The sequence below is a fragment of the Podarcis erhardii genome (assembly GCF_964252035.2).
Source record: "Podarcis erhardii genome assembly, chromosome: 13".
Lineage (NCBI taxonomy): Eukaryota > Metazoa > Chordata > Lepidosauria > Squamata > Lacertidae > Podarcis > Podarcis erhardii.
The window spans coordinates 5,989,597-6,061,685 of NC_138502.1; the positions used below are offsets into that span (position 1 = coordinate 5,989,597).

Sequence of the window (72,089 nt, forward strand, 5' to 3'; positions counted from 1 at the left end):
TCCCTGACTAGCAAGACCAATGGCAAGGGAAGATGGGAATTGTAGTCCAAAAACAGCTGGAGGCACAAGGTTGGGAAACACTGATCTATCTATCATCTATCTATCTATCATCTATCTATCTATCTATCTATCTATCTATCTATCTATCTATCTATCATCTATCTATCATCTATCTATCCATCATCTATCTATTATCTATCTATTATCTATCTTTCATCTATCTATCATCTATCTATATCTATCATCTATCTATCTATCATCTATTGAATCTCCTGGCCTGCAGGCATGACAATTTTTGTCTCTACCAAATGTTCAAACATCAAATAAAGCAATCCAGAACAAAAGGTTACTGGAAAAAGACAAATATAAAGTATACATTTAAAGCATCACATTAACAGGAAGGTAGAATAATACCTTAAAGATTTCAGAAGAAAACAGTACAAAGGAGGTCAAGTGCAGAGTGCACACTGAAAGGAGCAAAGCTAACAAAAGAATAACATATTAGCATAAGCCTAGAACACGCATGCTGCTGTTGCTGTCAATCTTTGCAGTGGTGGTTCATGTTAGAGAGCAGTTGTGGAAGTTCAGGCTCAATGACCTAGCACTGCACTAAGAGACTGCACTATGAAAACTACTCTATTCTGAACTTAAAAATGGAAAGCGTAATGCTGGTGGTCAACAAAAGAGGTTTGAAGACTCTTTCAAGGCAGTTCTTTAAAATATGTAGTATAAACACCGAGAACTGAGAAAACCTGGCCTGTGAGTGCTCCAATTGGAGAACAGCCATTACCAAAGGTTTCATGGGCTTTGAAGATGCTCAAACTCTGGATGAAAGGGAGAAACGTGCTAAGAGGAAGACACACTTGGCAAATCTACATCGTGATCAACTCCCATCTAGAAATCAATCTCCCCACTGTGGAAGGACATGTGGATCTAGAATTGGCCTCTACATCACTTACAGACTCATTGTTAAAACCATCTTTATGGAAGTCAATCTTACTCAGCGATGAGTGATTGCCAAAGAAGAAGAAGAAGCACTAAGAGACAGCCAAGATGGTCTCAGGCCTCTTCAGGAGCCTCAGCTTTTGCAGATGCTCCAGGTGTCCCTATTTTCCAGGCACAGTCCCACATTTACAGAAGCCGTCCCGGTTTCTGATTTGATCCCAGAATGTCCAGCTTTTCCTTAGGATGTCTCTATTTTCATGGAGAAATGTTGGAGGTATGCTTTTGTATCTGGAGTCAATTGGGGCGCTGCCATCCAAGGCCAGGTGGGAAAAGGTCTGCAAAGACAAGGAGCAGGTCTTCCAAGACTCAAAGCCAACATGATTTTAGTTTAGCTCTGATTGTTTCGATGCTGTTCTTTGCTGATGTCTCCTGTTTTCTTTGCTGCATCACTTTTGTTTTACGACAAATTGTAAAGTTGTTTTTCTTTTCAGCTTAAGGATATCATAGAAAGGGTGTCACAGTTAAAAACTGAAGAGTACAAATAAAAGTAGGTAGTACTCATTGACAAAGTCTGTGGTTTCTGTTTTCCTCTTAGATATTTGATGGGGCAGAGAGAGAGATAGGAGAAAGAGAATCTATACATTTTCAGTACTCTACACCTGAAAATTTATTGCATCTTCATAAAAAAAATTGGACAGTCTACACTAAATTATATTATTATTATTATTATTATTATTATTATTATTATTATTATTAGTATATACTTTTTAAACTTTTTCTCTGTTAACTAGCTCCACCCATTTCTTCAAGACATTTCATTTAACAACTCAGCTGGAGAACTGGTAACTTTTAATGACAAGAGGGAAATGGGAGCTGGATTTGACATCATGAACATGGTCATGTTCCCCAACACCTCTTTTGTTCAAGTGAAGGTTGGAAGGGTGGATCCCAAAGAAGGACACAAAATCCTCATCAGTGATGATAGGATTGTATGGCATAGGCGGTTTAACCAGGTGTGGATTCCAGGGCATTCTCTTGGGCTATTTCATTATTAGGGCAGATTATCTGAGGGTCAGAAATTTACTTTACAAAACAATTTATTGTGCCAGTGGTAATTAGGCACTGTTAATGTCAGATTTTTTTAAAAAACAAAATGTCCATTTGAGGTGCTGAATATCTCTGCTCTTCCCATCAATTGAAAGCAGTTTTATGTTTACTGTGGAGTTGTAAATATTGTCTAGGCCTTAACAAATTTTGGCCAGTTATCATTTCTTCATGGTCCAAACCTGGAATATACATCACCAGTTGGGAATCACGTTTATATAATGCACTGAGTATAAATAGTCATCCTTTTCAACTAGTCTTCAACTTCTCATCAGTCAAGCAATTGACTGCACACATTCTCTTTTAATTTAAGTGGGGGCCTTAAAGAGCAGAGATCCATGTTTGGGGGAGGCTGGGTGCAAGCCTTGCTGCTGAGATGCCTTGGACTTCAAAGCTGCACTGCTGTGGGCCTACAAGCCCCTCTTCAACTGATCATGCTGTAAGATGCAGAGTGGAGGTGTGAAAAAGTGAATAAGGCATATATCTTAAAGCCATGGCAGTCTCTGCCACATCTTCAATTCTCCAAAGGAACACAGACCCTGGGTGAGTGCTTGGGACCCCATGGGCTCTTGCCACTGCTTGGCAGAGACAGGAGAAAGCACCCGACATTTGTAACAATACATTTTGGCATGCTCAGTGAAAGACTGGCAGATGGTTGCCTGTACCTTGCTCCCTGTTCTTCAGTGTCAAATCATTGTATTTCAATTTACAGTTAGCTGGTTTTTAAAATATCATTTCTCCTCCCACTCATTCCTTTTCTATGGATAGGTTCTTCCCCTTTCTGTATGTACTCATTCTTGCCATGCTGGCAATCAGAAAAAAGCGAAGGAAGGGGAAAAGTTCTGTTGCTTTGATTGTGGTCCATGCCCGGAAGGGAAGATTTCAGATCAAGAGGGTAAGTGACATGATGCACAATGTATTCCAGCTTTGAGTGTTAAAGTGAAAACTTCAATTGGTCCAAAATGCAGAAGACAGATTAGGGGCTGGGATTTCATTTTAACTTTGTATGTCAGGGAATGGGTGGACAAGGCAGAGCAGTGGGCACCACCTGCCCAAGAGCCCCCCAAGGAAGGCATAGAAGAAGAGGAAGAAGACTTAGACCCTGGATTCTGGTGGTGGGGCACTGAGGAGGAGCTGAGGAGCAGTTTGGGGAAGGGACAAGCTGGGAGATCCTAAAATTTGGGAAGTTTAAGTGATCAAGGGGGGTAAGAGGAAGGAGCCCCTTCCAGGACAGAGCCAACAAAAATGGAGGTTGATTCGAGTGTAAAGTGAAGAAAGAATACATTTCATTTATATGCCCATGTGGTATTCCTAATGTTTTATACCTCCCTGGGATCTTTGGGTAAAAGGCGCACGCGCGTACACACACACACACACACACACAGTATGATTTTTATGCTTTGAGTAATATGAGCTAGTTCCAAACTAAAAGACAGTTCTGACCATTGGCTCCAATTGATACATGCCTTTTCAGTAAAACGGTAACTCCTCTTTTTCCCCCAGATATGGATGACTGTTTCAAATGCCCAGAAAAACAATATCCTGGCAAGGAAAAAGATAAATGCATTCCTAAGTCAATAAGTTTTCTGTCCTATGAAGAGCCTTTAGGGATCAGTTTAACTTTGGTTACTCTTTCTTTCTCCTTAATTACAGCTATGGTGATTGGAATTTTTATTAAGTACAAAGATACCCCCATAGTCAAAGCCAACAACCAGGACCTCACCTACATTCTCCTTCTTTCCATCCTGCTCTGCTTCCTCTGCTCTTTTCCTTTCATTGGGCAGCCTCAGAAGATGTCCTGCCTTTTCCGACAATCCTCTTTTGGAATCATCTTTTCAGTGGCTGTCTCTTGCGTCTTAGCCAAAACCATCACTGTGGTTATGGCTTTCATGGCCACCAAGCCAGGCTCCAACATGAGGAAGTGGGTGGGGAAAAGGGTGACCAACTCCACAGTGGTTTCCTCCTTCCTCATTCAAGCAGCCATTTGTGCCACGTGGCTGGCAAGGTCTCCTCCATTTCCAGATTTGGACATGCATTCACTGCCAGAAGAAATTGTAGCAGAATGCAATGAAGGCTCTGTCCTCATGTTCTATCTTGTCTTGGCCTACCTTGGACTTCTGGCTACCATTAGTTTCATTTTGGCTTTCCTGGCAAGGAAGCTGCCGGACACATTCAATGAAGCCAAGTTCATCACTTTCAGCATGTTGATGTTCTGCAGTGTTTGGTTGTCATTTGTTCCAACGTACTTGAGCACCAAAGGGAAATACATGGTGGCTGTGGAGATATTTTCCATCTTGGCCTCCACTGCTGGCTTACTTGGCTGCATCTTTTCCCCCAAATGTTACATTATTCTGCTGAGGCCTGAGCTGAACAGCAGGGAGCAGCTAATAAGGAGAAGAAGCAGATAACTCTAACTAGATCTTATTATATCACTTGGATTAGAAACAGAGGGCACAGTCCAGAAATTGGGTTGGAATGCTATCTATGCCAATCCAATCTATTCTGCTCACCTCAAAAAAGGAGGGGATATGAGGCGGTATTGTGCATCAATGTAGAACAGATAATAAAACCAGTCGTCATATGCAGGGAGCAAGGATGTTTGTAACAGAAAAATCATTAAGTCATGAGAACTTTGGCTGAGCATCATGTACTAATTTCTTTTGGACAAATTCTTGGTCTTAATCTTAGTCTTGTTTATTATTTAAGATGTTTGGCAGGATTTCCAAATAAAGCATTTGTTTCCCTTCTCTTAAAGCCTTCATTCAGTCTGGTGCAGTTAACTCAATTTAGAGAGCTGCCATGGGCAAAGGGAGGTTTTTATCAGGCTTCAGATTCACTTCCTCTCACTGTGTCTCTTGCACAGTAATAAACAGCTGTGTCCTCAAGTTTCAGGCTGTTCATTTGCAGATATACCATGTTTGCAGAGTTGTCCTTGGAGATGGTGAAGCGCCCTCTCACTGAGTCAGCATAATATTTTGAGTCTCCATCACAATCCCTTGCAATCCATTCCAGTCCCTTTCCTGGAGCCTGTCGTACCCAATCCATGCAGTAGCTGCTGAGGGTGAACCCAGAGGTTCGACAGGAGAGGCGGAGAGACTCTCCGGGCTTTTTGACATCTCCTCCAGACTCAACAAGCTGGATGTCTGCTTGGACACCTGAAAAGAAAGAATGTTTGTAAGAGATCTGCTTCATATAACTCTGTGAATTGTACTCTCCCCTGTGTTTGAAAAAATACCTTTGAAGGCTGCTAAAGTGAACACAAATGGAAACCAAAGCATCATTTCTTTCCTTATCTGTGGGTGGGGGAGGTTAAGTGGAAACGTGTTTGGCAAACAGGGTATGCCTTCTAATGTGGCTGGTGCAGGGAGATGTGACCACTGATATAAAGGGGAAACAGCCTTCAAATTTACATACAGCTCAGCATAAAGGGGCAAAACAGCCCTTGAGTAACCCTTATCTCTTAATGCAAACACACTCCACTTAAAATTTGGGAGGTGGCAAACAGCTGGTCACCATATCTATGGATAAGAACCAGGATGAGAATTATGGACACAAAGCATGGGCCAGCAAGAAAATCTAAGTCTAAATAAATCATAGTTGCTCAGCCATGGAATAAATGATTGTGGAATCTGCTCCCTGTAACTTATGGATAACCAGTAGAAGCAATTTAAGTTTTCACATCTTTCCTTGAGAAGGGCTGTCCCTACCAGTAGGCAGAGTTTGGCAGCTGTAGTGGGAAAGGGATCAGCAGCAGAGTTTGGGAGACTTGAGGTTCCCTGCACCCCTTGAGCTCTCCCCATCCCCTCACAGGTGGTAGGAGATGCTGTTCTTTGGCCCATGTTGATTCAATTGCAAGTCTGGTTGATTTCTGAGCATGGAGTGGAGGGAAGCCATTTTGAAATTATTATTTTTTAAAATTTCTGTCAGATATTTTGATATTCCAATACAGTGGTACCTCAGTTTACAAATTTAATCTGCTCTTGATACCCGTTCTTAAACCAAACCCGTTCTTAAACCAAGGCACGCTTTCCCTAATGAGGCCTCCCGCCAGCGGTGCCCTTCCCCCATTCGGCTTCCGTTCATAGATCGAGGTAAAGTTCGCAAACTACTTCTTGTTTTGTAGAGTTTGTAAACTGAATTGTTCGTAAACAGGAATGTTCGTAAACCGAGGTACCACTGTACAGTCAAACCTCAATTCCCAAATGCCAAAAAAAAAACAAAAAACCCAGAAGTAAATGCTCCAGTTTTTGAATATTTTTCGGAAGCCAAACGTCCGATGCAGCTTCCGCTGAGTGCAGGAATCTCTTGCAACCAACTGGATCCACAATTCAGTTGTTGAACATTTCGGAACCGAACTCGCTTCCGGAACATATTACGTTCGACAACAGTGGTTTGACTGTATACTACAAAGGTGTTCCAGCTCTCCCTGAAATATCTAAGTCATGAAGTTCAATGGACTTTGGGCAGTCACCATCTCTCAGCCTAACATGCCATTTCCCATGTAAACCACCTTGAGCTATTTGGAAGAAAAGGTGGTATATAAAGGTAAAAAAATGCATAAATAAAATGTAAACAATTCTGTCAAAATATTTTGATATTCAGAAGGTGTCCCAACTCTCCATAAAATTCTGTCCCTTCCTTTCTCCCTCTCTTGGAATCTAAGAAGTCATCTTAGCTCTTAGTAACTTTCTTAGTTAGTAAGTAACTTGGTGTATTCTACCTACCTTTCAGCCAACATTACGTATATTTCTATCCATTGTAATCAGCAGGCATGGGGTTAAGGAACCTGCCCCCCTTTGAAAACTTGTTTGGAGCCAAACATTGGATTTTTTTTGGGGGGGGATAGACCCCCCCCACAGAAGTTCAAAATACATGATAATTATAAAGTCTAGTCTGGCTTTTAGAATCCTGGATAACACTGCCTCAGCTTTCATTGGAAACTTTTTGAGGGAAAGGGTCTAGAGGATAAAGAGTCTTCCGTGAAGAGGTTTCAACTATATGGCTGAGAAAATAATCAGCATTGCGGCTGAAACCACAAAACCACCATGTTATCCACCTCCTAGGCAATGGACTCATATTTACAACTCTGCTGCTCTCTTGCGAAAGACAAGGGGAGGAAGTTTTATGAAGAGATGCAACTAATGCAAACGACTGCAGCTTGAGCATTGCTAGAGCAATTCACTGTTACAAATCCTTGTAATATCTGGACCAGGTGATTTGACCTTCACGGATACTGGTTCATAAACATTGATGGTAAGGACCAGCCAATTTTCTTCTGCTTCTTCCCCCCACCTCTATTTCTAAGGTTACATGTGATGGGGGCTTTGGAGTTCCTAGATCCAACATGACCAAACTGTGGGAGGCAGTGGAAGACAGGAGTGCCTGGCGTGCTCTGGTCCATGGGGTCACGAAGAGTTGGACATGACTAAATGACTAAACAAGAACAGATCCCACATGGCACTGCTTCAAGATGAACCCTTTGCCCCAGTATCGCCACACTCCTTTTGCTCATGTTTTGGCTATGCCCAAATGACACCACCATCCTTTTATAGACAGTCTATGTTGCAAGGACCTCCCCAACTCCCACTCACTCAGTATTTTACAATATTTAGAAATTCCCGGCTTAATACAGAATCCAAAGGTATTGCGTGCCTCTGCTGGTTCCCTTTGGCTAAGCAGAATATAGCTTAAAGGTAAAGGTAAAGGTCCAGTCACGGATGACTCTGGGGTTGTGCACTCCTCTCGCTCTATAGGCCGAGGGAACCGGTGTTTGTCCGCAGACAGCTTCCGGGTCATGTGGCCAGCATGACTAAGCTGTTTCTGGCAAACCAGAGCAGCACATGGAAACGCCATTTACCTTCCTGCCAAAGCAGTACCTATTTAACTACTTGCACTTGACGTGCTTTTGAACTGCTAGGTGGGCAGGAGCTGGGACCGAACAACAGGAGCTCACCCCGTCGCAGGGATTCGAACTACCAACCTTCTGATCAGTCCTAAACCACATATAAACCACAGCCCTAGACTCTGTGGTTTATACCACAGTGCAACCCGCGTCCCTTGAATATAGCTTATGTTAGAGCATTTTCTGAGAAATGGTGCCAATAGGCAGGGCTTTTATTTTTTCAGCTGCATCATGACGGAAATCAGTTCTGGCACCTCTCAGGTGGGTGCCATTGCCATTATCAGAGAACAAAGGAGACATTCATGGTGAGTTCAGGCACCTCTGTTTCTGGAAAATAGCATTGCCAATGAGCATTCAGAGGGCGGGGGGTGGGAATCAGTGGCTCAGCAACAGTTCCCAGAACTATCCGGGGAAAGTAATGCAAGGCTTTTAGCCTGGTGGCAGTAGTAACACAGCTGTTATAAAAATCAGACAGGCATCCACAATTCTGAAACCAAGATGATCTAAGAACTATCCTTTGATTTAAGAGTGGTTTCGGAACAATCTCAATTGTCATCTTGTGGAGAATACCACACAGTCCTTATCTCATATTTCCCACTATACGCAGCTTGATCTTTCCAATGTTATTTTCCCTCCAATATAACTAAAAAAATTAAGTGTGTCAGCACTAACAGTTCTCTGCTATGTATATCTAATTAGAATTAAGACCAACTGAATTAAACAGAATTTACTCCTAGGTACGTGAGAACAGTCTTTCTGCATTTTGGGGACCCGGTACATGAAATTGTCAGGACCTCTCCACTTGCTGGGAAATAGTCCCTCAAAATCAGTTTCCCCTTTTCATACACTGCCCCCATTTGCCATGTCTCACTGTGTCTCTTCGAGCACAATAATAGAAAGCTGAGTCTGCAGCTGTCAATGAGTTCAGCTGGAGGGAGAACTCATTCTTGGAGGTTTCTGAAGAAATGGTTGCACGGCTTTGAAAGGAAGGGTCATATCCCTTGCTCCAACCATTGGGGTAAACCCATGCGATCCATTCTAGACCTTTCCCAGGAGGCTGCCGAATCCAATGCCAGTCATAGCCAGATGTAGCAATGGAGAAACCTGTTACTTTACAGACCAGGTTGAGATTCTCTCCTGGTCTCACTGTGCCTGGTCCAGATGATGCAAGCTGGATGTCCGAGAAGGCCCCTTGAAAACATAGAACATTACAATCAATGCAGCATTTCATGTAAACAATCTAATAATTAAACTCCAATTTCTGGATATTCCATTAAACATGTTCTTACATCTTGGGACATCCACTAAGAAAAACAAGAAAGGGATCAAAAATTTCATCACGTTAGTGAAGAGATGCCCTGGCTAAACAGGAAGCAGGAGCCTTTAGACCAGGGAGAAACTGAGCATCCTTCATCTGAGAGGTTTCCTTTTGAAGAGAGCCTCCTGGAAGTATTTGCATGAGTTCTCCCCCCCTCATGGAAAATATGAAATATAAAAAGTCTGTGATGGTGGGATGATCTATCAAATCTGGTTTCTTTAAGTGTGTCTTTTTTATATACACGTTTTTTCTCCACATTTCCACATCTGTTTACAAAGGGCCAATTTTTTCCTGAATGCTTGTATCCAATTGTACCTGATACACACATTTTTTGCAAAACAATACTCCCCAACATATTGCATTTTTAATGTTGCTTTCACTAAGATATGCACAGTGCTTTTTTTCTGGGGGGATGCAGGGGTACGCATACCCCTAAACATTTTGTGAATCTAAGTTTGGCCTCATTGAGGGGCAGTATTTCAATATGAGTAGGAAAATGAGAGTACCCCTAAACATTTTTTATTTTATTTTTTTAGGAAAAAAAGCACTGGATATGAATTTTTGTGCACACTTTATTCCAGTGTATGCATGTATGTACATATTACTTGGCTGAAGAACGTTAAGTGCATATTTTTAATGATGTTCTCATATTATTTCAGAAAGTCCAGATTATGTAGGTTCTCTCTTAAATACAAATTGAATCCGATATTCCCCTGATCCCTTCCTGCCCCGGTGATTCACAGGACCAATCTCACATGTTTTGTTTGTATGTTTATAAAATTATGTATACCTCAATTAAAAAAAATAACAAACCTGTTCATAACAAATACAATAAAAAACCAAATAAAACTTGAAACAGTTCAGCAGCTCTAACAGAAAAAATATCCCAACCTGTTTCCATATTCCTAGAGTGAAAGGAAAGTTTTCAGCAAACATTTGAAAATTAGTATAAAGCGTATCTGCTGAATTTGTACTGGAAAACCATTCCACCTTCAATCTAAAGCAGCTGAATCAATCTGGAAAGCTGCAATGCACAAAGGGGGCTTTTTTGTTAGGCTTCAGATTCACTTCCTCTCACTGTGTCTACTTTCAGACAGTAATACACAGCTGCATCCTCAGTATTCAGGCTGTTCATTTGCAGATATACCATGTTTGAAGGGTCATTCTTGGAGATGGTGAAGCGCCCTCTCACTGAGTCAGCATAAGATTTTGAGCTTCCACCACAATCCCTTGCAATCCATTCCGGTTCCTTCCCTGGAGCCTGTCGTACCCAATCCATGCAGATGCCGCTGATGTTGAACCCAGAGATTTGGCCAGAGAGGCGGAGGGACTCTCCAGGTCTTTTGACATCTCCTCCAGTTTCCACCACCTGGACCTTTGCTTGGACACCTGGAAATAAATATATTTGTAAGAAATCTGCTTCATGTAAACCTGGGAATGGAACTATAGTATTTGAAAGGCAAAAAAGCACCTCTCATTGCTGCTAAAGTGAAAACAAATGGAAGCCAATGCATTATTCCCTTCCTTGCTTGACTTGGGCTTGGGTGTTGGCTGGAAGGTTGCTGGGCACACAGCAGTTTTGTCTTCTGAGATGGCTGGGTCTGGGAGAGGCAATGACTGATAAAAAGAGGAATCTGCCCCTGTATTTACATAAAGTTCAGCATAAAAGAGCAAGACATCCCACTGGTAACCATTATCTCTTTCCCATGGACTGCAAGAAGATCAAACCTATCCATTCTTAAGGAAATCAGCCCTGAGTGCTCACTGGAAGGACAGATCCTGAAGCTGAGGCTCCAATACTTTGGCCACCTCATGAGAAGAAAAGACTTCCTGGGAAAGACCCTGATGCTGGGAAAGATTGAGGGCACAAAGGAGAAGGGGATGGCAGAGGACAAGATGGTTGGACAGTGTTCTTGAAGCTACTAACATGAGTTTGGTCAACCAAACTGTGGGAGGCAATGGAAGACAGGAGTGCCTGGCGTGCTCTGGTCCAGGGGGTCACAAAGAGTCGGACACGGCTAAATCACTAAACAGTAACAACAATCTCTTTGTGCATACAAACTCCACAGATTATTTGAAAGGTTGCAAACACTTGGTCACTATATCTGTTGATAGGAATCAGGTGAGACTGTGTCCAACACCATTGTCAGAATGCATTATGAAGACATTTATGAAAATAGTTAATGTATGCATGTACAGCCGTACCTTGAATCCCGAATGCCTTGGTACTTGGATGTTTCGGCTCCCGAACACCACAAACCAGGAAGTGAGTTTTCTGGTTTGTGAACATTCTTTGGAATGGAAACGTCTGACAGGGCTTCCACGGCTTCCGATTGGCTGCAGGAGCTTCCTGCAGCCAATCAGAAGCCATGCTTTGGTTTCTGTTTGACTTTCAAGGTATGACTGTAACAGAACCAATCAGCCTTCTTCACCTGTTGCCTTCTAGTGGATGTTAAGCTCTAGTTCTCATCAGACACTATGGCCACTCACACAGGGAAGGCACCTGTTTATGAGCCTTCATACTGGATAGTGCTACCCATGTTTTCGTGGAAGGACACTACCCTCTTGTGAAGCTCAGGGGGACATCCCATCTTGTTGAGCAGTGTGAGGAATCCTTTGCAGCTGAGAAAGTCAAAGGCCTTTGTCAGGTCTATGAAGGGAATGTACAAAGTGGTGGAATCTACACACATATTAAAAACACCGTGAAAATGTTTTTTTAAATTTTTTTTGAAAAATACGTTGAATTTGTCATGTCTCACTATCGCCCCCTAGTGTCACATTTGTATATTGCACTTTACAAGACACTTAAAATGTTTAATTTGCAGCTGTATAGCTGAGTCCAGGGTGTCTATGCACTTTGCATTTCTCCTGCAGCTGGCGCTGTGAGAAAATTGTGTTGACTGTTAATTTAGGATTAATATCCACTGAATAAAACATAACTTACTCTTAGGTAGGTGAACAAAGGCCTTCTGCTTTGAGGGCCCTAAGGAAGGAGTAGGTGTAACTTCTCCACTCACTGGGTTTTTGTTTAATTTTATGGCCATTAAAAAGTACCAGAAATAGGCATTCAGAATCAGTTCCCCCTTTTCAGTTTCCCATTCAAAGTGTTGATGCTGACCTTGAAAGCCCTAAACGGCCTCAGCCCAGTATACCTGAAGGAGCATCTCCACCCCCATCGTTCAGCCTGGACACTGAGGGCCAGCACTGAGGGCCTTCTGGCGATTCCCTCCCTGTAAGAAGTGAGGTTACAGGACACCAGGCAGAGGGCTTTCTTGGTAGTGGTGCCCACCCTGTGGAATGCCCTCCCATCAGATGTCAAGGAAATAAAGAACTATCTGACTTTTAGAAGACATCTGAAGGCAACCCTGTATTGGGAAATTTTTAATGTCTAATGTTTTACAAGTTTTTATGTGCTGTAAGCTGCCTACAGTGCCTGGGAAAACCCAGCCAGATGGGAGGGATATAAACAATGAAATGATGATGTTGATGATGATGATACACAGCCCCTATTGACCTTTATCACAGTGTCTCTTCAAGCACAATAATACAAAACTGAGTTTGTCAGTTTCTCACCCCCTGTTTGTTGGCTTAATTTTATCTAACACACATAAATGTATTACTTCACTGATTTTATTTTTAAAAAGAGCATAAAAGAGCCACTCACATCTCTTTATGAATGCACTCTGTATACATCGTTTGAAAGGCAGTAAATACTTGCGTACGATATGATTTTGTAAGAATCAGGGAAGAATCATGGGCACTGAACAAGTAGTCTTAAATGTTTTAATTCATTGGAAGCTGCCCAAAGTGGCTGGGGCAACCGAGTGGCATATAAAGAAATAAGTTGTAGTTGTAGTTGTTGTAGAAGTAAATTTTTCTGGTAATCTAATTTAAAATAAAACAAAACATAGCACATTAATTATGGAAGAAGCTATCATGGGAGTTTCTCTCTAGGAATTGTGGGTATTCAGAAGAGATTGTTGCCCTGCACCCTTTGAGCTTGCCCCCTGCCCTCAGGAATGGTGGCAGATGCTGTCCTGTTTCCCGATTTGACTGCCAGTCTTGTTGATTTCTGGACGTGGAATGAATATTACTTGAATTCAGAGATACAAATGCATGACAGTTATAAAGCCCAGCTTGGCCCTTAGAAAGTTTAATAAGACTGAAACATTTTGTGGGAAAGTCTATTGAGGATGAATATTTCTTAGATCAGGTTTCAACCAAAAGCTGGAGGGGAACAATCAGCATCACAGCTGAAAGCACAAAACTCCACTTGACTTACCACCTTACTTCCCTGCTAGGCAATACAATCATTATTACACCTCTGCTGCCCTCTTCTGAAAGGCAAGGGAAGAACAGTTTATGGAGGCTACTTCCACGTCAATCTCAGCCATCACTATTCGCACCACACAAATCCTTGCACTCTGGCCCAAGACCTTAACTGACAAAAAGCTAGTTTATTAAATGAATTGTTTTATTTAACAAAAATTATATACCCCTTGATTGCAATGCAACTTTTAGGCAGTTTACAAATTAAATAAAAACATTATGATTATCATTAAAAGATTATTAAAAGCAAGTATCTGAAAAAAAATATTCAAAAAACAATTAAAACAACGAGAGGCTAAAAAGACATAATAATAATTTATTATTTATACCCCGCCCATCTGGCTGGGTTTCCCCAGCCACCACATATTTCTATCTCAACTTCTTCATGTCTGGATAAGCTTGTGTAAACTAAAATGTTTTAAGTGGGTTTCAAAAACTGTGTGGCAATTTATTTTATGCCTACTCAATTTTTTTACACATTACCTAGAAGCATGCACATAATGGGTCAGTTTTCTTCTACTTCTTTCTCTGTCTGCTTCTATAGTAGCACATGAGAGCAAGGGAGAGATCATTCCTGAGACAGAATAGAGGTACAGGCTCAGCATCAGATAATGAGTCACAGCAGCATTTATGACCAGGCAGTTCCACTTATGGAGTCCAAGACCAGGGAAGGAAACAGTGTGCCCCAGTGGGCTGCTATGCGCACACCCCAAGCTCTTAAAGATGGGGCAAGACATGACTCTCATATCTTGAGAAATTGTTGAGTGTACAGACTTTTATTGCATCGAGTGGATGTGCCTATTTTCAGTGATGGGAACGCCATTGGGTCCTGGATAACCAGGTGGGAGCCTCCCTTCAGACTCTGGTTCCACCCCCCCCCCCGGTGGTTGGCTGGTGTCCTTTCCAGACTCCATTGCTGTACTCCTCTCCCTGGGAGGGAAGAGGGGAAGTGGCAAGCCTGCTTTAACATTCAGAGCAGCTTTATCCTGAGAGAGCACCCACTCAGGGGCATCTTGCCCATAGATGCAAGTGGCGCAGGGCATCAGGGCGCCAAGTTCTGGAGGGCACCAGGGAAGAGGCGGAGGCTAGACGCGGCACCTCCCGGCATCAGTTCATCACCCTCGCCTGCCTCACTGAAGCAGCACTGTGCTCTTCCGCCTCTTCCCCGCCGGAGGACCCACCCTCCAGCCACTTTCCACCTCCTCCAGCCCCGCAAAGCTGCTGACAGCACCATAGAAAGGTCAGCAACTCTGGGAAACGGGGGGGGGGGGGGGCGCCGAAGGGATCTTTGCACCATGGCACCAGATACATTTAAGACGGCCCTGCACCCACTTCCTCCAGCCTCCCTTCCCCTGACTCAGCTCCCCCATGCCATTATTCTGTTCAGTCTCCTCACTGATCTCTGCCTGCCACTCCATGTTCAATCCAATGGGGGCTGCAGCTCAGTGGAAGAGCATCTGCTTTGCATGCAGAATGTCTCAGTTTCAGTCTATGGCATGTTCAAGTGGAGCTGGTGGTATCCCCTGTCTGAAACTCTGGAGAGTTGCTAAATATCAGTGTAGAAAATGTTGAGCTAGATGGGCCACTTCTCTGGCTTGCCACAAGGCCACTTCCTATGTTCCTTAAATCCCTCATAGTTTTGTAAAGAGTAGTCATAAGCAGTATACTACATTCCCTGCATGTATAGGCAGGAGGGATTCTCACATATAAAATATCCAGTAATAAGGAACAACAAACCTCACTTAATTGGTATCTGAGTTTCAAGGAGACCTGAGCAAAGGCTCTGCGGATGATTCCCTGTAAATAATGCCTTTAAATGAATTCAGGTAGGTAGCCGTGTTGGTCTGACACAGTTTATATATATATATATATATATATATATATATATATGTGTGTGTGTGTGTGTGTGTGTGTGTGTGTGTCCAGTAGCACCTTAGAGACCAACTAAGTTTGTTCTGGCTGTTGTGACGTGGGGTTTGTGATTTCAGCTTTCTTGACATAATATGCTGGAGACAGTTCTCTAGTAACACTTCTTTATTAAAACAACAAGACTGGGGCCTGAGGAGGGGAGAGCTACATTTATAGGGACAGGGAACTAGCTAGAAAGGATACATTTTGGAGGGAACAATATCAGGCAATCACAGTCCTGCCTTTTGGAGGCAACCAATAAGACAGAGGATCCAAATACAGCAGCTTAAATGAACCAATAGTAGCTGTACCCTCTGGAACCAAAAGGCAGTTACTTTACCCTAATGCAAATACAGACAATAATAATACAGATATAAAATCCTTTGACTCAATACACAACACCCCTCCCCCCCCTAGTGAGCACAGCAGACGTAATCTCTCAGGTACTGTGGGGTCCTACAACTTCTACTTGATCTCCTGACAACTGGTGTTGCCGGTTCTGGATTGGGTGTCACCTGTGGTAGGGGGGCTGCTATAGGGGTTTCGTCAGGAACAGATGGAGTCCCAGACATCTCAGGGTCCCCTACCTGTACCTCGTCATCCTGAGGACTAGCAGACCCTGGTTCATTTGCTGAAGCCTCTGGTGATTGCACCTCTGGGCCATTTTCACTCTGGTCTTGCAGCTCTGCGTCGTTAGCCAGGGATGAATTATCAGACTCCTCCCTGCTGAGCGCCCGGCGCCTCAGCTGATCTATATGTCTCTTCCAAACTTGCCCATTTTCCAAGGTCACATAATAGGACACAGGTCCACTAGCCTGGGTGACCACGCCAGCCACCCACCGCGAACCTCATGAATAGTTCCTCACGCAGACCAGATCTTCAGGGGCGAAATACCTTGTTGTGTCAGTCTCAGCCTGGGGGTTTGCTCTTGAATTACGGTTTGGCATTTTATCCGGGTGGACATAATCCAACACCGTTACCAATCTTCTACCCAAGAGCAGCTCAGCTGGCGACTTGCCCGTCGCAGTACATGGCGTCGCATGCTGCAAAAATAACATTCGCGCGATGCGAGCTGACCAGTTACCCTCCATTAAGCGCGCAATGGATTCTTTGGATGTTCTTACCATGAGCTCTGCCTGCCCATTGGAGGATGGGTGAAAGGGCGCGGATGTGACCACTCTTATGAAGTTATCAGCCAAGAATGCCCTGAATTCTTGGGATACAAAAGCTGCCCCATTATCTGATACAATGGTCTCAGGTAACCCGTGGGTTGCAAACAGCTGCCTCAACACCTTGATTATGGCAGCTGATGCCATGCTAGGGACCATCGCCACTTCTAACCATTTGGAATATGCATCGACGATAACCAAAAAGACCTTCCCCTGGAATGGCCCAGCAAAATCTAAGTGCAGCCGGCTCCAGGGAGATCTGGACTGCTCCCACCAGTGAACTGGTGCTCTGGCCACTTCTGGCTGCACCTCTTGGCATGCCTTGCATGTTCGTACCCATTGTTCTATGTTCTGGTCCATTCCAGGCCACCACACATAACATCGGGCTAGTGACTTCATCCTGACCATTCCCGGGTGTCCCATGTGAAGCGTCTCAAGAACCCTGTTTCTCAGTGGTGCTGGGATGATCACCCTATCTCCCCACAGGAGACAACCCTTATGCATGGATAACTCGTGCTGCCTTGTCGCATAAGGCCTGAATTTGTCTTCATGCGGACCACCTGGCCACCCCCTCCCCACCCAAGTGAGCACACGGGAGAGAACAGCATCTTTCCTCGTTTTCTCAGCAATATCAGTAGCCGTTACAGGAGCCCCCGGAAGTGTTTCCAGCATCATTATGTGCTCCGCTGGAGCAGGATCCTCATTGCTCCCGCCAGGAAGGGGCAATTGACTCAGCGCATCAGCATGGCACAACCGTTTCCCCGGCACATGGGTCAAGGTGTACTGGAACCCGTTCAGGAATATAGACCAACGCAACATTCTGGGGGAGAGAATTTGTGGCGTTTGTTTGTTCGGGTTGAACAACCCCAACAGTGGTTTGTGGTCTGTTTCAATGGAGAAATGACGACCGTACACATAATCATGGAACTTTTTGATTCCTGCCACAATTGCAAGCGCCTCTTTGTCAATTTGAGCATAGTTGCGCTCCGTGGGCGACAACGTACGGGAATAGAAAGAGATGGGCTTTTCCGACCCATCCGGTTCCCTATGACTCAGCACCGCCCCCAGGCCGTATTGAGAGGCATCACATGCCAGGACCAGCGGCTTCGATTCATCATAATGAGCAAGGACGCTCTTGCTACTCAGCATTCCTCGCAAGGAGTCAAAAGCCTTCTGCTGCTCCTGCCCCCATCGCCACACATTCTTTTTCTGCAACAGTCTATGTAATGGTTCAGCTACCGAAGCTTTCTGGGGTAAGAACGAATGATAAAAGTTAATAAGTCCCAGGAATGACTGCAACTCCGTCTTGTTCTGTGGTCGTGGTGCCTCGATGATGGCCTTAACCTTAGCATCTGTGGGGTGGATGCCTGATGCATCAATTTTAAACCCCAAGAATTCCACAGTTGGCACCCCAAAACTGCATTTTTCCTTTTTTAGTTGCAACCCCACCTCCTTGAACTTGAGCAACACTGCACGGACACGTGCAACCAGTTCCTGTGGGTCTTTTCCAGCAATCAAAACGTCATCAAAAAATGGCAAGACCCCCGGCAGACCTCTTAACAGGCGTTCCATGAGCCCTTGAAAAATCCCTGGGGCCACACAAACTCCAAATTGTAATCTGTTAACTCTGAACGCCCCTTTATGTGTGACAATAGTCTGTGCTTCCGCTGATTGTGGGGTTACTGGCAGCTGTTGGTAAGCTTGTGCCAGGTCAAGTTTGGCGAACACCTTGCCCCCAGCCAGTTTAGCCAACAGATGTGATATGACTGGAATGGGGTATGAGTTTCCCCTGAGTGCCTTATTGATAGTACATTTGTAATCAGCACAGATCCTGACTTCCCCATTTGCTTTAAGGGGCGTGACGATTGGAGTCTCCCACTTAGCGGAGTCCACGGGTGAGAGAACTCCCTGCTTGACCAATTTATCCAGCTCTGCTTCGACCTTGGGTTGCAGTGCAAATGGCACTCGCCTTGGTTTGAGTCGGATTGGGGCCACCCCAGGGTCCAATTCGAAGTCAACTGGGGGCCCTTTATAACAACCCAGTTTTCCATTAAAGAGACCAGCAAATTCTTTGCATAATGCCTCACTCATCTCAGGGCAGGTTTGGATTGAATTAAGCCCTGATATACTCAGTCCCAGGGCGGGAAACCAGTCCGTGCCCAGGAGACTGGGGCGACTGCCCTTCGCAATCACCAGTTTGAGTACCGCCTGTTTGTCGCGGAACTGTACTCTCACGGCACACATTCCCATGACATGGATGCGGCCCACTGAGTATGACTGCAAAGTTGCCGGGAAGGGCTCCAGAGGGGGCAACTTACCCCTGGGGAAGAATGTCCTCGCGGTCTGGTCCGACACGATAGTGAATCCAGATCCGGAGTCCACCTCCATGTCGCACAGCTGACCCTCAATCTTCACCTTGACGTGTGCCTTCCCTTGCGCTGGAAACTGCACGACCCTCCCGTTGATCTCCGTTACGTAGTGGCAGTCCTTTAGAACATGGTTCGCTGTGGCCGATCTGCGATGCTCCAGTCTAGGTGCTCCTGTTGCTCCCAACGCCGCCGATCTACAGACCCTGGCGATGTGACCTGTCTTTCCGCACGTCCGGCACATAGCATCCCGGAAACGACAACTCTTCCGCTCATGGTTTCCGCCACAACCAGGGCACCTGCCTCGGTGATCTTTGTGCACTGTGCAGGCCTGACGCACTGACTCGACCCCACGGACTGGGCTCTCGCTCGGAGTAGCCTCTAGCTCGTCCATGGCATGCGCAACTTCTATCTGTGGCTTAGGGACCCTGCGACTGGCATCAAGCTCCTCTCTTTCATAATTCTCCGTGGCAGTGGCCTCCTTCAAGGCTGAAGCAAGGGTAACCTCTTCTTTAGCCACGATGCGTCTTCTGGCTTTCTTGCTGCTCAGACCACCGACAAACCGATCCAGGAGAGTCTCTTCCAGATCTTGGAAGTCGCAGTGCTGAGCGAGCTTCCGCAGTTCAGCTAGAAATGCAGATACAGACTCCCCAGCACACTGCTGCCTCTTATGAAACTCCATCCGCCGGGCCATCTTGGTCTCAGTAGGCGCTAAATGGCTTGTTAGGCAGGCAAGAATATCTTTGAGAGATGTCTCACTTAGCTTCGCTGGGGCAAGCAATGCCTTGGCCAGCTTGAAGGTCTCAGGCCCACAGTAGCTCAGGAATGTGGCCCTTCTTTTGCTGACATCGGTGATCCCTTGAGCCACTGCGAAGAACTCGAAGCGTTCGACGTAGTCTTCCCACGTGTGGGGCTCTGATGGCTGGAAGGGCTCCAATACCCTTGGACTCTCCATTGTCCTGTGGGCAGGGTCGTCTTCTCAGCTGGCCAGTGAGTCTTGTTCTTAGCTACAATCTGGACTCTGAGGCAGGGCTGCGTTTAACCGCTCCTCAGCATTCCGGATCCCATCTTCGTTGCCAGTTGTTGTGACGTGGGGTTTGTGATTTCAGCTTTCTTGACATAATATGCTGGAGACAGTTCTCTAGTAACACTTCTTTATTAAAGCAACAAGACTGGGGCCTGAGGAGGGGAGAGCTACATTTATAGGGACAGGGAACTAGCTAGAAAGGATACATTTTGGAGGGAACAATATCAGGCAATCACAGTCCTGCCTTTTGGAGGCAACCAATAAGACAGAGGATCCAAATACAGCAGCTTAAATGAACCAATAGTAGCTGTACCCTCTGGAACCAAAAGGCAGTTACTTTACCCTAATGCAAATACAAACAATAATAATACAGATATAAAATCCTTTGACTCAATACACAACACTGGCTATAAGCTTTTGTGTGCATGCGCACTTCTTCAGGTACAACCAAGAACAAACTTAGTTGGTCTCTAAGGTGCTACTGGACATTTATTTGTATTTTTTTATCTATATTTCACCTTTAAGTGAAGTGTCCTATCTTATAATGGCCTTGGTGGGACAAGGAGGAAGAGGAGGAAGAGGCCAATTGGGTTATTGCTAGTTCTAGTCCAAAGTTGGCTTTATCCAAGGCCCAGTCTCACCCACTGGAGTTGTTGTGGACAGAGGCAGAGCAAGTCTTCATGGCACTCACAAGCGCACTAAAGTGGGGGGGGGGGATGCACCAGCCCAGCCCTCACTGCTGACATGATGCCAGTCCTGATCCAGCTCAGGGAGGGAGAAGGATGTAACAGCCATGCATGCTTCAATCTCAGCCTCACAATATGAGGGTGAGTCTGGGATTGAAGGACGCATGTCTGTTGCACCCTCCTCATGCCACCCTGCGGGATGGAAGGGCGACATGAGGAGGACACAGCAGGGCAGTCATGCACCCCCAGAAAAATGCACACAGGGCCATCACCCTGGCAGCCCACTGACCCTACGCCCCTGGATGTGGGTTCAGTGTGGGTTCACTCCCTTGATAGTTGTCTCACTATGGAGCAGAGGAGATGGAGAAAAACATGTTTATTACCAGTGTAGCCACTTGGGGACAAAACTTTGCAAGGGGTATTATCTTCCATGCAATTATTTGAAATAATTGACTCTCCATGACAGGGGGGACAGTGTTCCAGAAAGTAATAGGAAAACAATCCATCAACAAGTCTTAAAGTGGTTATAAACCTTCCCTTTATGCCAAACAGAGCTTGGGTTAGGGATCAGAGGTAGGCCGGGCTCTGTCAGTTTGAACTCTGTCAGTTTCTCCCTCACACATTTTTTACGTTGCCAATGTTAATGACAATATGTTTCTCTTTCTGAAGAATATTGGTAGAATCTGCTGGTGTTTAATGCCAGTGATGAAACTGTAGGTCGACATGTGAGAATCTAATCAAGAGATAAATTTAGCCACCAGGATGGTTGTATTAGTGATGCTGCTGTTTCTGGTTTCAAAAGTAGCCACCATGAATTGTCTTGGAAGTTCTTCCCTCCCTGTTCCTCATGAGAGGTACCAGTCCGGTGGTCTCCTCATTGGTGGAATTGTTTCTCAGATAATATACTTTTTCCCAAAGGTTTCCTTCAAGGAACACCCTTCTAAGGAGTTGGACTTTAACATTCCAGTGTAAATAATTCTTTTCTTTTCTGTTTTCCTTCTGGTGTTGTGTGAGCTTGAAAACTTCTGTTGCAAGGGACTTAAGAAGGAGGCCTCAAAGACTGTATGTGTGGCTTGCATCCGCCTCATACCTTGTTCATGGTCATAGATGGTGTGCAAGTGTAAATTCCTTATAGTAAACCTGGATTTCCTCCTTCCATAAGGCTTGCTCATATGTTACATTGAACACAGGTACAAGCTGTCTCTACACATATACAAATGTTTGTGTGAAAGAGAACATTGAATCATACAATTGTAGAGTTGGGATATGTCTCAAGGATCATCTCGTCTAGTCCCCCGCAATGCTGGAATATCCTCTTGTACAATATAGATTCTTGTTGAATTGTGCAGCTCAACTATTGTGTACACAGGTACACGTACTGCACACACATTAAACATTACATGTGATTAACTGTATAAGTGTACAGCTCAAATATTTCTGTACGCAGGTACACAGATAGCACACCTGTTGAATGTAATGTGTGAACACCACTATAGTAAGAAATAAATGTCAGTTGTAGAAGATTGAAAGCAGTTTATTCTTTAGTATACATTGATTTGCATATTGTCAGACGTAACTTCTAATAATTTGTTTCTTAAAGCTTCTAAGATATCAAGGGCAACACCCACACACACCAAAACACACATGCACACACTGAAATGGCATAGCTGCAGGAGACTACAAAATATGCCAACATGAGGGCATTGGTGAAAATTCCTATTTGAAAACCGAGGAGCGAGCAAACTGCAATGCGATTTTTAAAAGGAGCAAATTTAAAAGGATGTTTAAGTTAAAAGCACTGGTAATGGGGGCTTGCTACAGTGGAAGGAGGAAAGTGTATTCAGATGACCATTACCAAATGAAAGAAGGGTGATATGGCATGATTTTTAGTTATTTTGCAGAACATTGGTGACTTGCGAGATGTTAATGACTATGAGGGCACATTATGGAACAATGCACATACTTTTGGGGGGTTTCAGAACACCACTCTCATACTAGTGATGGGTTGTTGCTCAGTGGCAAAACACATATGTGTGTAGACAAATGTATAATTAATTATGAATATAGGAAGCTGCCTTCTATTGGTCCACCCAAGTTGGAAACAGCTCTCCCGGGTTTTAGGCAGGAGTTTCTTCTAGCCTTGGGACTTTCTTCCAGTGCTTTCCCCCCCTAAAAAAAATATGTTTAGGGGTACTCTCATTTTGATTCAAGGAAATTACCATTTTATAATCAGGAAAAATAAATACAGTAAATGGACAAAAGTACAAAGATTCACAAAATGTTTAGAGGTAAGCATACCCCTGTGTCCCCCCAGAAAAAAGCAGTTTTCTTCATAGAAAGCTGATGCTTTACCACTGAGCTACAGATCGCTCAGCATTTTACGTTATGTGCTGTATTTACAGTATTTTCACTGATTTCCAAATTCTGCCTTTTACCAGTTATGCTTCACAAATTCAGACAAATTTCCCACTGTTGTCTCTTCTTATATGGCCCTTTTATTTGTTCTCTGTCCTTTTTGCAGCTTCATCCTATAGCTCTCTGCACTCATGATTTCTTTCTTTCTTTTTTTTTATTCCTTCCGAAAGTGATGGCAGTAATTACATTTCAATTGGAGCATTTCAGTTGCTCAGAGCTCAGAGCTGTTGGATTGTAAAAATTTGTCTGTGAAAATGTGTGTGTGTGTGTATCTCTATCTATCTATCTATCATCTATCATCTATCATCTATCATCTATCATCTATCTATCATCTATCATCTATCATCTATCTATCTATCTATCATCTATCTATCAATCTATCATCTATCTATCTATCTATATCATCTATCTATCATCTATCATCTATCATCTATCATCTATCATCTATCATCTCTATCTATCTATCTATCTATCTATCTATCATCTATCTTTTCAGTATGCTGACAAAGTTCTACCAGCATGTCTTAGCATTGGCTTTTTCCGTAAATGAGATCAACGAGAATCCCAGGATCTTGCCCAATGTCACACTTGGGCTCCATGTCTGTGACAGCTACTTCAATGAGAGGATGGCCTACCGCACAACTCTGGATGTGCTGTTCAAATTGCATAGATTTGTCCCTAACTATGAATGTGGGAGCCAGAAAAGCCTTATATCCATCATTGGGGGACTTGGCCCTGATATTTCCTTCCACATGGCAGACATCTTAAGTCTCTACAAGATTCCGCAGGTAAGATCTACCCCTTTAAGACAAGTCTGGTGGAAAGACAGCTTGTTGCTGTAGCATATTGTTTTAGAATCTGCAACTGCAAACTGGTCGTATACCATTTTTCTCCGCATGGGGATCACAAAATTAGCTTCAGAAAGTGAGTGAATTGATTTTGGATCTGGAAAATAAAAGTCTTGGAGAAAGTGGTGATACTGTAGCCAAATAAGAATTACTGTCAAAAGTTGGTGGGAAAATAATAATAATAATAATAATAATAATAATAATAATAATAATAATAGGGATACCTAATAGAGTTCTTTATCATAATTAACTTAAATAAAAGTGTGCCATATATCTGCATTCTAAAAAGAAGGGCCATTGATTTTCAGTAGGGTTAATTTTAACCAAAGTCTAAATCATAAGTGCCTTTTATTTGCATAAAAAGGAACATGCGTATATAATACTTTGAAGTCATTTCTGAGATACTGGTGTGTTTCCTTATAGCTCACATATGGCTCATTTCCTCCTGAGGAAAATGTCTCCTCTTTTTACCGCATGGTCCCAAACGAAGCCCATCAATATATGGGGGTTATCCGACTGCTTCAGCATTTTGGATGGACCTGGGTTGGGCTCTTTGCCGTGGATGATGAGAGTGGAGACCATTTCTTGCAGGCCCTAGAGGCATTGTTTTCTGAAAATGGAATCTGCTCAGCCTTCACACAGAGAATCCCAAGCCAAGCTCGGTTGATTAATATCACTGACATGATTGATACAGCCACAAATATATATCAGCCTTTCACAGACCACAGAATCAGCACTTATGTTTTCTATGGAGAAACTCTCACTGTTATGTGGCTAACTACTATGATGTTTCTAACTGATCCTGAATATCAGGAAAACACATCTTCTGGAAAGATATGGATCGTGACAGCCCAGATTGATTTCACAGTTATAGCCCTTATCACGGGTTGGGATCCTGAATTTTTCCAAGGCACCATTTCTTTTGAGGTTCACTCAAATGAACCATCAGGGTTCCAGGCATATCTTCAGAATATAAAACTTTATTGGGAAGAAGGAGATTCTTTCCTCAAGGATTTCTGGGAGCAAGCATTCCAGTGCTCATTCCCGAATCACAATGTGCCATTAGAAGTTGATAAAAAGGTTTGTACCAGGGATGAGAGGCTAGATAACCTTTTTGGGTCAGTTTTTGAAACTCGCATGACTGGTCACAGCTACAGCATCTTCAATGCTGTCCACGCCGTGGCACAAGCTTTGCACACCATGTACTCATCAAGATCCAACCACGACCCACAAGCAGGTGGTAAAAAACTTGAATGGAAAAACCTTCAGCCCTGGCAGGTAATGTTTCCACAACAAAATGGATTTATTGCATTTTTATAAAGTGAAATAGCACCCAAATACAGTGGTACCTTGAGTTACAAATGCCTCAGGTTACAAACGCTTCAGGTTACAATTTCCGCTAACCTGGAAGAGTTACCTTGAGTTGAGAACTTTGCCCCAGGATGAGAACGGAAATTGTGTGCCGGCAGCGCAGCAGCAGCAAGAGGCCCCATTAGCAAAAGCATGCCTGTAGTTAAGAAAAGTTTCAGGTTAAGAACGGACCTCCGGAATTAATTTCGTAACTAGAGGTACCACTGTATAACAGTGGAATTGCACTTGACATACAGTGGTACCTCGGGTTACATACCCTTCAGGTTACATACGCTTCAGGTTACAGACTCCGCTACCCCAGAAATAGTGCTTCAGGTTAAGAACTTTGCTTCAGGATGAGAACAGAAATCGTGCTCCGTCGGTGCAGCAGCAGCAGGAGGCCCCATTAGCTAAAGTCGTGCTTCAGGTCAACAGTTTTGGGTTAAGTACGGATCTCCAGAACGAATTAAGTACTTAACCTGAGGTACCACTGTACAATTCATTAACAGGAGCAACAACTATTGTTACATTTAGGGGGGATTCTGACTTAGAGGTGTTCAATCATGAACCCACATATGGCAGCTTCACCCCATTGGTTCCTCAGCTGAGCACATACGCTGAACCTGTGACTTATTTTGTACTGAGCAGGATTATGATCACTCATTAAGGAGCTGAAATGTGGGGAGAAGGAGAATGATGCGTGAACAGAAGGAGCTAATCACTCTCGGCGTAATATTGAGGGAAATTGCCTTCTGAACATGCATTTAGCCTCATAGCAGCTTGTGTGTGTGTGATTTTAACCAGAATCACCAGAGAAGAAAAATGCTAACCACCTAAAACCCTCTTCACTGTTGCCGCCTGGGACACATTCACACCACACATTTAAAGCAGTATTACACCACTTTAACAGCAAGGGCATCTTCAACAGAATCCTGGGAATGACTCCCTCAGGAAGTTGTGGATTCTCCTTCCTTGGAGGTTTTTAAGGAGAGGTTGGATTGCCACCTTTCATGGATGCTCTAGTTGAGATATCTGCATAACAGGGCTTGGTCTAGATGACCCTTGGGTTCATTCCAAGAACTCTAAGATTCATCTAGTTTTTTCACTTGTAGATTGAAAGAACAATTTGCTTGCATTTTTTTAAAAAATACTGTTTGACTGCATTCATTATTGCATTCCCCCCATAAGCATTTGTAAAAGGAAATTGCAAAAGAAACAAAAACAAAATCCTGCACCAGTAGGGAAATGTATTTATGAAGCTCAATGTGACAGTGCTGATTTCTTTCTTTCTTTCTTTCTTTCTTTCTTTCTTTCTTTCTTTCTTTCTTTCTTTCCTCATTCCTCAAGCTTCATCAGTTTCTTCAAAGTATCTCCTTTAACAATTCAGCGGGAGAAAGAGTGCACTTCAACAATAAAATGGAAATGGTAACAGGGTTTGACATAATGAAGATGGTCATATTTCCCAACAACTCCTTCACAAAAGTGAAAGTTGGAAGAGTAGATCCCAGTGAAGGGCAGGATATCCTCCTGAATGATGACAGGATTTTTTTTTTTTTTTACCATATAATTTTTATTATTAAACATAAAACACAAACATAAAACAAGACAAACGACAACAACAACGAAAAATAATATATATATATACAGTAATTTCACATCATTTTCATCACTACATTTTCTTTCAAACTTCCCTCAGCTGTCCCGTAAATCATCCGTATTCATCACTTTCATTACGCATTCCTCAATCTTGTATTGACATTATTTATCTCTTTTCCTCCTATTCCCTTTAATCAATACTTATTACTTTTTTACAGTGCTTCTTTAAATCCCTTAAGATCCCAGTGAAGGGCAGGATATCCTCCTGAATGATGACAGGATTACTTGGCAAGGACGTTTCAATCAGGTATGTGTATATACTGATACTAAAAAATGGGACCTAATGGTCAGAAGTTAGGCTCTGAATTTTTTTTTTATTTATTTATTAAGTTCATTTATGTCCTGTCTTTCCTCTAAGGAGTACAAGAAAATGTTCAATATTGCCTTGCTTCCATTTTTCCTCACAAAAACACTCTGAGGTACGTTAGCCTGAGAGATACATTTTGCCCCAAGGCCACACAATGATTTTCTTCGCCAAGTAGGGAATTGAACCCTGATATTTCTGGTCTTGCTTTAACCATTTGACCACTGTGGTTTTCAGTTAGTGCCATGTATGCAGAAACTGCGCAATACCTTTCTCTGGGCTGGGATGGGGTGGGGGAATGAAACACTGAATAGCAGAGAGTGGGCTCGTTTCTAAGAAAAAAAAATGTATGATGGTGCCTGGATACCTTGCTTTATAGCTGAGATTCTAAAAATGCTAGAAACTTCTCCTCACTGTCTTTTAACTGGAAGTTAGGAATGTGGATTGTGGTCCATATGAATTTTGGTTTATAGGGCCACCATTGCCCCACTCCCTGCCCCCCAGGGGATGCCCATGAGTTAAAGAGAGATGGAGTGCCTAATATTTCTACTTTTCACAATAATGGTATAGAACTTAAAGTTACCCATACAAGGAATATGTGGTACATATTTACCAGGCCTTGATTATGGGCCTCCCTCTCTGTGAGGAAATTAATCTGTGGAGCAAAATGGACCCCCCCCCTCCACAAATGAATTCCACTCCCCAACCTGTTTTTGTGGGATAAAAAATTCATTTGAGTAAGCCATTGGTTTACTCTGGTGTGCAGATACTCCTCAAACAAGCAATTGGCTATAAAACTATGATTCAGGGAACCACTGGCAAATTGTCTGCACTGTGTTCAACTGTTTGCTTGAATCTTTTTAGTTTTGCCAATGAACAAAAGTGATCTCTAATTTATTCCACCCGTAATTCTTTCAACCTTTATGCGTAGGTGTTGCCCCTTTCTGTATGTAGCGACTCCTGCCATGCTGGTTATCAGAAGAAGAAGAAGGAAGGGGAGAAATTTTGCTGCTATGATTGTGTTCCATGTCCAGAAGGGAAGGTTTCATGGCAACAAGGTAGGTGTTCTAGTGTGTTAATGTTTCCAGAATACACAGAAAATACAATTTATGAAGTAAAAACAATAAAGAAATTTATGACAACTTAAAGACTGACAGATACTCAGCATAACCAGACACTGCTATGTTGAAGATTCTCATGAAAATGGGCCTGTATTCACAAATGAATTCGCACTATGTTTCTCACTATTTTGTTTTTCAGACATGACAGACTGCTACAAATGCCATGACGATCAATATGCAAGCAGGGACCAAGATCAATGTATGTCAAAGACATTAGCTTATCTGTCCTACGAAGATCCTTTAGGGATTAGTTTAGGATTGGTTGCTGTGTCTTTCTCTATTGTTACAGTATTGGTAATTGGAATTTTTATTAAGAACAAAGATACCCCCATAGTCAAAGCCAACAATCGGGACCTTACATACATTCTCCTCTTCTCCCTCCTGTTCTGCTTCCTCTCATCATTGCTATTCCTTGGCCAACCTGGGAAGGTGATCTGCTTTCTCCGTCAATCTGCTTTTGGCATTATCTTCTCAGTGGCTATCTCTTGTGTGTTGGCTAAAACCATAATTGTGGTTCTTGCTTTCATGGCCACCAAGCCGGGGTCCAGAATGAGAATGTGGGTGGGGAAAAGATTGACCAATTCCATTGTTCTCTCCTGCTCCATTATTCAAGCAGGCATTTGTGTGCTGTGGCTGGCAACCTCCCCCCCATTCCCAGATTTGGACATGCAGTCCCTAATTGAAGAAATCATAGCAGAATGCAATGAAGGGTCTGTCACCATGTTTTATCTTGTTCTGGGCTACATGGGAGTTCTGGCCATCATCAGCTTCACTGTGGCTTTCCTGGCAAGAAAGTTGCCAGACAGTTTTAATGAAGCCAAGTTCATCACCTTCAGCATGTTGATGTTCTGCAGTGTTTGGTTGTCATTTGTTCCAACCTACCTGAGTACCAAAGGGAAATATATGGTGGCTGTGGAGATCTTCTCCATCTTGGCCTCCAGTGCTGGCTTGTTGGGTTGTATATTTTTCCCCAAATGCTACATTATTTTGTTGAGACCTGAACTGAATACGAGGGAGCAGCTGATAAGAATAAAGAGTTAAAGAACCTAAGTAAACAATTTATGTATTTCTTGTGCAATATGACAATGAGATGGTGGACCTACTCAAGAAGTCAGATTTAGGTAGCATACATTCCTGACCAATCTATTTCTACTCCTATGTTACAAACAAACACAACAAATATGACAGATTCATATGGATGGAGGGTTAAGAATATAACGTGCATGCATGATGGCTGATTATTCTTCTGATGTATTTATCTTAATTCTAATTCATAACTTCTTAAATAATGTAGGCCACAATCCTCATGAATAACCAAAATAAGGAACTGTATGGAACTGTGCTTTGAAACTCTTGAATTATTTGCTTCAATTATATGCTTTTAAGTGCCTTGTATTAATTCTTTTTAATATTGCATACTACTTAGAGATTTTAAAATATTAAGTGGTTTATAAATGCTTTCACATAAATAGTGCTAATAAATAAGGAGGGAATCATACAATTCAACAGCAGCAGGTGCAAATGAGTGGTTTTCACTGACATTACACTGGGGCAGGAAGGATTAAAACTCTATTCTCCACATTCTGTGGTACTGAGTATTGTTAACAATGTTCTATGTTTCTTATGTCTTATGTCTCCGCCTTCTGTCCACTTGTAAAAAGCTCTTTGTGAAATAGATTCATTGGTGCTTTGCTAAGCATAAAATAAATTACATTTATAACATGCTAAATTAAGGTTCACAGCTGATGGACCCTTAGGTGGGAATTAATACTTAAAATATATTAAGGTTAAAGAGCAGTTGGAAATGACTCCCTCTCCCTTCTTTCATTTCACTGTATCTTTGTGCAAAATAATATGTGGCCATCTCTGCCACTTTCCCAGATGTCAAGTAGAAATGGAAATAATAGTGATTGTGGGAAGAATCAGAAGTGATTCTGATTCTCCTTTGGGAAAATGGAGGTCCAGGTTTATTTCACTTACTGGCCCAGTAAGTGCTCCAGTTGTTCCAGGCCTCTCCTAGAAATCTATTGGATCCATGTCTAGCATATGTTCCTAATGGAATCACCATTGATGGGGCCAATTGTGTACCATTGTCACTGTTTCTACTCCACAGAGCACTTGTTCATAACTAGGAGGTGCCTCATCTCACCGCCCCTACTCCTCCATGGGAAACCCTTAGACCTTCCACTTTCAAACTCAAGCGACTATGAAGTGCACTTTTTACCTTCCAAATTTCATTTCAGAAGCCAGTCCTATTCTGGACCTTCTTTGCCCTTCCATTTTCAGTATCAATTCTCTGGAGATATCTGGAGATATTTTCAATATCAATTCTCTGCAAAATTCAGAAAACGCAAACTTTATTTATCAGACCAAAACCTTAGGGACAAAGCAGCTCCTTCACACCCCAAACCCAGCTTTGTCTAATTCACTCCAAATTGGTATCAAAGTTTTGTGCTCTTTTTGTGCAACCTTTTGTTACCAACCACACACTTTTTGCCACTGCCCTGAACTGAGTAATTGGTACACTGTGAACCAAAACCCAAATGGGATCGTCCTCAGGAGGCGGTCCTTCTTGCGACTGGGCTCCTGGACACACACCTGGATAAGTAGGTTTTGTTTCTCGGTCTAAGTTTCATTTCTCTAAATAGGCATCACGGGTCATAGCCAATCAGGAGGGGGTTAGGGTGGTTTAAGAATTATATAAGCATCAGCGCAAGAGTGCCCAGGCACATGATTGGCATTGCTGAACCCGCCCTCCCACCCTTACTGTTGGTTCTCGGCCTTGCTGTGGACTTCGTGTGAGTCACCTGTCTTGGGACAGGGGCTGGGTAGGAATTTTTATCCATTTGGAAAATTAGCACTGGCCACTTGGTTTTTTGGCTACCCCTTTAGCAATTGCCACAACTTTCCAGGTTTGGTGGTTAGGCATTGGCTTAATTTTATGTTTGGAGGGGAGGTGTGGCCATCACCTGCCCCTCAATGATCAATAGGTATTCTGTTAAAGGAATCTGGGGGTCCGGTCCTGGATCTCGTCTGAATTCCGCTTGATGGGCTAGGGCCATACTGGAATCACAGGAACCTCACGGTAAGCTTCTATTGGGCAAAATCCCAACTTTGCTGCCTCAATGGGTTTACCTACATAGATTCTGTCAACTGGGGCAGTAGTCAGTTATAGTCTTCAGCCAATGCCTATGCCAATACCAATACCACTCACATTTAATTTGCAGTCAATAAAGTTGTGGCCTTAATGTTACCCATCAACCTTAATTCTGTGTCCGTGTGTAGTTATTTCATGGGGGGCTGGCTGGGGGCCTCAAGACATAAATCAGTGACAAACTTTGGTAATAGTTTCAAACCCTTTTGTACAGCAAACCTCACTCCCAAAATATTAAGCAGGTCCCTTAGAATGGAAGGAGGGGTACGAGTGACAATTGTTGTTCATGTCTATGGTAGACAAAGTTAAATTAATAAAGGATGGGAAAAGATAAATATCTTACTTTTCAAAAGAATAATCACGGATGTCAGGGTTTCTGGGAGAAGTGAGGAGATGGCAGAGGAGACGGAAAGCGAGTGGGAGGAGGGAGAGAGAGACGAGGAAGAAGATGACGGAATTCGAAGGGAATCTATGAGCCTAAGCAGTGAGTCAGAGGATTCCCAAAAGGGAGCTAGCATGATCAGGCGAAAAGCAGGAGAAGAGAGAAGCTGTGAAGAGTCAGGAAAGGAGGGGAGAAAGCCCAGTGAAGCACAGACGCTGTCAGAGGGGTCTCAGCCGGAACGGAGTAAAGGGGGTGGAGTTGTCAGCCTCTCGGAGGGAGGAGGAACAGGAGAAAACAGAGAGAGGGGGTTGGAGCAAGGTGTTCAGCCGGAAAGGGTAGAGAGTGGAACAGGGGGCAGTATAGAGGACGAAGGAAAGGTCAAAAGCAACGTACGCGCGCCAAGTTCAAACATAGAGGCGCGGGGAAGTGGGGAAAGCTCAGAGGAGGAGCCCGGCCCCAAAGCCAGAAGGAGGGGGCAGGAGGCGGCAGAGGATTCAGCCTCAGGCGAATCCCGGAAAGAGAGAACCCAGGGGGGCAGAAAGACCCTGCGGAAAAGAAAGGAGAGGAAGAGGTGGTCTAGAGCCAGGCTATTAAGTTGGTGTGGAGGAGGGGAGGAGTCAGAGGGGGACTTCGGCGGTCTAACGTGACAGACGTACAGCCACAATGCTGAACTGTGAAAGAAGCAATTATCTTCAATAAACTTTCCCTGTAAGTAAACTACAACGGAGTAAGGTCTCTCGTGAGCTGGGACCCACCTGGGTGGCTGTGACAGAAAGTCCCCCTCCCTCTGAAAGCAAAAATTTTTTTTTTGCGAAGCTCACGAACGGGGCAGCCATGAGTGCTGAGGAACAGCTGGCTGCACTCCGGGATCAGATTACCACTCTCACAACGGCAGTCATTGCTTCGCAGAAGAAGAATGCTGACTTGGAGAAAGCCTGCCAGGATTTGCAAGCAAGGTGGGAAAATGCGGACAAGGCGGGGACCCCGGGCTCCAGAGCGGAGGGCATTGCGCTTGGAAGGAGGGGGGGTGCCCTAGTTTCGCATTTTAATGGCAACTTGCAAGACTATCCCAACTTCAGGGCAGATGTCGTGTATGCACTGCATTTACTCCGTCATGATTTTAGAGATGAGGAGGAGAGAGTGGGATTTATTGTTTCGCACCTGCATGGGGAGGCCAGGGCTTGGCTACGCAATCTGTGGCGCGAAGATGGACCAGCCCGTCGCAATGCAGATGCGTTTATCAAGGCAATGGATGCTTGTTTTCAATCCTCTGTGGATAAGGACATTGCGCGCCGGCAGATGCACGGGCTGAGGCAGGGGAGAGCCACTGTACGCCAATATCATTCTAAATTTTTTGCATTGCTCACCGCCTTAGCTTGGCCGAAGGACAGTCTACCGGTCAGGGATCTTTTTTGGGAGGGATTGAGCCCCTCCGTCAAGGATGAGATCGCAAGGGGGGACAGACCCCAGACCCTGGAAGACGTGGTGCAACGGGCTTTGGCTATAGGAATTCGACATGAGGGACGTCCGTGGCACGAGGAGGGGGGGCCCCAAGCGCGCGCGCAAGCAAAAGCTCTCCCTTTTGTGCACAGGGATTTCAGCCGTGCGCACCCCTCACCAATGGGGAAGGAAGGCGAAGAGCCAATGGAGATTGGTGGTGCTAGGGCTCAGAAGCCATCCCAGAGCCCCATCCCTGCTGCAGCCAAAGCGAAGCCTCCTAGAGGGACCAGGAAGTGTTACATCTGCGACAGTGCACACCATATGGCGAAAGAGTGCCCCCAGAGGCTCCAGAAGCACACTGCAGCACTAGCAACTGTGACAGCAGAGGTGCAATCAGAGGAGCAGCTTCAGGGAAACTGCAGTGCCTGGCTGGAAGCAGAGCTACTGGGGCTCAGCCAGGCGGATCTGTAGAGAAGTCCCCAGCATCCTTGCAGCGCATGGACCCTTTACCTCCCAAACCAGCAGTTTTACTCACAGCAACACTCCAGCTGCCTGATGGGCGACTTCTCGAGGTTCCAACAACCATCGATTCGGGAAGCAACGCCGATTTCGTGGGATTACAGTTCGTCAAGCAGCATAACATAGCGCTCCTGCCTGCAACGACGCCTCTGAACGTGGTCACGGTAGACGGCAGGAAGTTGCTGGGGGGGCAAGTGGTGCAGCAAACCCCTCCCATGATGATGCAAATTGGAGACCATCGAGAGCTTATTAGTTTCAATGTCACCCACTTATCGGACACGCCCATCGTGTTGGGCATGAGTTGGCTGGACAGGCACAGTCCCGCGGTTGCTTGGTACCAGAGGCAGATCACCTTTTGTTCATCGTATTGCGCCCAGAATTGCATCCAAACCGATCAAGGAGGAGAAGCCGAACAGCAGCTGCATCTGAGTATGGTGCAAGCGGTTCCTCACAAGTACGCGGAGTTCTTGGAGGTTTTCTGCGAAAAGGAAGCTGACAAATTGCCGCCTCACAGACCTTACGACTGCGCGATTGACTTAGTGCCAGGCGCGCAGTTGCCAACTGCCAAGCTGTACTCCATGTCGGAAGACGAGCTGCAAGAGCTTCGGGAGTTCATAGAACACAACCTCAAGCGCGGATTCATCCAGGAATCTAAAGCAGCGGGAGGCAGTCCTGTTTTCTTTGTGAAAAAGAAAGACACGCCCCAGAAGAGGCTCATTGTGGACTACCGGTTCATAAACAGACTAACTAAGCCCAAGGCCTTCCCCATGCCCAAAATTGACGACCTTTTGGCTACAGTCAGGAGGGGGAAGATTTTTACCAAGCTGGATTTACGTGGAGCTTACAACCTCATCCGCATCAGGAAGGGCGACGAGTGGAAGACGGCCATGTTCACTCCTTTGGGCACGTACGAATACAGAGTTATGCCCTTCGGTCTACAAAATGGCAGCCATGTTTTCCAAGCATTCATGCATCACGTCCTGGCAGGTCTCCTCTACAAGAAGTGTGTCTGTTTTCTCGACGATATCCTGATTTTCTCGGAATCGCCAGAGGATCACGATAAGGACGTGAAGGAAGTTCTGCAGAGGCTGAAGGAACACAGGCTGTACGCCAAGTTGGAGAAGTGCCAGTTTGATGTGAGAGAGGTAGATTTCCTTGGCTACAAGCTGTCCGACGAGGGACTGGCCATGGACAAGACTAAAGTCCAAGCGCTGTTGGACTGGAAGAGCCCTCGAAATCGGAAGGAGGTCCAGAGGTTCATCGGCTTTGCCAATTTTTATCGCAAGTTTATTAAAGGTTTTGCAAACGCGACGGCGGCAATCACTGACACCCTCAGTTCCAAGAAGAAGAAGTTCGTCTGGACCGAACAAGCAGAGCGATCCTTTCGGAAGCTTAAAAGCCTTTTCGCCTCCGAGGAGCAGCTGCTGCACGTGAATCCTGGCAGGCCCATGCGGGTAGAGACAGATGCATCAGACAGAGCAGTTGGGGCCGTCCTCTTGCAAGAGGATTCGCAAGGCAACTGGAGACCGGGTGCATTCTACTCCCGGAAGCTCAGCAAGACGGAGCGCAACTACACCATATGGGACAGGGAGTTGTTGGCCATTCATGCAGCTTTCAAAGCGTGGCGACACTTCTTGATAGGAGCCAAGCACACGGTGCAGGTCCGCACGGATCACAAGAACTTGGAGTATTGGCGGACGGCTAAATTGCAAACCCAACGACACATGCGCTGGGCGGAATTCTTTGCGGATTTCGATTTCAAAATAGAATACATCCCTGGAGACTCCAATGTTATAGCAGACGCGCTGTCCCGAAAGCCTCAATACCTGGAGGAAGTAGCTCCAATCGCAGCAAAGTACATTTTCGCACCGCAGGCGTGGACGTGCGCTACCATCGCAGTCGACCTGGACGCGGTGCGACGCGCGCTGCAAGAGGATCAGTTTGCACAATCCAAGATGGAGGAGCTCCGCAGAGGGTCGCCTGACAACAATGAGTTTCAGTTGCAGGATGGACTTTTGACTCGCAAGGGCGCCCTTTACGTGCCCACCGACGAGCTTCGCGCCACGGTTTTGCAACAATTGCACGATGCCCCGAGTGCGGGCCATTTCGGCAAAGAGAAGACGATGGAGTTGGTGGCAAGGGACTTTTGGTGGCCCCAGATGAGAGGAGAGGTGGCGGACTACGTAGCCAGGTGCGATATCTGCCAGAGGTCCAAACCAGTGCATCAGAAGCAGGCGGGATTGTTAGAACCGCTGGAGACACCGCAGCAACCGTGGGAGAGGGTAGCGTTGGACTTTGTTACAGACCTGCCCAGCTCCAGAGGTAAGACGGCGGTGTTAGTGGTTGTGGACTTGTTCACCAAGATGGCGCACTTCATTCCTTGTGCCAAGGTGGCGACGGCAGAACAGACCGCAAAGCTCTTCATCGATCACGTCTTCAGAGTGCATGGACTACCGCAGTCCGTCTTGTCCGACAGGGGGCGCCAATTTGTTTCCACTTTCTGGCGGAAGCTTCTGGGCATCTTGCACGTCAAGATCAACCTGACGTCGGCGAGGCATCCACAGACCAACGGTCAAGCGGAGAGGGTCAACGCGATCATGCAGCAGTACCTACGGTGTTACGCCAACCAGCGACCCGCGGCGTGGGTGGACTACCTGCCGATGGCTGAGTTCGCCTACAACAACACGAAGCACGCATCCACCGGGGTGACGCCTTTCTTCGCAAACTATGGACGTCACCCCAGAACCTTCCCGAGCTTTACAGCACCTGAAGGGGGGGGACCTCAAAATGCCGACCAGTTTGCAGCAGAGTTGCAAGAGGTGCACGAGGAGCTGCGGAGACATTTGGAGCTGGCAAAGCAGGCGTATAAGGTGCAAGCCGATAAACACAGAAGGGCGGGGGAAGACATTCAGGTTGGGGACTGGGTATGGTTAGCAGCCCACGCGATGCCGGCCAGGTCGTTGGCCAAAAAGAAGTTAGAACACAGGCAGCTAGGACCATATCAAGTTGAGGCTAAGATCAATCCGGTGGCTTTTCGCCTAGCCCTTCCGGAGGGCTCCAGGGTGCACCCGGTCTTTCATAGGTCGGTGCTCACTCCCTACAAAGCCCCACACAGGTTTCAAGAGTCAGGAGCACCTCCAGAGCCACGTAGAAGGGCGCCTGAGGGAGGGGAGTCGCCAAGACCAGAACCTCTTAATGAGGTCACAGAGATACTGGATTCACGATGGGGGGAGGAGGGAGTTGAATATTTTCTCGCCAGGGAAGGCACTCCAGTCTCTGCAAATAGCTGGGTGCCGGGTTACGCTTTGGACGAACCCCTGTTGAAGGAGGAGTTTCATGCAATTTTTCCGCACAAACCCATGCCCGAGGAGTATTTTGATGATTGGCTTTTCACGCCCACTTTGTCGGGCAGCACGTTCGGGGGTTTCTCCTCGCCCGAGGGCTCTACGCCCAAAACAAGCCCGACCAGGGATCCCCGCCTGGGGGGGGGAGAGACAAACCCTTATTGGTGGGTGGATCACCCAAGGGAGGTATGGAGTCAGAGGTGGATGATAGGTCCTTGGCAGGCAGCGCCAGGAGAAGCAGTGAGGGAGGAAGAGACTGTGATGCCTTCAGGGGGGGAACCCGAGTTCGAACACACGTATACGGAGCTGCCAGAGGAGAAGATTGACGTGGACACCCGGTATCCTGAACCGACCCAGGAAGAACCACATTTCCCTCAACCTGCACCCAGCGACCGGGAGGGGGGAAGGGGGGGCTTCGAGGGGGGGATGGATGTCAGGGTTTCTGGGAGAAGTGAGGAGATGGCAGAGGAGACGGAAAGCGAGTGGGAGGAGGGAGAGAGAGACGAGGAAGAAGATGACGGAATTCGAAGGGAATCTATGAGCCTAAGCAGTGAGTCAGAGGATTCCCAAAAGGGAGCTAGCATGATCAGGCGAAAAGCAGGAGAAGAGAGAAGCTGTGAAGAGTCAGGAAAGGAGGGGAGAAAGCCCAGTGAAGCACAGACGCTGTCAGAGGGGTCTCAGCCGGAACGGAGTAAAGGGGGTGGAGTTGTCAGCCTCTCGGAGGGAGGAGGAACAGGAGAAAACAGAGAGAGGGGGTTGGAGCAAGGTGTTCAGCCGGAAAGGGTAGAGAGTGGAACAGGGGGCAGTATAGAGGACGAAGGAAAGGTCAAAAGCAACGTACGCGCGCCAAGTTCAAACATAGAGGCGCGGGGAAGTGGGGAAAGCTCAGAGGAGGAGCCCGGCCCCAAAGCCAGAAGGAGGGGGCAGGAGGCGGCAGAGGATTCAGCCTCAGGCGAATCCCGGAAAGAGAGAACCCAGGGGGGCAGAAAGACCCTGCGGAAAAGAAAGGAGAGGAAGAGGTGGTCTAGAGCCAGGCTATTAAGTTGGTGTGGAGGAGGGGAGGAGTCAGAGGGGGACTTCGGCGGTCTAACGTGACAGACGTACAGCCACAATGCTGAACTGTGAAAGAAGCAATTATCTTCAATAAACTTTTCCTGTAAGTAAACTACAACGGAGTAAGGTCTCTCGTGAGCTGGGACCCACCTGGGTGGCTGTGACAACATATTTATTTATACCCTTTATATCTTGATTATTTTTACTCATTATTCTTGATTTATTTATATCAAGAATAGAACAATTCTGTACCAAAAGTTACCAAAGTATTGTTAGGATTTTTATCCATCCATGCAGCTCCAGCAGTAGCACTATGTTTGTGTATATCATGTGAGTGTCTGAGAGAGTGTGAGACAGGAAGTCTCAGTACTGTTAGATGTTAGTTGGAAGTTAGTTTCACATCTGTGTGAGATGCTGTTCTGTACTGGTGCTCAAAGAGCACAGACATGCTGGTGGATTCTCTGTATATAGACTGTAAAATAAAGTAGTTTAGAGCTACTGATCGACTCTTCTGCTATGTTATGCAAGCAGACGAGTGTGCTCCTCTCAGGAGGGAGGGGTCGCTTATTGCTGGTCTCTCTGGACTGAGGGAGATTTATAGCCAGAGAGTGACCACCGGAGAGATGCCCCAGTGTCTTGGGAAGTTGGTGGCCTTCGTGGGCGTGTGTCCAACAAGAATGAATATCAACAAAACTTTGCATATTTTGATTTGTATATATGGCACCTTATGAGAGGCCAACATCTGACATCCTGAAGCCCTCATGCCTTCCCAAACAATTTTATTATTTATACTCCACCCTTCTGACTGGGTTGCCCCAGCCACTCTCGGCGGCTTCCAACAAATAATAAAAGCATAATAAAACATGAAACATGAAAACCTTCTCTATAAATGGCTGCCTCCAAGAGGACCCGGGATACCCAACCCTCCAATGTTTCCCTAATGAAAATAGGGACTTCCAAAGGAAGGAAGTCACCTACGAGTGAGCACATAGAATGGAAGGTGGCATGATCCCCAAGGATGTGTTATATGGAAAGCTGGCCTCAGGCACTGGGCATGTTGGCAGACCAACCCTGTGCTACAAGGATGCCAGTAAAAGTGACATGAAAGCTGGCAACATTAACCCTGCCATGTGACAATCGCTTGAAAACAACTTCAGTGCCTATAGACAGGTTGTGTAATCACAGCACTGGGAGGATCAAAGAAAGAATCACGGAATGTACCCATACTAGTGAAACCAGATGCCTTCATGTGGCCCCAGCTGAAATAAAACATGTCTCTCCCCAGAGGTGTCCCAGGAAGTGACATCTTCTCAGTCTCCTGATGTAGAAAACAGCTTTTTTCAGAGTATCAGGTTAATTGCCAGTTCACTCTTATATACACAGTGAATTCGATCACCAAGATTTATGCCTGGCTATCATCAATCAGAAGAGAAGACTCCCTGGGAAAGACCCTGATATTGGGAAAGATTGAGGGCACAAGGAGAAGGGAATGACAGAGGACAAGATGGTTGCATAGTGTTCTCGAAGCTACCTGCATGAGTTTGACTAAACTGCGGGAGGCAGTGGAAGACAGAAGTGCCTGGCGTGCTCTGGTCCAGGGAGTCACAAAGAGTCGAACATGACTAAACGACTAAATAACAACATCATCCATCACCACATAATTATCTCTATAGGCAATTCACTGACAGAAGACAGTAGTTGGCCATGTTCCCTGCTCACCAGAAGTGAGACTATTTCAGTCTTTTCATGTCCTGTATATCTTCATTCATTCTTGCAGATTCCGTAAGAGAAAATATGGTCCGTGATATTGAAAAATTGCCGCTTTCCATTCATTCTAACACTTCAAAGGTGTTCACATAAGTGAGTAATGAAGGAGAGATTGTAATGTGGTCATTAAATCTTCCACCATGTTTGTTCAAATAAACATAATGACTCTTAGAAATGTTTACAGGACTCTTGTCAAATACATATATTAGGTTGGAATACAAATTCCAGCTACTTCAGACCCTGTGCATTATATTTCTTAGCCAAAGAACAAGGTGAGGTTAGGACAACATATTCGAAGTTCTAAGCCTAAGACTCTATCAGGCAAGGCTTCTTTCCACCTGCCTTGCTCTACCATCTAGTCTCTGCTTCTCATTGTGTATTGCATTATTTTATGTACTGTGGCTTGAAGTTGTTTTATTGATTATAGTTTAGATATTATTTCTTCGGTAGATTTATTGCTTTATTGTTCGGTGCCCAGCCACCCTTCCCCTGGGAGCCGTAGATCGTAAAGCAATTAGCAGAGTTACACAGCGGCGTGTGTCGAAAGAGCAGTAAATGAGTCCCAAACGTTTCTTCTGTCCTAATATCCCTTTATTGGCACAAAAGTAGTGTATTTACAAAGTCCAACTTCCATCTGATTCAAGCTGCATCTTCTCCCTCTGCTTGCAGCGATGCAACAAACTGCTTTTGATTTCCACTCAGTACACAACATTCCAAGCTGCTTTCGTCACGTCCTGGCTTACTTCCCTTGTAAGCCCATCCCCTCAGTCTCGAGACACAGAAGGTTAACCCTTCACTACACCCAACATTATTTATTGTAACTGTTGAGTGGATTTCTGTTTAACATTCATATGTTGATATTATTATTTTATACTATTCTAATGATTGTTGAATGTTACTTTTTTGATGTAGATCGCCTATTTTAAACTTATGTTTTATTATCACATTTTTGTATTGCATTAGATTGTTATAAGATGTACATTTTTTGTTTCTTCAGCTTGTAAACCGCCTTGAGTATTGTAAGATAGAAAAAGGGTATACAAATTAAAGATGATGATGATGATGATCATGTTGATAAGCCTAAAGTTAGCAAAATGCCCGCTGTAGTTGCACCAACTAAGGCATTAAAATCCACACAAAGAATAGGCACTGTGGGGAATATATTACTGATCAACTCTGAAGATTTGCCAATATTAACTATCTATTTCTCTTATTACATCCATTTTTGCACACATGTTCCCAAATATAAATTATTCTGTATATTATTTGATTAAAAGCAGCTTATGTACCAATCTGAATTTAATTGGTGGGAGATCTGCATGAAAAAAAATTCAAGAAAGTCACAATCTTGAAAGAAAACTGTGTTCTGTTTTGTGTAATGTTTCAGGAAGCAGAAATATTTTTTTATATTAAAATGCAAATTGAATTGAATTTGCTGCCCATCACTAGGTGCTTCCAAATTAATATAGGGCATCAAATAAAACTCAGAAAGGACTATCAACATTAATTTTAAGTACCTATAATGTTACAGTAGGCTCTTTCATCCTAAGCTACTTGCGCTCTACACATACAAAAATAAAACGGGATGCACAGCAAAATTCTTCAATTCTTTCTCCTTATGAGTTGCTCTTTGCTATTCATCTGAGGTCTCAGCATTATGATATAGCATTTAGGGGCAAAGATGCAGCCCAATAAGCCAGCACTAGAGGACAGGATGGAGAAGATCTCCACCACTACCATATACTTCCCTTTGGTGCTCAGATAGGTTGGAACAAAGGACAACCATACACTGCAAAACAACAACATGCTGAATGTAATGAACTTGGCTTCATTAAACGTATCTGGTAATTTGCGGGCTAAGAATGCCACAATGAAGCTGGCTGTAGCCAAGAGGCCCAAGTAGCCCAGGACAGAATAAAACATTGCAACGGAGCCTTCATTACATTGCACAATGATTTCCTCTGCTACAGAGTTCATGTCTAAATCAGGGAATGAGGGAGCAGTGGTCAGCCATACAGTACAAACACTTCCTTGGATAACAGTGCAGGAAAGGACAATGGAGTTGCTCAGTTTTTTCCCCACCCACTTCCTCATGCTGGACCCTGGTTTGGTAGCCATGAAAGCTACAACCACTGTGATGGTTTTGGCCAACACACAAGAAACAGCCATTGAGAAGACCATGCCAAAAGTTGGTTGTCGGAGGAGGCAGGTCACTGTGTTAGGTCTTCCAAGAAACAGCAATATAGAGAGGAAGCAGAGCAGGAGGGAGATGAGCAGCGTGTACGTGAGGTCCCGGTTGTTGGCTTTGACTATGGGAGTGTCTCTGTGCTTAATAAAAGTTCCCAACACCCAGGCTGAGATCAGGGAAAAGGAAACAGCAATCACAGCTGAACTTATCCCTAAAAGCTCTTGGTAAGATAGAAAGGTTATTGTCTTAGGGATGCAGTCACTTCTGTCTTTGCTTGCATGCTCTTCCTCTGGGCATCTGAAACAGTCATCAATATCTGAAAGAAACATGGAAAGAGATAGAATTTGATTTGATTTGATTAGTTTATCTTCGGTCATTAGATCGTGCTTGATGCAATGGAGCTCACTGTCTAATTTGGATATACGTATTAGACTGCTGCTTTATTGAAATTCCTTTTGAACAATTCTGGAAGGCAGAAACTTATTTACACACTATTCTTATTTACCACTTGTAAATTGCCAATCATTCGACCCTTTATAATGGGGAAACTGAGGCAACAAATCACTTACCAATCTGGTTTGACACCTTCCCTTCTGTACATGGAATACAATCATAGCAGCAAAATTGTTCTCCTTCCTTCATTTTCTTCTGATAACCAGGCTGGCAGTGTTCATTACACAGAGAAAGGGGAGGCACCTGCTCTTAAACAGGAAAGGATTGCACTGGGAGTTTTTATTTTATTTTTACATTGTGCAACTGCTAATCATCAAATTAAAGAACAACAACAAAATTTGTTGAACAACAGCAGCTTCCTTCCTTTTCTTCTGATATCCTAGGTGGCAGTGCTCATAGCACACAGAAAGGCAAGCAACTACCTTTACAGAGGAAAGAAATTGTGGTGTTTGTTTTTATTTTTATTTTTGCATCATGCAAGTGCCAATCATCCTTCTTTCCTTTTTTAAATGCCAATCAATCAGCCCCATAAATTTTGCCTGGGATGATGCTTTCAAACCCAGCCACACCATTGCTTCTTCTATTCCACTGTTATCCACATCAACTAGTAGTCTAGTTCATTTGCATCCAAAGCATAGGCAGCATAGGAATCCAATTGACACATCCAGCTGTGAAGCCACTTCCCTCACTCTCCATCCCCAAGAATGTGTAGATTCCATACCTTGTTAAAGCTTGTGTGCCAATCAATTAGATCTTCATTGATCATGAATCCGTTTTCTTCAGGAGCTCTAGGATCTTCCACCCTTCCAACTTTCACACGAAGGAAGGAATTGTTTGGAAACATGATCATGTTCATTATGTCAAATCCACCACTCCTTTCCCCTTTTTCATTAAAGAACACTGTCTCTCCGGCTGAGTTGTTAAAAGAAATATCTTGAAGATATGAGTGCATCTAGTTGAAAGAGAAGAGCATACAAGTAGACCAGAAACTAATGGGGTTTGTTTTGCAGGAGATATATGTTACTGGATACCCAAAGGACTGGATGAACTTTTATATTCCTCCACCAGTAAGAAAAAGAATGATGTATTCACAAAAATACTTCTTTCACCTCACTGGAAAATTTAACCAACCCTAAGTTATGTGGAATATAAAGAAGTAATAAACCTAGAACAACCATTCCTACCTGATAATGGACAGAACAGTTAGGGAAAAAGACACTAAAGAAGGCAGACTCCCAAAAACTTTCTGTGTAATGGTAGACAATTTGAATTTGATAGATATCTGGAGAAATAAACATGTGTCAGATAGGGGACAACCTTTTTTTTCCAAATATGAATGAAAGCAGCGCAAGGTCAGATGCTATTTGGTTGTCCAAAGAATTAGAATTAAAGGTGAGGAAAATACAAATAAGGCCAAGAACAATATCAGTCTGGAATCCATTAATCCTAGAAATGCAATATGAAAAACAATACACTTTTAGATGGAGATTAAATGAAGATTTATTAGAAGATCAGAACTTCATAGAAAAAGCAGAAAAAGTATTAGGGGATTATTTTGAGCTAAATCTGAATAAGGGGACAAATGCATAGACAGTATGGGATGCCAGTAAGGCAGTTATGAGGGGTTTATTTATCCAGCAAAATACATACAGGAGAAAACTGAGAGAACAGAAGAAGAGAGAAATTTTGGAAAGCCTAATGAAAAAAGAAAGAGAACTGATATGTAAACCAAATAAAGAATTCAAGAAGCAAGCAATTAAAATAGTACAAACACAATATTCAATGATGATTATGAAATAGAGTTGAAGAAGAAGAAGAAGAGCAGGAGGAGGAGGAGGTGGAGGAGGAGTTTGGATTTGATATCCCGCTTTATCACTACCCGAAGGAGTCTCAAAGTGGCTAACATTCTCCTTTCCCTTCCTCCCCCACAACAAACACTCTGTGAGGTGAGTGGGGCTGAGAGACTTCAAAGAAGTGTAACTAGCCCAAGGTCACCCAGCAGCTGCATGTGGAGGAGCGGGGAATCGAACCTGGTTCACCAGATTACGAGTCTCTTAGATGAAGATTAAAAGAATGAAACAAAAATATTTTGAACATGCAAATAAACCAGGGAAATTGTTAGCATGGCAAATAAATAAAAGGGAGTTTAAAAACTCTGTAGATAAAATTAAACTAAATGGAAAAGTTATAGACAACCCAGAAGAGAATAGGAAAGCATTTGTTAAATATTACACAGATTTATTTAGAAAAGGGGACAGAGATAGACTAATATTTAAAGGCAAGTAACCTACCAAAAATTAAAGAGGAAAATTAGTAATTTTAAATGCCCAGATATCAACTCAAGAAGTACAGTGATACCTTGGTTTACAACCATAATCCGTTCCGGTGGTCCGTTTGTCAACCAAAACAGGTTGTAACCCAAGGTGCGCTTTTGCCAATGGGGCCTCCCAAATTTTTTTGTTCATAATCCCAAAAAAATGGGTTGTAAGCCAAAAAAAGTTTGTAAACTGGGACACACAATTCTGGGTTTGATGTGGTTGTAATCCAAAACGTATGCAAACCAGACTGTTTGCAATCAATCAGGCAAAAATAGGAAAATTGCCAGACCAGATTGACTATCAGCAAAATATTACAAAAAAATTAAATAAGCAGCTTTTAGCACCATTAAATGATATAATGAATGAAATTTTAAGATCAGGAAAAATACCAGAGACATGGGAAGATGCATATATAACATTAATTCCAAAACAAGAGGCAGATTTGACCCAAATAAAACATTACAGACCAATTTTGTTATTAAACGATTATAAACTGTTTGCTAACATAATGGCTGATAGGATAAAAACAATATTAAAAGAATATATACATCATGACCAGGCAGAATTCCTTCCAGGGAGACAAATGAAAGATAATATATTATACCTGGAAGTAAGAAATGAAAAACAAGCAGCATTAATGTTTATAGGCCGAAAAAGCCTTTGACAATGTCTCTTGGGAATTGATGAATAAAATCCTTGAAGAAATGGATTTTGGAGAAACATTTAGGAAAGGAATTTCTGGAATATATGCAGATTGAAAAGCTAAATTAATTGTGAATCAGGTGGTAACAGATGAATGTAAGATACCGAAGGAAACAATACAGGGATGTCTGTTATCACCTTTACTATTTATTCTGGTCCTAGAAGTCCTGACGAGGAACATTAGGGCTGACAAAAACATTGGAGGAATACTGGTAGGGAAAAAGGCTTAAAAATTGAAAGCATATGCTGATGACTTTGTAATTACAGTTGAAGACAATAAGATTTTAGAAAAAAATAAAGGAATTTGAGCAAGTTGCAGGCTTCAAACTAAATAAAAATAACTCAGCTGTTGGCTAAAAATTTATCAGAATAAGATAAAAAAGAATTATTCCAGACTATAGAAATAGAGAGTTATAAGAAAATCAAATATTTAGGAATTTGGCTTACACCTAAGAATATCAACATTTATAAAGACAATTATGAAGTGTTGGAATGATATAAAAAGAAATGTAAAAAATATGGGGCAGAATGAATTTATCATTATTAGGAAGAATTGCAGCTATTAAGATGAACACATTGCCAAAAATGTTGTTTTTGTTCCAGTCAACACCAGTAAAAAGTAACATAGCATGCTTTTAAAAATGGCAAAAGGATATCTCAAAATTTATATGGAAAGGGAAGAAACCAAGGATAAAACATAAAATACTTACAGATATTAAAGACAGAGGAGGTTTCTCCCTTCCAGACTTCAAATTATATTATGAAGCTGCTTATGTTACTTGAATCTGGGATTAGATTAAATTAGAAAACACAGATTTGTTAGATTTGGAAGGACACAATAACAGATTTGGATGGTATGTGTATCTGTGGTATAATAAAGGGAAAGTATATAAAGCATTCCATAATCATATAATTAGGAGATCACTTTTAAAAGAATGGGGGAAACATAAGGACTTTTTAGAACAAAAGAGAAGAAACTTTTTATGTATGCTACAACACTGGCTAGGATATTGCTAGCCCAAAGATGGAAAAGCGACGAGATACCAACTAAAGAACAATGGCAAGAAAGATTGATGGGATACGCTGAAATGGTGAAGCTAACTGAAAAACAAAGACAATAGAGAATTTTAAAAAGACTGGGAATCATATATGAGGTACCTACAGAAACAATGCAAAGAAAAAACAAAACAAATTCCTTCCAGTAGCACCTTAAAGACCAACTAAGTCAGTTCTTGGGATGAGCTTTCATGTGCATGCACACTTCTTCAGATACACTGAAACAGAAGTTTCCAGACCCTTCTATATAGTGAGAAGGTGGGGAAGGGTATTACTCAGAAGGGTGGTGGGAATGGGTGATTGGCAGATAGCTGTGATGAGCCTGTTGACGACTCTTAACGACTGCAATAGGTCTTACAGGAAAAAGCAAGGGGTGAAAAGGTGAAAAATGGCTTTGTCATGTATAATGAGATAAGAATCCAAGGTCTTTGTTCAGACCAGGTTTCTCCATGGTTTTAAGTTTGGTGATAAGTTGTAATGGTTTTAAGTTTGATAATAAGTTGTAATTAAGTTGTAATTCAGCAGCTTTGAATTACAACTTATCACCAAACTTAAAACCATGGAGAAACCTGGTCTGAACAAAGACCTTGGATTCTTATCTCATTATACATGACAAATCTGTAAATGCAAAGAAAGTTTGAGTAAACGCTTACAATTAATAAACAAATACAGTGGTGCCCCGCAAGACGAACGCCTTGCAAGACGAAAAACCCGCTAGACGAAAGGGTTTTCCGTTTTGGAGGCGCTTCGCAAAACGAATTTCCCTATGGGCTTGCTTCGCAAGAAGAAAGCCCATAGGGAAATCTCCGGGGACCTCTTTTAAACGCTAGCGGTGGGGAGCAAAGCCTTCCCCCCCCTCCGGCCTTCAGAAGAGGTCCAGGAAGGCCGGCGGGGGCCGAAAGGCTTTGCTCCCCACCGCCAGCATTTTAAAAGCAGTCCGGGATAGCAGGGAAGCGCTATCCCGGATGGCTTTTGAAGGCAGGCGGGGGGGAGCAAAGGTCCAGGACCTTCCCGGGAGAGCGGAGAAACGCAGCGCTGCGTTTCTCCGCTCTCCCGGAAGGCAGGCAGGGGGGAGCAAAGACTTTTGCCCCCCGCCGGCCTTCAGAAGAGGTCCAGGACCTCTTCCGAAGGCGGGCGGGGGGCAAAAGTCTTTGTCCCCCCTGCCTGCCTTCCCGGGGGCTTTTAAATCGCCCCGGGACTGTCCCGGGGCGATTTAAAAGCCTTCCGGACGGCTTCTGAAGGCAGGCGGGGGGAGCAAAGACTTTTGCAGCGCTGTGTTTCTCCGCTCTCCCGGGAAGGCAGGCGGGGGGGGGAGCAAAGACTTTCGCCCCCCGCCAGCCTTCAGAAGAGGTCGGGGGACAGACTGTCCCCGGACCTGGTCTGAAGGCGGTTTCCATAGGAACGCATTAATTGATTTTTAATGCATTCCTATGGGAAACCGTGCTTCGCAAGACGAAAAACTCGCAAGACGAAAAGACTTGCGGAACGAATTAATTTCGTCTTGCGATGCACCACTATATAGAAATTAGAAAGATCATGTTAAAATGATAAGAGAATAATATTTGATATAAAGAACTCAATATGAAGATATAATACAGAAACAGGGGAATTAATATGTAAAAAACCAGAAGAGGAAGTTAAGGGAGGTCGAGGGGAAGAAGAGAAGAATAGTTTGGATTTGATATCCCGCCTTTCACTCCCCTTCTGGAGTCTCAAAGCAGCTAGCATTCTCCTTTCCCTTCCTCCCCCACAACAAACACTCTGTGAGGTGAGTGGGGCTGAGAGACTTCAAACAAGTGTGACTGGCCCAAGGTCACCCAGCAGCTGCATGTGGAGGAGCGGAGACACGAACCAGGTTCACCAGATTACGAGACTACCGCTCTTAACCACTACACCACACTGGCTCTCAAGGGGAGAGGGATCTGGGGAATTATATTCTTTTGTTATCTGATATGTTGTTATTATTATGATGATTAAAAACTCTATAAAAACTATTTTAAAAAGTAAAAAAAAAGGATGGTGTATCCACAAAAATACACCCTTCTTTCAGCTCACTGAAAAATTCAACCAACCCTAAATACTATTGGGTGTACAGAAGTAGTAAACCTAGAACAACCATTCCTACCTACCAGTAATATTGTTTAGATAGTATACAAAAATACAGAAATATAAGATATTTTAATATGGCAGGTGAAAATTTATGAGACAGTAACAGGTAAAATTCTTTTCAGTCTCAGTAACAGGAGGAATGCAGAATCCCAAAGCCATCATGAAATAAGATGCTTAACAGTGGTTACTAATAGATGCTTAATAGTGGTTACCGAAGGATGGATTGAGCCAAACTAATGGGAAGAATACAATCCACACACAGTACCTGCCAAGGCTGCACTTCTGGAAGTTCGAACCTTTTTCTGCTCAACATTGCTCTGTAGTTGGATCGATATGAGTACATGATATGAAGAGCATGGGCCACCACATAGACAGCATTATAGATACTGTAGCTGTGGGCAGTCATGCGCATTTCGAAGTAAGGCCCAGGAAGTCTCTCCAGAGTCTCTTCTCCAGTGCAGGGTCTACTGTATATCGATGAGAAATTGCCATTTGGAAGGTTACATTCAAATGCTTTCTCCCAGAAGCACGTGAGAAATCCATCTCTCAAGCAACTATTAGGTTTTCTACTCTGAAGAAAATCATTGAACCCCAGAGGATCATTTGAGTGAATTGTGAAGCAAATGGCACCATTGAAATATTGAAAGTCCCAACCCCTTTGAAAGTCTAATAATATGAAATCAATCTCAGATGTCATAATCCACACTTTTCTAATTGATCTAAGTCCAAAACCTTTAGGATCTTGCATGAATATAACAGTTGTCAGCCATGCGATTACCACAGTTTCTCCGTACATTAGAAATGTACTGACTGTATTATCAATGAATGGTGCAGACAATCTCCAGTAAGTCTTATAAAGTTCAGGAATACTATCTGAATGAAATTCTTCTGGGATTCTCTCTATGAAAGCCGAACAAATTTCATTCTGTCTAAGCAAGATTTCCATGTCATGCAAGAAAGATTCTCCACTGACACCATCGTCTGCAAAGAGCCCAACCCACGTCCATCCAAAATGTTTAAGCAGTCTGATAATCCCTGTGTACTGAAGAGCTGAGTTGGGAACCATGCAGTAAAAGGAGCGGGTAAGACTTGTGAGACCTTTCTCTGGAGGAAATGAGCCATAATTGAGCTGGAAGAAATTAAGAAATATTATAGAACTAGTTTTGGATTATTTTTTGTGTATATACAACACATACTCTATGAAGAAATCAATTGATCTTATGAGAGTTGAATCCAAGTTATGGTAATATTAAATTTAACATGCAATAGCCTGAAGTACACAAGGATACAAGAGAATATTACAAAACAAATGGAAAAACAAATTCAATAGCTGTCAACACAACAAGATATAACAGTATGAAGATCGCAGATAGCTGAAGGGAAGTAATGGGTAAAGGAGAAGGGAGGAATAAGGCAGTAATTGGAAAATTGTAGCGGACAAATATGCAATTTAGGAGGTTAAGAACAAGGAATTAAAAGAAGAAGATTAAAGTTAAATAGTAAAATGAGAAAATCTGAGAAGAATTTAGTACAAATGAAAACATGAGAGTTATGTTATTCCTTCTATCTTGGTTTATTTTGGTTGTAAGGTCTTCTGTTGTAAAGGTTTATTTTGGTTGTAAAGTTCTCTGTTGTAAAGATTGTACACAAAATCAATAAAACATTGTGTATATAGGTCTTTTGATACAACAAGAACTCATTGAAGCAATCAATTGATCTTATGAGAGTTGAATCCAAGTTATGCTAATATTATACACTTTCTAGGAGTTCTCATCCATCAAACTTTTTAATATTATTATTAAGGAGCAATCCTGTATTGGAATTACAATCCTGTATTGGAATTACAATCCCATTATTAGGTTTTCTTGGCACGAACACCTGCCTATAACTCTGATTCACTTCAGCAATTTGAATTGTGATTTCCACATGAAGTGCACATCTGCTGGATTAAAATCCATGCCTAATATCTGTCATATCCCTTCCATGTTTTGAAACACAGAATTACTCCTAGAATGGCAAGAGTAAAATTTGTGGGGGAGGGAGGGGGAATCCCAAAGCCACATTGGTAGATCTTACCTGTGGAATCTTGTAGTGGCCTATGATCTCAGACATTTGGAAAGAAGTATCAGAGTCAAATCCCCCAATGATGCTTAGGAGATTTTTTTGGGTGTCACATTTGTAGTTGGGGACAAACTTAGAGGATTTGAAAAGGAGTTCAAGAGTGCTCTGGTAAGTCATCTTTGCATTGTTGTAGCTGTCATAGATATGGAACCCAAGTGTGACGTTAGGCAAGATCCTGGGATTCTCATTTATCTCTTTCACAGCAAATGCCAAGGCCAGGATGTGCTGATAGAACTTTGTCACGAAACTGAAAGGAGAGTCCATTTATAATTTCAGAGGAGAACTCTACAATGCATTAAATGTGCATGCAACAATAGTGGTCATTTCTTCCCCCGTCTCATTTAAATTGTAATAAAATTATTTTATTTTATTGTCAGAATTCTCAGGTAATTTAAACCTCCCTCTTCAGCTCAAATATAATTCAGGAAATCTGAGGGCATACTGGTAGTTTTGAAACATCACTCGTTTGTCCTTTGAGCTTTCCCAGAAAGCAGAAAGCTTTCATTTTCTGTGACATGCCAAAATGTGTATAATATTTAGTTTTTGTACAAAAGGTATCAGAAATTCTGCAGCAGATGCTGATTAATTCTCATGTGGACTAATAAAAAAAATCAAATTGATGTACAAATGTGGGAAACTAATATTAAGACTCAAAAAGGGAGAAACATGGAAAATAAGAATTAGACAGAGTTGCCAATGCCTATTATGAACTCAACATGAAGGTCTGTCTTGAGTTTACAATGTAAACTCAATGTAAAATTCAGCAGATTGTAAAATATTTCCCACTACAACATCTGAGCACTAATATGTATCCATTTCTTTAAAAAAAAATCATTTTCAAAACTGTTCTTATTTCTTAGACACAGACCCACCCAAATCCAAACTTTTATTAATAACATTTTAAAATCCCTACTCCTTGAATTGTGGATCCCCTTGTTTGGATTGATAACTCCTATGCTTTCTGGTGATTCATTGCATTGTTCTTTGTGAACCACACAAGCCAAGAAGATGTAGACAGGGGAAGGATGCTTACAATGCAGCGTCAAAGTGCTTTGGTGACGGCTGGTTTTTGAAGAAGAATGTATAGGGAGAGTAGATGATATGCGAAGCAATCCCACCAATGTGAAGGTCACCTGGCTCATACCATTCCTGTGGAACAGGGAGGTAGTGAGTCATTGGGCATTTCATTGTGTCTGCTTTGCCCACTATGGGAGGCAACAAAAGCAGCATCATAAAAAGACACAGTATCTTAGGCTTCATCAGGGTATGGTGGAAGGTGCTGGGTTCTGGCAATGCAGCAGCTATTGAAGCTATTGAACAAGCAAAATTTTGAGAACTGAAGAACTGCAAATGTGTGCCTTGATTAGTAGCTGAAATTGCCAGCACTCTGATATCAAGTGTGGCTCAGCAGATGAAGAATATCAGAAACTGACAGAAAACAAACAGACAGAAAGTTGCCTGTCTTTGGCCCTCTACTCCCAAGCTCTCAATTTGGCTAAAGTATATTTATAACCACTTTCAGAATGGCTTCTTGATTTCTTTCTCCTGTCTTCTAGAAAGTGTTTGGAGTTTTCACCAGTTGAAGAGATTATAGTCTTCTGGATAATTACAGGGGGAATAATTACTTCTTGAGAGCCAATTCTCTTGACTGGCGCTATTGGAAGCAAACATGTTGTTTCCCTTCTTGATATCTGACCAAAGCAATTATCTGTTGTTGTTTTTAGGAGCACAAACAGTGGCAAATTTGTTAGAGTAGGGATATGGAGAATGTGTTTGTGCTTATGATCTCTTTGTGGGCTTGCCAGGGCCATCTGGTTGGGCACTCCTAGAACAGAATGCTAGATGGGATGGTCCTTTGCCTTGATTCTGACCTTGTCCTTATGTCCTTTCTCACTGATTTTTCTTGGGTCCTTTTTCAAGGACAATTACAAAAGTGGGAAGGAGCTATGTGATCATCCTTCCCCATATTGTTCTGGCCTTAGAGATGCCTGGCACTGTCAATTTTTTCCATGACTCCATCCTCTAGAAGTCCAGGTTCTCTGCTGTTAAACTAGTATTCTACTCATTAAGTCATAGATTGCAGCTCAGAAATGAAGCACTGGGCAGAAGGGGGGGGGGACATCACAGTGAGGGGAGATATAAATTTGATGCTCCTCAGTTGATTAGATATTGCAGCTCAGTAAGGGGAAATTGTCATTTCTCATCAACTGAGGGTTGTGTGTGTGTAGGGTGTCATGCTTAGTAGAGATTAGAAATCCAATGTTTTGCACTGAATGAAGCCTGAAGATCAGGAGTGAAGCAGCTCACCAAGTTTCCACCATGTGTAGTAAGAAGGGCTTGTGGATTAAGCATATACAATGCTATGTGTCTGGGTCCAAGAAATTTACTAATTTCTGGAATTAGTAAGGTTGGAATTAATCAAGGTTTGATTACAACTGTGACAAACACTGCTGGATTAAATTTAGGATAACAAGTCAGCCCGGTTTGATTTAGCTGGTTGGGATAAGGCACTAAGAAACAAAGAATGAAATTGCCGGTCATTAACCTATCAACAGATGCCATCAACAATGCAGGTGACTGCCTAGGACAGAAGAAGAGACCTCTTTGTCTAGATTTAAGATTTCTTGAGGCAAGCAGCCATTGTACAGCTCTGTCGGAGGCAGAGAAAAATGGTTCAGGTCATATCCGAGCATCTCTCCCAAAATCTCTCTCACACCACCAGGGTCCCTGGGAGATCAGATTTGGGGGCTGTGCCTGTTGGGTGATAAGACCAAGGCTGTTCCCTCCCCCCCCCCAATGCAGTGTCACCTGGAATTCATCACTCCGGTGTCCCATCATGCTTTTGTGACCCAAATCCAAGGACATGACCACACAACTAGCAGAGCCCAAACAAAAGCTGAGCCTTGAGGTGTAACATCTAAGCCTAATTTATTGTGCACAAAATCAAACATAATAGAAGAAAACATGTCTTCTCCCTCTGTCTTTCTTACTCAGAGAGAGAACTGCAAAAGCAATAGCTGTACAGAACAGAACAGCATTTCTCAATTTCCGCTCACAAGACTCCAACAATCAGTGCTGGAATGTAAACAGACATGTGACATGTAACAATCCCACACATCTGCAGCACGGGAAGAATGGAATTCCCAACAGTGCACAGCTTTAATTTAGTGTCTGTTGAATATCATTATACAATGTGTGCAAGCATTTCAGTCTTTTCATGCCCTTTAATTCTCCATTCACTCTTGCAGATTCTGTTCAAAGGTATGCATTCTATCAGAGAACATAGGGTCATGTATGTTGGAATGTGGTCACCTTCCATTCATTCTAGCAAAGTATTTAAAATGTCAACAATGAAAGAGATACTATAATGTGGTTGATAGTTAAATGAACATGGTGGAAAAGCTAATTATGTTGAACCTTATAAATTTTACCAGGACTCCTGTCAAGGATATATTATAAGAAAGCTGCTCTGTGAGGAGATAATAAGAAGAATAAGAATAAGAATTTCTACCCCGATCATCTGGTGAGGAGCACATCATCATCATCATCATCATCATCATCATTATTATTATTATTATATACCCCACTCATCTGGCTGAGTTTCCCCAGCCACTCTGGGCAGCTCACAACAGAATATTAATAATAAAAAGTGATAAAACATCAAACATGAAAAACTTCCCAATCTCTTGCGGGGCTCAGTTAGTGCCAGCGCCTTCTGTCAAGAGTTTGGGTAGAACTTTGACGCCTCCCTTTCTATGATGGTGCAGGCTGTAGCCACAGCAAAAGTGGCATTTTTCCATCTTCGCCGTATTAAGCAGTTGGTCCCTTACCTTTCTCGCCCTGATCTGGCCACAGTGATCCATGCGACAGTCACCTCCAGGCTTGATTATTGTAACTTGCTCTATGCGGGGCTGCCCTTGAAGCTGACCCATAAACTCCAGCAGGTGCAGAATGCCCTGGTGAGACTCCTTATGGGGTCCTTGGATCACATTCATCCAGTGCTTTACCATCTGCACTGCCTCCCAGTGGAGTACAGGGTCAGGTTTAAGGTTCTGGTTTTGTCCTTTAAAGCCCTACAAGGGACCTAGGACCCTCGTACCTATAGGACCACCTCTCCTGGTATGCCCCACGGAGGACTTTTAGGTCCATAAATAACAACACTTTGGAGGTCCCAAGCCTCAAGGAGGTTAGATTGGTTTCAACTAAGGCCAGTGTCTTTTTCAGCACTGGCCCCAACGTGGTGAAATGCTCTGTCACAAGAGACTAAGGCCCTGTGGGATTTGACATCTTTCCGCAGGGCCTGCAAGATAGAACTGTTCCACCTGGCCTTCGGCTTAGTCTCACTCTGACCCCTTATATGGGATTTGGTATAAAAATTTTCCCTTGGCTTTTTTGCTGGCCCATTTAGGACCAGCATGGATAGCTGGCTCAGGTGAATATCTGATGTTTCCTCCCTTTATGGTCTTGATTTATGGGCTACTACTAAAATGAGGCTGCATTTTAAGCTGTATTTTAAGCCGTATTTTAATTAAGTGTTTGTGTGTTTGTTGTTGTTTTTTCTATTACATATTATTGTAATTCATATTTGGTGTTAGCTGCCCTGAGCCCAGCCCTGGCCGGAGAGGGCAGGGTATAAATAAAAATGTATTATTAATTTATTATTTATTATTAATCACCTTGCCCAAGAATAGAAGATTTGAGACTGGGCGATAGTTGGCCATATTGACTGGATCAAAAGATGTTTTTTAAAGAAGCGGTTTAAAAACCGCCTCTTTCAGTGGGTCTGGGAAAGCTCCTTCACAGAGAGAAGCATTCACCACCCCGCAGAGCCCATCGCCCAGCCCTTCCCTGCTCGCTTTTATGAGCCAGGATGGGCAAGGATCAAGGAGACAGGTGGTTGGTTTCACTTGTCCAAGCCATATGTCCACATCCTTGGAGGTAACAGATTGGAATTGACCCCATTGACTAGACAGGACTCTTGCACTCTCCTGCCCTGGCCCTGCTCCCATGGTGGAGTCTACCTCTTTCTGAATCTGAGCAACTTTATCTGTAAAAAACTTTGCAAAATAAATGCAGGGAATTTTGGGGTCCTTACCAGGCCCTGATGGTGAAGGTTAGATTGTGAACTACATGAAAGAGTTTCCTGCTGCTGTTTTTTGCAGATGCAATAGAGACCGTGAAGAAAGTCCTCTTTGCTGTTGCTATCACCACTTGGTAGGCTCGATGTTGAGCTCTAACCAGTGTCTGGTCTGATTCAGAATGAGTTTTCTGCCACTAGAGCTCTAGTCGTCTCAGCAATTGTTTCATCAGCCTCTGCTTTAGGGGCTATATGCAGTTGCAACAAATAGCACATTAACATCCACACAAAGAATAGGTGTGGTGCGGAATGTATGACTGATCTGCTTCTGAAGATTCGTCAATATTAACTGTTTATTTATCCTATGGCATCCATTTTTGCACACATGTTCCCAAATGTGTGTATGTGTGTAAAATACATGATTTGATTTAATGCAGTTTGTGTACAAAACTGAAAATTAATTGGTGGCAAATCTGCATGAAAAAAATTCAAGAAAGTCACAATTTTGAAAAATTAAACTGTGTTTGGTGTAATGTTTCAGGAAGCAAAATTATATTTTTTTCTATAAATGCAAATTGAATTGAATTTCCTGCACATCATTAGTTACTTCCAGATGAATTTAGGGCATCAAATGAAACTAAGCAGGGACGCTCCACATTATGTATGCATAATGTTACAGGAGGCTCTTTCATCCTAAGCCACTTGTGCTCTACACATACAAAAATACAACAGGATACACAGCAAAATCCTTCAATTCTTTCTCCTTATGAGTTGCTCTTTGCTATTCATCTGAGGCCTCAGCATTATGATGTAGCATTTAGGGGCAAAGATGCAGCCCAATAAGCCAGCACTGGAGGACAGGATGGAGAAGATCTCCACCACTACCATATACTTCCCTTTGGTGCTCAGATAGGTTGGAACAAAGGACAACCAAACACTGCAAAACAGCAACATGCTGAATGTAATGAACTTGGCTTCATTAAACGTATCTGGTAATTTGCGGGCTAAGAATGCCACAATGAAGCTGGCTGTAGCCAAGAGGCCCAAGTAGCCCAGGACAGAATAAAACATTGCAACGGAGCCTTCATTACATTGCACAATGATTTCCTCTGCTACAGAGTTCATGTCTAAATCAGGGAATGAGGGAGCAGTGGTCAGCCATACAGTACAAACACTTCCTTGGATAACAGTGCAGGAGAGGACAATGGAGTTGCTCAGTTTTTTCCCCACCCATTTCCTCATGCTGGACCCTGGTTTGGTAGCCATGAAAGCTAGAACCACTGTGATGGTTTTCGCAAGCACACAAGAAACAGCCATTGAGAAGACAATGCCAAAAATTGGTTGTCGGAGGAGGCAGGTCACTGTGTTAGGTCTTCCAAGAAACAGCAATGTAGAGAGGAAGCAGAGCAGGAGGGAGATGAGCAGCGTGTACGTGAGGTCCCGGTTGTTGGCTTTGACGATGGGCGTATCACTGTGCTTAATAAAAGTTCCCAACACCCAGGCTGAGATCAGGGAAAAGGAAACAGCAATCACAGCTAAACTAATCCCTAAAAGCTCTTGGTATGATAGAAAGGTTATTGTCTTAGGGATGCAGTCACTTCTGTCTTTGCTTGCATGCTCTTGCTCTGGGCATCTGAAACAGTCATCAATATCTGAAAGAAACATGGAAAGAGATAGAATTTTATGAACAAATTTTTGCTAATTGCAAATGAGCTGATATATATATATATATATATATGCAGGTTTTGGTGTCCTCGGGTGTCTTCCCGTGTAAAAGTTGGGGTGTCTAGGCGACGTTTCGACGAGGTCTCACTCGTCATCTTCAGGCTGGTGCTTTCGGCTTCTTGTTACTGGAACAGAGCAGGATCTCAGTGTTTGAGTTCCTATAAATACTGTAGAGGGGGTGTGGTGTATAGCCTCCAATGTTCTGGGCAGAGAGGAAGTTCCCAGGCTAGTGTGCCTTTTCTTCTTTTGTTCCTTAATTACTTGAGAGATATCTTGAGTGATTTCTTGAGTGATATCCTGAGTACCACTTAGGTGGGTCATTAGGTGTGGATTAGTTGTTAAAGTCTTTGTGTCTTGACCTCTTGAACTTTGTGAAGAGTTTTCCTGAGAAGATGGCTGTATTGTACTTAGTTGTGCTCTGGCTTGGCTTCGTGTATAGGGGCGAGCTGTGGTTTTGTGGCTTGTGTCAGCCAGATCTGTGTAGGGATTGCAGGGGGGTGCAGCATCCGGAGGTGCCACCATGGATTGGCTACTGGATGGTGTCTGTAATTCATCTGTGGAGAGGGTCTGGGTTTGGGTCTGGTGTGGTTGATTGGTGTTGGCGTTCTGTGTGCCTCTGGATCTGGTGTCAGTTTTTGTGGGGAGGGCTAATTTCCAGATGTCTGGCAAGCGGGATGTGTCGTCACGCTTGTTCATGTTGTGAGGGTGTTTCTCTATCTCGATGGCTTCCATGATTATTCTCTTGTGGTGATGTTCCGTGTTAAAGAGCAATTTGGAATCTGCAAAATTAATTTCGTGTCCTGTTTCTTTCATGTGTTGGAAAAGAGAGGAAGTTTTTTCTTCTTTTTTGACGGCATTCTTGTGTTCTGCGATACGTGCATTTATTCGTCTGTTTGTTTGTCCAATGTACGTGGCTGGGCAGACTTTGCAGGGTATTTCATAGATCCCTTGGTTTTCCAACTGGATTTTATCCTTGGGGTTTCTGAGGATATTGGCTATTTTTTGGTTGGTGCAAAAGGCTGTTTTGATATTGTGTTTATGGAGGATTTTGCTAATTTTATCTGTAGTGCCCTTGATATAAGGAAGGAGGGCCATGCCATTGTTTTCTTCTGTGTCTTGGTTTTTGGGGGGTGTTTCCTTTTGGATTAGCTTCGTAATCCTGTTTTGCTGGTATCCATTGGCAATTAACACGTTTGAGAGATTCTGTAACTCAGTTGTCAAGTGGTCTTTGTCATATATATATATATATATATGCCACTCAACATTAAGTCAATTCTGTATTTGCTTCTAGTTGCTTAGTTTATCTTGGGTCATAAGGTCATGCTTGATGCAATGGAGCTTACTGCCTCATTTGAATATACATATTAGACTGCTGCTTAATTGAAAGTCCTCTTGAGCAATCCTGGAAGGCACAAACCTATTTACATGCTGTTCTTATTTACCACTTCTAAATTGCCAATCATTTGACCGCTGTATAATGGGGAAATAAGGTAGCAAATCACTTACCAATCTGGTTTGAAACCTTCCCTTCTGGACATGGAAGGCAATCATAGCAGCAAAATTGTTCTCCTTCCTTCGTTTTCTTCTGATAACCAGGCTGGCAGTGTTCATTACACACAGAAAGGGGAGGCAGCTGCTCTTAAACAGGAAAGGATTGCACTGGGAGTTTTTATTTTATTTTTAAATTGTTCAAGTGCTAATCTTCAAATTAAACAACAGCAACAACAAAATTTGTTTAACAACAGCAGCAAAATTGTTCTCCTTCCTTTTCTTCTGATATCCCTGGTGGCAGTGCTCATTGCACACAGAAAGGGGAAGCAACTACACTTAGAGAAAAGAAACGGAGATGTGTGTTTTTGTTTTTACTGTATTTTTCTTTCTTTTTTTTAAAGGCCAGCCAATCAGCCCCATGACTTTTGCCTGGAATGATGCTTTCTACCTAGCTACACCATTGCTTCTTCTATTGCACTGTTGTCCTCATCAACTAGCAGTCTACTTCTTTTGCATTCAAAGCATGGGCCGTTTCACAGACATGCAGCACAACTATGCAATGAAAGGGAATGCTTGCAATACAATTGATACATCCAGCTGTAAAGCCACTTCCCTCACCCTCTATCCCCAATAATGTGTAGATTCCACACCTTGTTAAAGCTCCTGTGCCAAACAATTAGATCTTCATTGATCATGAATCCATTTTCTTCAGGAGCTCTAGGATCTTCCACCCTTCCAACTTTCACACGAAGGAAGGAATTGTTTGGAAACATGATCATGTTCATTATGTCAAATCCACCGCTTCTTTCCCCCTTTTCATTAAAGAACACTGTCTCTCCGGCTGAATTGTTAAAGGAAATGTCTTGAAGATATGAGTGCATCTAGTTGAAAGAGAAGAACATACAAGGAGACCAGAAACTAATGGAGTTTGTTTTGCAGGAGATATATGTTACTGGATACACAAATGACTTAATGAACTTCTATATTCCTCCACCAGTAAGAAAAAGGATGATGTATACACAAATATAAACCCTTCTTTCTCCTCACTGGAAAATTTAACCAACACTAAATTATGTGGAATATAAAGAAGTAATAAAAGTAGAACATCCATTCCTACCTGATGTTGTTTAGATAGTATCATCTAAGAAATGCAGAATATAAAAAGTGGGATATTACATTATGGCAAGTGGAAAATTCATGAGACAGTAGCAGGTAAGGTTCTTTTAAGTTTCAATAACAGGAGAAATGAAGAATCCACAAACCAACATCAAATAAGTTGCTTAACATTACTAATAGATGCTTAATAGTGGTTACCGATGGATGGATTGAATCAAACAAACTGAAAGAATACAGTTCACACACATTACCTGCCAAGGCTGCACTTCTGGAAGTTCAAACCTTTCTCTGCTCATCATTGATCTATAGTTGGATCGATATGAGTACATGATGTGAAGAGCATGGGCCACCACATAGACAGCATTATAGATACTGTAGCTGTGGGCAGTCATGCGCATTTCAAACTGAGGCCCAGGGAGCCTTTCCAGAGTCTCTTCCCCAGTGCAGGTTTCTCTGCCTTCTATTGAGACATGGGATTTTGGAAGTTTACAGTCAAATGCTTTCTCCCAGAAGTCCATGAAAAATCCATCTCTCAAGCAACAATGAGGTTTTCTACTCTGAAGATATTCCTTGAACCCCAGAGGATCATTTGAGTGAATTGTGAAGCAAATGGCACCTTCAAAATGTTGAAGGTCCCAACCCCTTTGAAAGTCAAACAATATGAAATCAATCTCAGATGTCATAATCCACACTTTTCTAATTGATCTAAGTCCATCATTTGCAGGATCTCGCATGTATATAACAGTTCTCAGCCATGCGATTGCCAAAGATTCTCCATAGATTAGAAATGTACTGACTGTATTATATGTGAATGCCGCGTACAATCTCAAGTACGTCTCATACATTTCATCAATACGATCTGAATGAGGTTCTTGTGGAATTCTCTCTGCGAAAGCTGCACAAATTCCATTCTGTCTAAGCAAGATCTCTATGTCATGCAAGAAAGATTCTCCACTGTTTCCATCATCTGCAAAGAGCCCAACCCACGTCCATCCAAAATGTTTAAGCAGTCTGATAATCCCTGTGTACTGAAGAGCTGAGTTGGGAACCATGCAGTAAAAGGAACGGATAAGACTTGTGAGACTTTTCTCTGGGGGAAATGAGCCATAGATGAGCTGGAAGAAATTAAGAAATACTGTAGAACTAGTTTTAGAATTTTTTTGGGTGTGTGTGTGTATAGGTCTTTTGATACAACAAATATTCTTTGTGGCGGGGTCCACTAGGGGCACCTTGGAAGATGGCTGACAATACCATCTATCCAGGTTGCATGAGGTAATTATATGCTGATTATGGGGAGTAAATCAGTCTCCCTCATCTTCCCAGGGAAAGGGGAAGATGCTGCCCTCGCCCACGGTTGCCATAAATCACCCCCGAGTTAGGATGAAGGAGGGGGTGAGAGGCACTGGGCGGATAGCCCTCGTACAGGCTTGGAGCTCCCTGAAGCTGCTTTCAGGAGCGAACCTGGTTGCGTTGCTTAAAAAGAAGAAAAAAAATGGAGAAGTAAATGCACATGCTTCAAGAGAGGTCAGGAGTGTTTTTATCTGCTAATAATTTTACCACTGAGATGAAGAAGATCGGGACGGAAGGACGGAAGGAACAGAAATAACATCAGAGAATCGCAGACATCTTGGTAGGTGGAACGGAACGGAAAGGGGGGGAAGACTTTTTTATTTTTTCATGTGATTACTTAACAACCCTCCCCCTTAAAGAATCATCTTAACGACCAATTTGCAAGTAAGATTAAAAATGAACTGTGTGTGGAAAAAATAATATGAATTAAAGGTTCTATTCTGTAAAAGATTTGGAAAGAAAAGAGGCTCTCTTTGTGACGCAGCAAGAAATGTGATCCGATATGGACAGGCAGACCTTTGCTGCATGATATACGGTCTTAGGGAGGATGAGCTGTGGATCGCTTATCAGGTTGGGATCATAAATTTGGCTATTATCCTCCTGGAGAGACTAATTTAGGATGCAGTGGGTCTGGAAAGTTAATGAGTGGACATTTAGACTGTATTTCATCGGAGTGGAACAAGATGGCGAATGTCTGCTCGTATGTCTGCTCGAACGGAACGCCTGGACTATTGGATTTCTGTGAGAGATCTACGAGAGAGCATTACAAAGCCCACACAGAGACATAAATAAGACTGTTTCTTTCAATCCACTTGTGGAGAGAACTCGGAGGTGACTGAAAAGGAAAATGAGTAACGGCAAAGAGTTGAGGAGATGGGACTGAAAACATCATTGTAAACATGAAAGCAGCAGAAATATAGACTCCGGCTGATTGAGAAGCATGGGTACCCCCACAAAAAAATTATAATTTGGAAAACATTTGGACTTTATGATGTGTACTGATATAATTTGGACTAATTGGTATGATAAGTTTAATTTGGTAAATGGCAACTTAATAAAAAAAATTAAAACAAACAAACAAACAAATATTCTTTGTGGCAATCAATTGATCTTATGAGAGTTGAATCCAAGTTATGGTAATATTATACACTTTCTGTGAGTTCTCATCCATCAACCTTTTTAATTATTATTAAGGAGCAGTCATGTATTGGAGTTACAAGTACTTAATGGGATTAGTGTTTCTTGGCACAAGCACCTGCCTATAACTCTGATTCACTTCAGCAATTTGAATTGTGATTTCCACATGGAGTGCACCTCTGCTGGGTTAAAACCCATGCCTAATGTCTTGTCATATCCATTCCTTGTTTTGAAAGAGAAAATTACTTCTAGAATGGCAAGAGTAAAAAGGGTGGGGTAAAGGGGGAATCCCAAAACTGCATTGGTAGACCTTACCTGTGGAATCTTGTAGTGGCCTGTGATCTCAGCCATTTGGAAAGAGGTATCAGCCCCCAATCCCCCAATGATGCTTAGGAGATTTTTTTGGCTGTCACATTTGTAGTTGGGGACAAACTTAGAGGATTTGAAAAGGAGTTCAAGAGTGCTATGGTAGGTCATCTTTGCATTGTTGTAGCTGTCATAGATATGGAACCCAAGTGTGACGTTAGGCAAGATCCTGGGATTCTCATTTATCTCTTTCACAGCAAATGCCAAGGCCAGGACGTGCTGATAGAACTTTGTCACCATACTGAAAGAAGGGTCCATGTGTAATTTCAGAGGAGAATTCTACAATGCATTAAATGTGCATGCAACAATAGTGGTCATTTCTTCCTCCAACTCATTTAGATTTTAATAAAACTATTTTATTTTATTGTCAGGTTTCTGAGTTAATTTAATCCTCCCTCTTCAGCTCAAATATAATTCAGGAAACCTAAAGGGATAGTTTTGAAACACCCCTTGTTTATCCTTTAAGTTTTCCCAGAAAGCAGAAAACTTTTCTCTTTTCTGCCTCCTGCTAAAATGTGTATAGTATTGACATTTTTGTACAAAAGGTATCAGAAATTATGGCACAGATACTGATTAATTTTTATGAGTACTAATAAAAAAATCAGATTGATGTGCAAATTTGGGAAAACTAATACTAAGACTCAAAAAAGGAGAAACTTGGAGAATATGAACTGGACACATTTGCCAATGTGTATTATGAACGCAACATAGAGGTCTGTCTTGAGTTCAGTTTTTCTAGGTTACAAACATAAAATTCAGCACACTGCAAAATATTTCCCACCACAACATCTTAGCACTAATATGTATCCATTTTTTATTTTTTAATAACTGTTCTTATTTCCTAGACAAAGACCCACCCAAATCCAAACTTCTATTAATAACATTTTAAAATGCCTTTGCCCTGATTCGTCGCTCCCCTTTGTTATATTGATTACTCCTGTGCTTTCTACTAATTCACTGCATTGTTCCTTGTGAACCACACAAGCCAAGAAGATGTAGACAGGGAAAGGATGCTTACTAGGCCGTGTCAAAGAGCTGCTGTGATGGCTGTTCTCTAAAGGAGACTTCATAGAGAGAGTAAATGATATGTGAAGCAATCCCACCAATGTGAAGGTCACCTGCCTCATACCATTCATGTAGAACAGGGAGGGAATCAATCATTGGGCATTTCATAGTGTCTCCTTTGCCTACTATTGGAAGCAAGAAAAGCAGCATCAGAAATAACCGCAGCATCCTAGGCTTCTTTTTAGATCAGGGTATGGTGGATTGTGCCGGGTCCTGGCAATACAGCAGTTATTGAAGTGATATTACCAAGCAAATTTATGGGATCTGAAGGATTGCAAATGTATGCCTTGATTAGTAGCTGAAATTTCCAACAGTCCAATATCAAGTGTGGCTGAGCAGATGAAGAATATCAGAAACTGTTGGAAAGCAAACAGACAGAAAGTTGCCTGCCTTTGGCCCTCTACTCTCAAGCTCTCAATTTGGCTAAAGTATATTTATAACCACTTTCAGAATGGCTTCTTGATTTCTTTCTCTTGACTTCTAGAAAGCATTTGGAATTTTCACGAGGAGAAGAGAGTGTGGTCTTCTTGTTAATTACAGGGGGAATAATTACTTCTTAAGAGGCAATTCTCTTGACTGGCACTCTTGGAAGCAAACATGTTGTTTCTTTGCTTGAGGTCTAACCACAGCAATTCTCTGTTGTTGTTTTTAGGAGCACAAACAGTGGCAAATTTGTTAGAGTAGGGATATGGAGAATGTGGTTGTGCTCATGATCTCTTTGTGGGCTTGTTAAGGCCATCTGGTTGGGCACTCCTAGAACAGAATGCTAGATGGGATGGTCCTTTGCCTTGATTCTGACCTTGTCCTTATGTCCCTTCCCACTGATGTTTCCTGGGTCCTTTTACAAGGACAATTATAAAGTGGGAAGGAGCTGTGTGCCCATATTGCTCTGACCTGAGAGATCCCTGGCACTGTCTTTTTTGTCATGACTCCATCCTCTAGAAGTCCAGGTTCTCTGTTAAGCTGATATTCTAACTCATTCTCCTCTCTGCAACCTCACCCTGCAACCTCACTCATCTAAGCTGATATTCTAACTCATTCTCCTCTCTGCAACCTCACCCCCCCTTACTCTACTAATCTAGCCATGGATTGCAGCTGAGAAACAAAGCAGTGGGTGGGGGTGGGTGGGTGGAGAGAGAGGTGAACACAGTGAGAAGAGATATAAACATGATGCTCCTCAGTTGATTAGATATTGCAGCTAAGTAATGGGAAATTGTCATTTCTCATCAACTGATGTAGGTTTGTGTGTGTGTGTGTGTGTGTGTGTGTGTAGGAAGTCATGCTTAATGGAGAATATATACCCCCTGCTGTTGGACGAAATGAATCCTGAAGATCAGCAGTTAAGCAGCTCACTACATTTCCACCCTGTGTAGTAAGAAGGGCTTGTGGATTATGCATATACAACGCTAGGTGTCTGGGTCCCATAAATTTACTATTTTTTGGAGTTAGTAAGGTTGGAATTAATCAAGGTTTGAGTACAACTGTGACAAACACTGCTGGATTAAGTTTAGGATAACTAGTTTGATTTAGCTGGTTGGTATAAGGCACTAAGAAACAAAGAATGAAATTGCCAGTCATTAGCCTATCAGTAGAAGCCATCAACCATGCAGGTGACTTCTTAGCACAGAAGAAAAGTCCTCTCTGCCCAGATTAAGATTGCTCAGGGCAATCAGCCATTGTACAGCTCTGTAGAAGGAAGAGAAAGATGGTTCAGGTAATATCCCAGCAACTCTCCCAAAATCTCTCTCACACCACCAAGATCCCTGGGAGATCACGTCTGGGGACTGTGCACAGCTTTAATTTGGAAGGTTACAGCTTCTCCATCCCCAGATCAAGGGTTTGACATGGTCAGGTCTATTTTGCTTTCCTAGCTGGGAAGTGAATACTGTGGCAGTGGGCAGCCTGTTATGATCAAGAACCATAAACTATTCTCATCTGCTTAAGATATCTGCACCAAAGGGTGAAAATGTAGTGAGGTGCTTCATAGCTGATCTTCAGGATTCATTCAGTGCAACAGCACCAGGTTTATAATCTCCACACGCACACATATCTCAGCTGATGAGAAATGTCCATTTCCCATAGCTGAGCTGCACTATCTAATCAACTGAGGAGCATCAGGTTAAACTGTACTGGCTACCAAGTCATTTCTGGACCCAATTCAAAGTGCTGGTTTTGACTTATAAAGCCTTAAAAGGCTCTGGACTGCAATACCTTAAGGACCGCCTCTTCCTATATGAACCTGTCCGGACCCTGAGATCATCTTCTGAGGCCCTTCTTTGTGTGCTGCCTCCTGAGAGGTCCTGATGGTGGCAACACAGGAACGGGCATTCTCTGCTGTGGCCTCCATCTGTGAAATGCTCTCCCTAGGGAAGTTTGCCTGGTGCCTTCATTATACACTTTTAGGTGCCAGACAAAAATGTTGATTTCTGATCAGGCCTTTGGTTGACCTTATTGAAATCCAACACCCTTTTAGAATATGGTCCTTTTTGGGGTTTTTTATTGTGTTATTCTTTTTGGTATGATTTTATATGTAGTGGTCTTGTTTGTGAACCACCCTGAGACCCCCAGCTATAGGGCTGTGTATAAATTGAATAAATATTAATTATAATAATACATTTACCCTCGCTGTGATCATCTCTCTCTCCACCCCAGCCCCACCCAATGCTTTGTTTCTGAGCTGCAATCCATGACTATATTAGTAGACGGGGGGGGGGGTAATGTTGCAGAGAGGAGACTGGGTTAGAATACTAGTTTAGCAACAGAGAACCTGGACTTCTAGAGGATGGAGTCATGGCAAAAAAGACAGTGCCAGGGATCTCTAAGGCCAGAACAAGGACAAGGTCAGAATCAAGGCAAAGGACCATCCCATCTAGCATTCTTTTCTAGGAGTGCCCAACCAGATGGCCCTGAGAAGCCCACAAAGAGATAATGAGCACAACTACATTCTCCATATCCCTACTGTAACAAATTTGCCACTGTTTATGCTCCTAAAAACATAGAGAATTGCTGTAGTCAAATCTCAAGCAAGGAAACAACATATTTGCTTCCAAGACTGCCAGTAAAGAGCCTTAGCTCTTAAGAAGTAATTATTTTCCCCTGTAATTAACCAGAAGACTATAATCTCTTCAACTGGTAAAAACTCCAACTGCTTTATAGAAGTCAGGAGAAAGAAATTAAGAAGCCATTCTGAAAGTGGTTATAAATATACTTTAGCCAAATTGAGAGCTTGGGAGTAGGGGGCCAAAGGCAGGCAATTTTCTGTTAGTTTGCTTTCCAACAGTTTCTGCTTTTCTTCATCTGCTGAGCCACACTTGATATTAGAGTGCTGGCAATTTCAGCTACTAATCAAGGCACACATTTGCAGTTCTTCAGTTCTCAAAATTTTGCTTGTTCAATAGCTTCAATAGCTGCTGCATTGCCAGGACCCAGCACTGTCCACCATACCCTGATCTAAAAAGAAGTCTAGGATGCTGTGTTTCTTTCTGATGCTGCTTTTGTTGCCTCCCATAGTGGGCAAAGCAGACACTATGAAATGCCCAATGATTGATTCCCTCCCTGTTCTACATGAATGGTATGAGCCAGGTGACCTTCACATTGGTGGGATTGCTTCGCATATCATTTACTCTCTCTATGAAGTCTCCTTCAGAGAACAGCCATCACAGCAGCTCTTTGACACGGCCTAGTAAGCATCCTTTCCCTGTCTATATCTTCTTGGCTTGTGTGGTTCACAAAGAACAATGCAATGAATCACCAGAAAGCACAGGAGTAATCAATCCAAACAAGGGGATCCACGATTCAGGGCAAATGTTTTTTAAAATGTTATTAATAAAATTTTGGATTTGGGTGGGTCTATGTTTGGGAAATGAGAACAGTTATGAAAATGATTTATTAAAAAATAGACACATATAAGTGCTAAGATGTTGTGGGAAATGCTTTGCAGTGTGCTGAATTTTACATGTTTGTAACTGTGTTGGGTTCATAATAGACGTTGGCAAATGTGTCCAATTCATGTTGGGTTCATAATAGACATTGGCAAATGTGTCCAATTCATATTCTCCAAGTTTCTCCTTTTTTGAGTCTTAATATTAGTTTTCCCCAATTTGCACATCAATTTGATGTTTTTTATTAATATTCATAAAAATTAATCAGCATCTGCACCAGAATTTCTGATACCTTTTGTACAAAAATGTCAATATTATGCACATTTTGGCAGGAGCCAGATATTGAAAGCTATGTTTTGTTGTTTTCTGCTTTCTGGGAAAGCTCAGAGAACAAACAAGTGGTATTTAGAAACTATCCCTTTAGGTTTCCTGAATTATATTTGAGCTGAAGAGGGAGGTTTAGATTACCTCAGAAACCTGACAATAAAATAATATAGTTTAATTACAATCTAAATGAGCCGGAGGAAGAAATGACCACTATTGTTGCATGCACATTTAATGCATTGTAGAATTCTCCTCTGAAATTACACATGGACTCTTCTTTCAGTATGGTGACAAAGTTCTATCAGCACGTCCTGGCCTTGGCATTTGCTGTGAAAGAGATAAATGAGAATCCCAGGATCTTGCCTAACGTCACACTCGGGTTCCATATCTATGACAGCTACAACAATGCAAAGATGACCTACCATAGCACTCTTGAACTCCTTTTCAAATCCTCTAAGTTTGTCCCCAACTACAAATGTGACAGCCAAAAAAATCTCCTAAGCATCATTGGGGGATTGGGGGCTGATACCTCTTTCCAAATGGCTGATATCATAGGCCACTACAAGATTCCACAGGTAAGGTCTACCAATGCAGTTTTGGGATTCCCCCATTACCCCACCCTTTTTACTCTTGCCATTCTAGAAGTAATTTTGTCTTTCAAAACATGGAATGGATATGACAAGACATTAGGCATGGGTTTTAACCCTGCAGGTGTGCACTCCATGTGGAGATTACAAGTCAAATAGTTGAAGTAAATTAGAGATAGAGGCAGGTGCTTGTGCTTGGAGACCTGCTAACCCTAATCCCATTAAGTGCTTGTAGCTCCAATACAGGACTTCTCCTTAATAATAATTTTAAACGTTTGATGGCTGAAAACTCACAGAAATTGTATAATACAGTGGTACCTCGGGTTAAGTACTTAATTAGTTCTGGAGGTCCGTTTTTAACCAGAAACAGTTCATAACCTGAAGTATCACTTTAGCGAATGGGGCCTCTTGCTGCCACCGCGCCGCTGCTGCACGATTTCTGTTCTCATCCTGAAGCAAAGTTCTTAACCTGAGGTCCTATTTCTGGGTGCGGGAGTCTGTAACCTGAAGTGTCTGTAACCTGAAGTGTCTGTAACCCGAGGTACCACTGTATTACCTTAACTTGGATTCAACTTTCATAAGATCAGTTGATTGCTTCAAAGAATATTTGTTGTATCGAAAGACCTATATACACAAAAAATAATCTAAAACTAGTTCTACAGTATTTCTTAATTTCTTCCAGCTCATCTATGGCTCATTTCCCGCAGAGAAAAGTCTCACAAGTCTTACCCGTTACTTTTACTGCATGGTTCCCAACTCAGCTCTTCAGTACACAGGGATTATCAGACTGCTTAAACATTTTGGATGGACGTGGGTTGGGCTCTTTGCAGATGATGGAAACAGTGGAGAATCTTTCTTGCATGACATAGAGATCTTGCTTAGACAGAATGGAATTTGTGCAGCTTTCACAGAGAGAATCCCACAAGAACCTCATTCAGATAGTATTGATGAAATGTATGAGACGTACTTGAGATTGTATGTGGCATTCACATATAATACAGTCAGTACATTTATAATCTATGGAGAATCTTTGGCAATCGCATGGCTGAGAACTGTTATATACATGCGAGATCCTGCAGATCATGGACTTAGATCAATTAGAAAAGTGTGGATTATGACATCTGAGATTGATTTCATATTGTTTGACTTTCAAAGGGGTTGGGACCTTCGACATTTTGAAGGTGCCATTTGCTTCACAATTCACTCAAATGATCCTCTAGGTTTCAAGGAATATCTTCAGAGTAGAAAACCTCATTGTTGCTTGAGAGATGGATTTTTCATGGACTTCTGGGAGAAAGCATTTGACTGTAAACTTCCAAAATCCCATGTCTCAATAGAAGGCAGAGAAACCTGCACTGGGGAAGAGACTCTGGAAAGGCTCCCTGGGCCTCAGTTTGAAATGCACATGACTGCCCACAGCTACAGTATCTATAATGCTGTCTATGTGGTGGCCCATGCTCTTCATGTCATGTACTCATATCAATCCAACCATAGATCAATGATGAGCAGAGAAAGGTTTGAACTTCCAGAAGTGCAGCCTTGGCAGGTAATGTGTGTGAACTGTCCCCCCCCCCCCCGCCCAAGATTGTTTGGTTCAATCCACCCATCGGTAACCACTATTAAGCATCTGTTAGTAACGACTGCTAAGCATCTTATTTGATGATGGTTTGTGGATTTTTCATTTCTCCTGTTATTGAGACTGAAAAGAATCTTACCTGCTACTGTATCACAAATTTTCCACTTGCCATAATGTAATATCCCACTTTTTATATTCTGCATTTCTTAGATGATACTATCTAAACAACATCAGGTAGGAATGGTTGTTCTAGATTTATTACTTCTTTATATTCCACATAATTTAGGGTTGGTTAAATTTTCCAGTGAGGTGAAAGAAGGGTTTATCCTTGTGAATACATCATCCTTTTTCTTACTGGTGGAGGAATATAGAAGTTCATTAAGTCATTTGTGTATCCAGAAACATATATCTCCTGCAAAAGAAGCTCCATTAATTTCTAGTCTCCTTGTATGTTCTTCTCTTTCAACTAGATGCACTCATATCTTCAAGACATTTCCTTTAACAATTCAGCCGGAGAGACAGTGTTCTTTAATGAAAAAGGGGAAAGGAGCGGTGGATTTGACGTAATGAACATGATCATGTTTCCAAACAATTCTTTCCTTCGGGTGAGAGTTGGAAGGGTGGAAGATCCTAGAGCTCCTGAAGAAAACAGATTCACAATAAATGAAGATCTAATTGTTTGGCACAGGAGCTTTAACAAGGTGTGGAATCTACACATTATTGGGGATGGAGGGTGAGGGAAGTGGCTTCACAGCTGGATGTGTCAATTGTATTCCAAGCATTCCCTTTCACTGCATAGTTGTGCTGCATGTCTGTGAAACTGCCCATGCTTTTGAATGCAATAAAACCAGACAGCTGCTGCTATTTGATGTGGACAACAATGCAATAGAAGATCCAATGGTGTGGCTGGGTAGAAAGCATCATCCCATTGGCGGACTAAGGTGCGGGAGTGGGGTGTGGTCCACCCTGGGTGCCATCCCAGAAGGTGACATTGTGGCCGCCCGTCCCCCCGGGACACTCGCCGCTCACCGCAAACCCCCGGCACACTCGCAGCCCATTGCGCACGCCACGGGACATGCGTTGCTTGCGGCATACCCCTGTCGTGCACCATGCCCCCTGGGATGTGTGCAAGCCACACCCCCAGATGTACGCCCCTCCCAGCGCCGGAACAGGTAACTTTGACACTACATCATTCCAGGCAAAAGTCACTGGGTTGATTGACTGGCCTTTAAAAAAAGGAAGAAAGACGATTGGCACTTGCATGATGCAAAAATAAAAATAAAAACACCTTCACAATTTCTTTTCTCTCTAAGGGTAGTTGCTTCCCCTTTCTGTGTGCA

At 42.9% G+C, this 72,089-nt stretch overlaps 1 protein-coding gene and 1 gene segment (V, D, J or C); one reads left to right on the forward strand and one right to left on the reverse strand.

Annotated features, from left to right (window-relative positions):
• Nucleotides 1-10,320: 10,320 nt before the first annotated feature.
• Nucleotides 10,321-12,313, reverse strand: LOC309328518 (immunoglobulin heavy variable 3-53-like). The segment is given in 2 exons: nt 12,214-12,313; nt 10,321-10,658 (listed from the first exon to the last, which is right to left on the reverse strand).
• An 11,353-nt stretch (nt 12,314-23,666) lies between these two features.
• Nucleotides 23,667-29,489, forward strand: LOC309328519 (vomeronasal type-2 receptor 26-like; the record flags this gene model as incomplete). Its single annotated transcript, XM_081838515.1, has 4 exons — nt 23,667-23,957; nt 24,441-25,295; nt 26,715-26,874; nt 28,588-29,489. The coding sequence occupies 4 exons, from the start codon at nt 23,667-23,669 to the stop codon at nt 29,487-29,489; spliced, it is 2,208 nt and encodes a 735-aa protein (XP_081694641.1).
• Between the last annotated feature and the right edge of the window lie 42,600 nt (nt 29,490-72,089).